Source organism: Anomaloglossus baeobatrachus, unplaced genomic scaffold (genome assembly GCF_048569485.1).
Source record: "Anomaloglossus baeobatrachus isolate aAnoBae1 unplaced genomic scaffold, aAnoBae1.hap1 Scaffold_265, whole genome shotgun sequence".
Classification (NCBI taxonomy): domain Eukaryota; kingdom Metazoa; phylum Chordata; class Amphibia; order Anura; family Aromobatidae; genus Anomaloglossus; species Anomaloglossus baeobatrachus.
This window is the reverse complement of record NW_027442178.1, coordinates 310114-382202: the sequence shown is the minus strand read 5'-3', so window position 1 is coordinate 382202 and position 72089 is coordinate 310114. Positions and strand designations below refer to the sequence as shown.

Genomic DNA, 72089 nt, shown 5'->3' with positions numbered 1-72089 from the left:
CCTTGCCTAGCCTGGTCCTTTTTTGACATAGAAAAAGATCGCCCAAATCATGTGATATGTAAAATTTGTCATGATTCTCTTAGTAGAGGTCAAAACCTCAGCAGTTTGACAACTTCTTCCATGAATCGTCACATGAATAAATATCATAGGTCCCGGTGGGAAGCTCACTGTGCTGCAATGCTGCAAGAGCGAACCATCCACCGCCCGCACCTTCCAGTGCATCCGCGCGCTCTTCATCTTCTAGGACTGTGGGGACAGCTGTCACACCTGTTTTTCCACGCCAAACTTCCACCACTGTAACCGCAACAGGCAGTTTGCTTGTAAGGTCGTCAGTTGGTTTGGAAGGGGAAACAAGTGAGTGTGTACAGCTCTCTCAGACATCGATAGCACCAACGTTGGATGAAGGCAACATCATGTCTCCGCCTGCACTTTCCTCACAAACCTGCATTTTTCCAGGGACACCCTACTCAACACCGTCTACACACAGCAGCCAGATCTCTGTCCCTCAGATGTGGTCAAATAAAAGGCCACTTCCTCCGACCCATGACAAAGCTAAGAGGTTGACTCTATCCCTCTGTAAGCTGTTGGCTACCGAAATGCTGCCTTTCCGCCTAGTGGACACACAGGATTTTAGAGACCTTATGTCTGTCGCTGTGCCCCAGTACCAGATGCCTAGTCGCCACTACTTCTCTAAGAAAGGTGTGCCCGCGCTACACCAGCATGTCGCACACAACATCACCGCTTCCTTGAGAAACTCTGTGTGTGAACGGGTGCATTTCACCACCGATACTTGGACCAGTAAGCATGGACAGGGACGTTACATGTCGCTGACTGGGCACTGGGTAACTATGGTGATAGATGGTGAAGGGTCTGCTGCACAAGTCTTGCCGTCCCCACGACTTGTGTGTCAATCCTCTGTCTGTCCAAGTTCCGCCACAGCTTCTGCATCCTCCACCTCATCTGGGTCCTCCACCTCCGCCCCAAGCCTGCCTGGTCAGGCCACCAGCGTTCTCACTGCGCAGAAGGAATCACGCACAAGTGGGCGGGGCCTGTTCTTCGTGTTTCCTAAGCTAGGAGTCAGGTCTCCTTGTGTCTCTGTGATATACTTACCTATCTCTCTTCTAGAGCCGCTCCTGCCTCGCCATCCGGTCCTGCCGATTCCCGAACCCCGAACGCTGACTATCTGCCATCCCGTCAGTCCGTACCATCTCTGATCCCTGTGGTGACCCGTCCTCTCGCTCCATCGGTTCCGGACTGTTGATGTGACGATTCATGGAAGAAGTTGTCAAACTGCTGAGGTTTTGACCTCTACTAAGAGAATCATGACAAATTTTACATATCACATGATTTGGGCGATCTTTTTCTATGTCAAAAAAGGACCAGGCTAGGCAAGGCTTAGAGGCCATGCGACCTGTTGATCCACCCCGAATAATGCTCATAGGCAGAGTGGTGGCTGAGGATGCAGTTGTAGACGTGCTACCAGTGCTCCGACTCTGTCCAGGAAGGCGCAAGGTAACTTCGTCGTCGGTTGCATCCTCCTCCACCGCCTCTGTTGACCTCCTCGAGTGCCTGACTGGGGGTTGACAGTAGGTGGGATCTAGAACTTCATCATCAATTGTTGTGTTTGCACTCCCCTCCCCCTCAGACCGAGCCTCTTCTTGCCCTGACCGAATATTTAAGTTGTCATCCCAATCGGGTATCTGCGTCTCATCTTCATCAGTATGTTCCTCATTGTCTATAACCACAGGTGTTACAGTTTGTGACAAAGGGTCAACATTATGCTTAGAAACTTGGTCCTCACGGCCTGAATCAGAGTCACAAAGGTTCTGGGCATCACTGCAGACCATTTCCTGTTCTGTACTCACTGTAGCTTGGGAGCAGACCTCTGATTCCCAGGCTATAGTGTGACTGAACAGCTCTGCAGACTCAGCCATCTCAGTTCCACCATACTGTGCAGGGCTGATGGAGACTTCAGAGCTGGGAGAAATCAAGTGTGATTGGGATGACAACTCAGAGGACTGGTGTTTTTTGGATGCGGTACTTGAAGTGGCTGAGAGGGCACTTGTTGGACCACTTGAGATCCATTCAAGCATTTTCCTTTTTTGCCCATCATCTACCTTTCTTCCTGTTGTTCGTGTCCGTAAAAAAGGGAGCACATCGGATTGTCCACGGTAAGTAGTAGACATCTTACTTTTGCTGGTAGATGGTCTATCTTCAGCAGATGATAATGGAGCTTTGCCACTTTCCCCACAGACAAAACCTTTTTTGCCTTTTCCACCACGCCTCTTCCCCTTTCCACCAGCATCTGTCATTTTGCCACTCATGTTGATTGCGACAAGATTGTGGACTGAAAATGTGGTAGTAAAAATTGAGAGGTGGTGAAGATTGCAGTGGTGGTCTAGCTTTATTAACAGCAGAATAATAAAGAATAAATATCCCTGACAATGCAACTTAGTTATAATGAGTTGGAGTGTGCAACGCAGGCAGATGCGCTCTGCAAATGTCTTGGCACTAGTGGGACTATAGCAAAGTCCAATAGCCACGTATAGGATGCCACTAGGTACACTGAGTGTTTGCTAGTATAATGGCTAAGTTAAAATTAGTTGGAGTGTGCAACGCAGGCAGATGCGCTCTGCAAATGTCTTGGCACTAGTGGGACTATAGCAAAGTCCAATAGCCACGTATAGGATGCCACTAGGTACACTGAGTGTTTGCTAGTATAATGGCTTACTTATAATTAGTTGGAGTGTGCAACGCAGGCAGATGCGCTCTGCAAATGTCTTGGCACTAGTGGGACTATAGCAAAGTCCAATAGCCACGTATAGGATGCCACTAGGTACACTGAGTGTTTGCTAGTATAATGGCTAAGTTAAAATTAGTTGGAGTGTGCAACGCAGGCAGATGCGCTCTGCAAATGTCTTGGCACTAGTGGGACTATAGCAAAGTCCAATAGCCACGTATAGGATGCCACTAGGTACACTGAGTGTTTGCTAGTATAATGGCTTACTTATAATTAGTTGGAGTGTGCAACGCAGGCAGATGCGCTCTGCAAATGTCTTGGCACTAGTGGGACTATAGCAAAGTCCAATAGCCAGGTATAGGATGCCACTAGGTACACTGAGTGTTTGCTAGTATAATGGCTTACTTATAATTAGTTGGAGTGTGCAACGCAGGCAGATGCGCTCTGCAAATGTCTTGGCACTAGTGGGACTATAGCAAAGTCCAATAGCCAGGTATAGGATGCCACTAGGTACACTGAGTGTTTGCTAGTATAATGGCTTACTTATAATTAGTTGGAGTGTGCAACGCAGGCAGATGCGCTCTGCAAATGTCTTGGCACTAGTGGGACTATAGCAAGGTCCAATAGCCACGTATAGGATGCCACTAGGTACACTGAGTGTTTGCTAGTATAATGGCTTACTTATAATTAGTTGGAGTGTGCAACGCAGGCAGATGCGCTCTGCAGATGTCTTGGCACTAGTGGGACTATAGCAAAGTCCAATAGCCACGTATAGGATGCCACTAGGTACACTGAGTGTTTGCTAGTATAATGGCTTACTTATAATTAGTTGGAGTGTGCAACGCAGGCAGATGCGCTCTGCAAATGTCTTGGCACTAGTGGGACTATAGCAAGGTCCAATAGCCACGTATAGGATGCCACTAGGTACACTGAGTGTTTGCTAGTATAATGGCTTACTTATAATTAGTTGGAGTGTGCAACGCAGGCAGATGCGCTCTGCAAATGTCTTGGCACTAGTGGGACTATAGCAAAGTCCAATAGCCACGTATAGGATGCCACTAGGTACACTGAGTGTTTGCTAGTATAATGGCTAAGTTAAAATTAGTTGGAGTGTGCAACGCAGGCAGATGCGCTCTGCAAATGTCTTGGCACTAGTGGGACTATAGCAAAGTCCAATAGCCACGTATAGGATGCCACTAGGTACACTGAGTGTTTGCTAGTAAAATTGCTTAGTTTAAAAAAGTTGGAGTGTGCAATGCAGGCAGACGTGCTCTGCAAATGTCTTTGCACTAGTGGGACTATAGCAAAGTCCAATAGCCACAGATAGGATGCCACTAGGTACACTGAGTTTTTGCTAGTATAATGGCTTACTTATAATTAGTTGGAGTGTGCAACGCAGGCAGATGCGCTCTGCAAATGTCTTGGCACTAGTGGGACTATAGCAAGGTCCAATAGCCACGTATAGGATGCCACTAGGTACACTGAGTGTTTGCTAGTATAATGGCTTACTTATAATTAGTTGGAGTGTGCAACGCAGGCAGATGTGCTCTGCAAATGTCTTGGCACTAGTGGGACTATAGCAAGGTCCAATAGCCACGTATAGGATGCCACTAGGTACACTGAGTGTTTGCTAGTATAATGGCTTACTTATAATTAGTTGGAGTGTGCAACGCAGGCAGATGCGCTCTGCAAATGTCTTGGCACTAGTGGGACTATAGCAAGGTCCAATAGCCACGTATAGGATGCCACTAGGTACACTGAGTGTTTGCTAGTATAATGGCTTACTTATAATTAGTTGGAGTGTGCAACGCAGGCAGATGCGCTCTGCAAATGTCTTGGCACTAGTGGGACTATAGCAAAGTCCAATAGCCACAGATAGGATGCCACTAGGTACACTGAGTGTTTGCTAGTATAATGGCTTACTTATAATTAGTTGGAGTGTGCAACGCAGGCAGATGTGCTCTGCAAATGTCTTGGCACTAGTGGGACTATAGCAAGGTCCAATAGCCACGTATAGGATGCCACTAGGTACACTGAGTGTTTGCTAGTATAATGGCTTACTTATAATTAGTTGGAGTGTGCAACGCAGGCAGATGCGCTCTGCAAATGTCTTGGCACTAGTGGGACTATAGCAAGGTCCAATAGCCACGTATAGGATGCCACTAGGTACACTGAGTGTTTGCTAGTATAATGGCTTACTTATAATTAGTTGGAGTGTGCAACGCAGGCAGATGCGCTCTGCAAATGTCTTGGCACTAGTGGGACTATAGCAAAGTCCAATAGCCACAGATAGGATGCCACTAGGTACACTGAGTGTTTGCTAGTATAATGGCTTACTTATAATTAGTTGGAGTGTGCAACGCAGGCAGATGCGCTCTGCAAATGTCTTGGCACTAGTGGGACTATAGCAAAGTCCAATAGCCAGGTATAGGATGCCACTAGGTACACTGAGTGTTTGCTAGTATAATGGCTTACTTATAATTAGTTGGAGTGTGCAACGCAGGCAGATGCGCTCTGCAAATGTCTTGGCACTAGTGGGACTATAGCAAAGTCCAATAGCCAGGTATAGGATGCCACTAGGTACACTGAGTGTTTGCTAGTATAATGGCTTACTTATAATTAGTTGGAGTGTGCAACGCAGGCAGATGCGCTCTGCAAATGTCTTGGCACTAGTGGGACTATAGCAAGGTCCAATAGCCACGTATAGGATGCCACTAGGTACACTGAGTGTTTGCTAGTATAATGGCTTACTTATAATTAGTTGGAGTGTGCAACGCAGGCAGATGCGCTCTGCAGATGTCTTGGCACTAGTGGGACTATAGCAAAGTCCAATAGCCACGTATAGGATGCCACTAGGTACACTGAGTGTTTGCTAGTATAATGGCTTACTTATAATTAGTTGGAGTGTGCAACGCAGGCAGATGCGCTCTGCAAATGTCTTGGCACTAGTGGGACTATAGCAAGGTCCAATAGCCACGTATAGGATGCCACTAGGTACACTGAGTGTTTGCTAGTATAATGGCTTACTTATAATTAGTTGGAGTGTGCAACGCAGGCAGATGCGCTCTGCAAATGTCTTGGCACTAGTGGGACTATAGCAAAGTCCAATAGCCACGTATAGGATGCCACTAGGTACACTGAGTGTTTGCTAGTATAATGGCTAAGTTAAAATTAGTTGGAGTGTGCAACGCAGGCAGATGCGCTCTGCAAATGTCTTGGCACTAGTGGGACTATAGCAAAGTCCAATAGCCACGTATAGGATGCCACTAGGTACACTGAGTGTTTGCTAGTAAAATTGCTTAGTTTAAAAAAGTTGGAGTGTGCAATGCAGGCAGACGTGCTCTGCAAATGTCTTTGCACTAGTGGGACTATAGCAAAGTCCAATAGCCACAGATAGGATGCCACTAGGTACACTGAGTTTTTGCTAGTATAATGGCTTACTTATAATTAGTTGGAGTGTGCAACGCAGGCAGATGCGCTCTGCAAATGTCTTGGCACTAGTGGGACTATAGCAAGGTCCAATAGCCACGTATAGGATGCCACTAGGTACACTGAGTGTTTGCTAGTATAATGGCTTACTTATAATTAGTTGGAGTGTGCAACGCAGGCAGATGTGCTCTGCAAATGTCTTGGCACTAGTGGGACTATAGCAAGGTCCAATAGCCACGTATAGGATGCCACTAGGTACACTGAGTGTTTGCTAGTATAATGGCTTACTTATAATTAGTTGGAGTGTGCAACGCAGGCAGATGCGCTCTGCAAATGTCTTGGCACTAGTGGGACTATAGCAAGGTCCAATAGCCACGTATAGGATGCCACTAGGTACACTGAGTGTTTGCTAGTATAATGGCTTACTTATAATTAGTTGGAGTGTGCAACGCAGGCAGATGCGCTCTGCAAATGTCTTGGCACTAGTGGGACTATAGCAAAGTCCAATAGCCACAGATAGGATGCCACTAGGTACACTGAGTGTTTGCTAGTATAATGGCTTACTTATAATTAGTTGGAGTGTGCAACGCAGGCAGATGTGCTCTGCAAATGTCTTGGCACTAGTGGGACTATAGCAAGGTCCAATAGCCACGTATAGGATGCCACTAGGTACACTGAGTGTTTGCTAGTATAATGGCTTACTTATAATTAGTTGGAGTGTGCAACGCAGGCAGATGCGCTCTGCAAATGTCTTGGCACTAGTGGGACTATAGCAAGGTCCAATAGCCACGTATAGGATGCCACTAGGTACACTGAGTGTTTGCTAGTATAATGGCTTACTTATAATTAGTTGGAGTGTGCAACGCAGGCAGATGCGCTCTGCAAATGTCTTGGCACTAGTGGGACTATAGCAAAGTCCAATAGCCACAGATAGGATGCCACTAGGTACACTGAGTGTTTGCTAGTATAATGGCTTACTTATAATTAGTTGGAGTGTGCAACGCAGGCAGATGCGCTCTGCAAATGTCTTGGCACTAGTGGGACTATAGCAAAGTCCAATAGCCACGTATAGGATGCCACTAGGTACACTGAGTGTTTGCTAGTAAAATTGCTTAGTTTAAAAAAGTTGGAGTGTGCAATGCAGGCAGACATGCTCTGCAAATGTCTTTGCACTAGTGGGACTATAGCAAAGTCCAATAGCCACAGATAGGATGCCACTAGGTACACTGAGTGTTTGCTAGTATAATGGCTTACTTATAATTAGTTGGAGTGTGCAACGCAGGCAGATGCGCTCTGCAAATGTCTTGGCACTAGTGGGAATATAGCAAAGTCCAATAGCCACGTATAGGATGCCACTAGGTACACTGAGTGTTTGCTAGTAAAATTGCTTAGTTTAAAAAAGTTGGAGTGTGCAATGCAGGCAGACGTGCTCTGCAAATGTCTTTGCACTAGTGGGACTATAGCAAAGTCCAATAGCCACAGATAGGATGCCACTAGGTACACTGAGTGTTTGCTAGTATAATGGCTTACTTATAATTAGTTGGAGTGTGCAACGCAGGCAGATGCGCTCTGCAAATGTCTTGGCACTAGTGGGACTATAGCAAAGTCCAATAGCCACGTATAGGATGCCACTAGGTACACTGAGTGTTTGCTAGTATAATGGCTAAGTTAAAATTAGTTGGAGTGTGCAACGCAGGCAGATGCGCTCTGCAAATGTCTTGGCACTAGTGGGACTATAGCAAAGTCCAATAGCCACGTATAGGATGCCACTAGGTACACTGAGTGTTTGCTAGTAAAATTGCTTAGTTTAAAAAAGTTGGAGTGTGCAATGCAGGCAGACGTGCTCTGCAAATGTCTTTGCACTAGTGGGACTATAGCAAAGTCCAATAGCCACAGATAGGATGCCACTAAGTACACTGAGTGTTTGCTAGTATAATGGCTTAGTTATAATGAGTTGGAGTGTGCAGAGGACAGGAGGGTACAGTGGCAGGATTGTGGTGCTCTGGGTAGAGGAATGGAAGCCTGCCTTTCTATTTCCTCCTAATGGTGAAATGCAGGGAGGAAATCCCTGACCTTGGCTACACAGATGCTGTTGCTGTTTGCAGGACCTGTCACCTATGGCTCTCTGACCCTGCCGGTTTGAGCCCTTAAAAGGACTGCTATAAAGTGCTCTCCCTATGCTGTCTAACGCTGTGTATGTGTGAAGCCCCACAGGTGCGGTGTCGGTGCATTACCTTCAGGGACTCCACGCAGCTGGATCCTGTCACCGGTAGGAAATCTTCTGTTTGTCGTGACGCCACTCTCAGAATTGCGGTCAGTGGGGACCGCCACTGCAGATTAAGGGATGCCTGGGGCTGATGGTGGGTGCAGTCAGTTGTAGTAGCCTCCTGAGAGTGAGGCAAGCCCCAGGGCCCTGTGTAGGTGTGTAGAACCACAAGGCGCAGAATAACTCCACCCAGGCAGAATGTCTTTCAGGGTTTTTACTCACAGAAGGTGGCAGAGTGAGTAACCCGGGCGTAGCTGGGATGAACCAGGCTGGAACCAGGTGTCCTTCAGGCTGACTTATGAGGGTGACTACCGACTCGCCTTCCTTAGCCCTTGGTGGTTTGGGGTAACCCCGACTTTGAGTCCCTATGGGGGTCACCCAGGGAAGTTGCTGAAGCCTCTCTCCCCTTCGTTTCGTCTGTTTGCTTGTAGCCTGGGCCAGGACACTCCAGCTGCTTGCCTCCTGTGAACTATGGGCCCTAACTGTGGCGACGTGGCTGCGGACTTTGTAGTGTGATCTTGGGGGTGTAAAGTACCCCCTCAAGCAGGTTTGGCAGGGAAAGGTGGATCTATCCCTGCACTGGGACCTACTACCCGTTTGGGCCTGGTACTCCCTAGCAGTCTCCTTACTTCCCACTCCGTTGCTCTCTCTTTAGCTGAAGATGGATTTCGGGTAGCACTCCTAGTTGACCGTTCTCCCCCGTCGGTAGCCACTGCGCGGACGCTGTCAGACTGCAACAGCCCCAGGGGTCTGCTCTCCTCCGAGCTCCCTGGACTCTACACTGAACCGGCTCACTTGTGGGACCTTCACTCCTGCTCCTGTCTGAGCTCCTCTTCCAAGCTCCTCACTCCTCCCCTCTCTGCTTCAGACTGTTCTCTTCCTCTTTCCCTCTTGTGCCTGCCTACGCCACCTAGCAACCAGGCTCTCCACCACACCCCTTGAGAGGAGATGGAGGCTTTTGGCCCCCTCCACTATTCCAGTGGAGGTGAAGGCTTTTCCCCCTCCTGGGATCCCCAGGGGTCCTCTCAAAGGTACATGTGTGAGACCTGATCACTATGCGCCTGTGTAGTCACACCTCGGTCAGCCTTCTGGATTACCTGTATTGTACTGTCCCCGGGGTGGGTGCAGTACTCAGTGGTGCCTGACCAGGTCAGGGGCGCCACATTCCCCCTTAGTTATCACCAGCACGTCCTCGGGCTGCAAGACAACATTTTAAAATGCATAAAACATTAAAACATGTAAAACATTTTTAAGACCACCAGGTACCATACATCACCACCCTCCACCCACAAGTCTGTTAACCCACCCAAAACCCTTTCAGGAGGCAGGTCACTGGTCCTGTTGGTAACCAGGTCTGGGCCATCCACTTCCCCAGACCTTTCCTCCAATCTTCCTCTCCCGTTGGCCGCGCCTTCAGCCACTTCTGGCAGGATGTAGAGGCGGCTTTCAGGGTCTGGTGGTCTTCAGGGCATACCTGGCCTGGTGGAGCCGCGCCTTCAGCCTCTTCTGGCAGGATGTAGAGGCGGCCTCCACAGTTGGTGCTGACCAGGTACCCTCTTTGTGGTGGAGAGCCAGGCCCCATAAACAGGCATGCTCTCTGGTTGCAGGTGAGCCAAGGCCCTATATACGGACGGGCTCCCTGGTTGCAGACGAGCCAAGCCCCTCAACAGGCTGGCTCTGGTGGTGGTGCCTCTGGTGTAACTATTTACACTGCGAGAGTTTGTGGCTATAGCCAGTTCATAGCCTTAAGGTTCATTTCTCACATTAGTTTATGTGGGCACATCTCTTAAACATTAACGTTGCAAAACAAACTTTTCAAACTGGTAACTTGCTGTACTTCTTTCTTTACTTTATGCAGATTCCTCCTCACCAGGGCTTGGGCCTGTAGGGCTGCGGCACCTGTTGCTTCCTTGACCTCTTTCCTCATCTGTGGTAGTCTCGTCAGTAGGTTCTTTGTCTTTTCTTTCTTTATCTCTGTCTTTCCTTTCTTCTTCTGTATCTGTTGCCTTTTCTTTAGGACATGGTGTTACATCAAGCGCATACCATCCTCTTTCTCCTTGATGCATGGTAAATTGCACTGAATCTCCCATCCTTAGGTTTCTTCCAGGATGTCCTCTGGGCAAATGGGCTCTAACGTCTCTTCTATTGACAAAGATGCCTTCCTTCATACCAGGTGCTACTATGAAGCCGTATCCTGATTTTAGGCTGAAATCTTCTACTATTCCTCTACAAAGGGGTCCTCTGACCTGGGCTTTGGACCTTCTCAGGAACCGTTTCTCCTCCAAGTCTCTGGCCGTTATTTCCTTTTTATTCTCTGGCGACTGCGGTGCAGGGGGCAACTGGGTTCTGCTACGGCGCCGTGTCTTGCGGGCTGAACTCTGCGGGGTACAGCTTACAAACTCCCAGGTGAGGCTTTTGGGCAGCTCTTCTTCAGCAGACGGTGTCAGGTCTTCTTCATCCCAGCGGGAATATGGCAACATCTCCGGCTCTGGGCATGGATCCACTGCTGGTGGCTCCGGAGTCAGCTCCTCAGCTTCCTGGCCTCCCCTCCCCCTTAGTTCTTCTGAGCACTCCTGTTGTGGCAGTGCTGGGGATGGGTCTTCTTCAGCAGGCCCAGGCGGGGGACTCTTTGGCGTGGTTGCTGCAGGAGTTGCTGGAATCCTCTTGGGGGTGTGCGGAGGGAGCAAATACTGGTCCACCAACTCTTGTGGGAATTGGGCCTCTAGGTCGGCCTTCAGCTGCCAGTATTCGGGGTCCTCCCCCAGCGTGGGCTTCCTAGCAGGGACCTCCTTAGACTGGGTAGCGGTATCTGCTCTGGCCTTGCAGGCCGGGGTAAATGATGATACATTCTTCTCTTGGCGGGCCGCGCCTGGCATGGCAGCGGCCTGGTCTTGGCGGGCCGCGCCTGGCGTGGCGGCGGCCTGGATCGGCGTCGCTATCGCGGGCTGGATTGGCGTCGCAGCTGTGATGGGATCTGTACACGCTGGGCTGGGCGTCGCTGCAGCGGTCTGGGCTTGGCGGGCCGAGCAGGGCATCGCTGCGGCCTGGTTCAGCACCTCACTTGCGGCGCGGACGAGCGTTGCTGCTGCGATGGGGTCTCGGCGGGCCGGGCCTAGCATGGCAGCGGCCTGGGTCAGCGTCACACCTGCGGCGCGGATGAGGGTCGCGGTGGCAGCCGGTTCTTTGCGGGCCGGACTGGGCGTTGCTGCAGGGACCGGGTCTTGGTGGGCCGAGCAGGGCATCGCTGCGGCGGCCTGGGCTTGGCGGGCCGCACCTGGCGTGGCTGCGGCCTGGCTCAGCGTCGCCGCGCCGGGCGCCTCTTCAGGGACTGCGGGCGTAGCAGCAGGGATCGGGGCACTCGTGCTGGCAGGGGCAACACTGGACTCACCCATCGGTAGCAGCATTGGGGTCGGAGTCGTCACCGCCCGATCTGGCACTCGGCGCGCGGCTCTCCCTTCATAGGCCTGAACCGCCGCGGTCATTGCCCAGAACTCCATCCGTCCCTCTCTGATCTGCCTTCCGATCCTGGCTTCCAGTTGATCGCAGAACTCAGCAAGCTCCCGACACCACCAGGCAGCGGAGCCTGGCTCTGGGTCTCTGCCTTCAGACGCCATTTTCTCTATCAACAAGCTGCTGGCTCCCTCTCCGTTCCGCCGTCTCTGGACGCCTCCGCTCCCTTCACAAGCGAGGTCAGGACTCTGCAGGGGATCTCTGGGTAGCCACACCTCTTCGTGGGCGGTAACTTCTCCCAGCGCGGGCTGCTGTTGTTTTTCAGCGCGCTTTTCATGGTGGCAAGATGGCGGCGCTTCCAATTTTTCAAGCGGACCGCCCAGGCACATGGTCACCTGTCTGAACAGGTCTAGTCCTTATCCTGTTCGTGACGCCAGATGTGAAGCCCCACAGGTGCGGTGTCGGTGCATTACCTTCAGGGACTCCACGCAGCTGGATCCTGTCACCGGTAGGAAATCTTCTGTTTGTCGTGACGCCACTCTCAGAATTGCGGTCAGTGGGGACCGCCACTGCAGATTAAGGGATGCCTGGGGCTGATGGTGGGTGCAGTCAGTTGTAGTAGCCTCCTGAGAGTGAGGCAAGCCCCAGGGCCCTGTGTAGGTGTGTAGAACCACAAGGCGCAGAATAACTCCACCCAGGCAGAATGTCTTTCAGGGTTTTTACTCACAGAAGGTGGCAGAGTGAGTAACCCGGGCGTAGCTGGGATGAACCAGGCTGGAACCAGGTGTCCTTCAGGCTGACTTATGAGGGTGACTACCGACTCGCCTTCCTTAGCCCTTGGTGGTTTGGGGTAACCCCGACTTTGAGTCCCTATGGGGGTCACCCAGGGAAGTTGCTGAAGCCTCTCTCCCCTTCGTTTCGTCCGTTTGCTTGTAGCCTGGGCCAGGACACTCCAGCTGCTTGCCTCCTGTGAACTATGGGCCCTAACTGTGGCGACGTGGCTGCGGACTTTGTAGTGTGATCTTGGGGGTGTAAAGTACCCCCTCAAGCAGGTTTGGCAGGGAAAGGTGGATCTATCCCTGCACTGGGACCTACTACCCGTTTGGGCCTGGTACTCCCTAGCAGTCTCCTTACTTCCCACTCCGTTGCTCTCTCTTTAGCTGAAGATGGATTTCGGGTAGCACTCCTAGTTGACCGTTCTCCCCCGTCGGTAGCCACTGCGCGGACGCTGTCAGACTGCAACAGCCCCAGGGGTCTGCTCTCCTCCGAGCTCCCTGGACTCTACACTGAACCGGCTCACTTGTGGGACCTTCACTCCTGCTCCTGTCTGAGCTCCTCTTCCAAGCTCCTCACTCCTCCCCTCTCTGCTTCAGACTGTTCTCTTCCTCTTTCCCTCTTGTGCCTGCCTACGCCACCTAGCAACCAGGCTCTCCACCACACCCCTTGAGAGGAGATGGAGGCTTTTGGCCCCCTCCACTATTCCAGTGGAGGTGAAGGCTTTTCCCCCTCCTGGGATCCCCAGGGGTCCTCTCAAAGGTACATGTGTGAGACCTGATCACTATGCGCCTGTGTAGTCACACCTCGGTCAGCCTTCTGGATTACCTGTATTGTACTGTCCCCGGGGTGGGTGCAGTACTCAGTGGTGCCTGACCAGGTCAGGGGCGCCACATATGCAGCGCATACAGCTGTATCGGCTATAGGACTCAGGAGGACGGAGCTGCGACAGTGATGTCTGACACCAAAGACGCAGAAGGCAGATAATGGCGTCCGTGAAGAAAATGTCCGGTTTTATAATGCAGGGACATGTGACATGCAGATCCTATCACACATGCCGTTGCTTCTCTGGCTCAAAGTCAACTTAGCTGTGTGTGTGTCTGTGATTGGCTGACATGCTGGCCCGCCCCACAAGACGCGCGCACTTAGGGAAGGAAGACAAGAAAAAAAAAAAAAATGGCGATCGCCATTATAGAAGCAGCAGTGATCTGAAGGCGCTGTTCACGCACACTATACACTGAAATGTGATAATAGTTTGATTCACAGAGTGACTTACACTATTACAGCAGAAACCAAGCTATGATTTAGCTGTTTTTTGGCTGCTAGAACCGTTCTCGAACGTTTCTAGAACTATCGAGCTTTTGCAAAAAGCTCGAGTTCTAGTTCGATCTAGAACATGCCCCAAAATCACTCGAGCCTAGAACTGGAGAACTACGAACCACGAACCGCGCTCAACTCTATCCAGGAGCTTTGGTTCCCTGAGTTTCCAATAGCAAATGTCTAGAAAAAACTCTGTCCATTGGCACAACTCAGCAAGAAAACGAGAAGACCGAGAAGATATATTTCATTTATCTTAATGCCACCTTATTAACAGCACTAAACCCTTCTATTATGTCCCTTAGCCTTTTGAGCTTATCCTCTGGTAAGCGGAAGACCATGCCTCTGGTATCGATCTCAGTGCCTAAAAACTGTATTATAGTAGCCAATCAGAATACAAAAGGATGCATAGGAAGCGTGACTTTATTTCAATATTTTAAAACAATCCAATAAAATGAAGAAAAGTCACTCATACAAGATCCACAGAAGTTGTATAATACATACATAAATCAAAACACTATAAGGCCTGTTTCACACGTCAGTGATTCTGGTACGTTTGTGCTTTTTTTTAAACATAACAGAATCACTGAGATACGCAGATCCATTATAATGAATGGGTCTGCTCACACATCAGTGATTTTTCACTGCACGTGTCTCCGTGCGGCGTACCCGCGTGTCCGTGATTGCTGCACGGAGACATGTCCATTTTTTTCTGGCATCACTGATAGGATGTCCATAAGGTGGCAGCAGAGCATAACAGAAAAAGGTGCCTATTGTGCACTGAAAAGACCCAATGTGATGCACCAGACATATAGAGCCCTAATGGATTCACAAATATAAGATATATCATGAATGACTACTGCATAATGAACGCTAGCATGAAAAAAGAAAGGAATCCATAAAAATAAATAAAAAATGGTGCACATATGTTAGAGCCCCACCGAAGGACAAAAAAAGTCTGATGGAAATAGAGAGCATATAGGAACAATAAGAATGTGCAACAGAGAGGAAGGTGAGAATGCAGGATCAATCACTGCCTGTCAGATATTAATAATCAGGGAAATAACTCTGGAGCAGACGCACAAATTAGGGTCTTACCTGGTAAGGTAATAAATAATTAATAGTAGTTGCACTCACCTATTAAGGTTGTGCCAGTCACAACCCCTAAATGCACGTTACAAATGGCGACAGCCGCAGCCCCTAGTAGAAGAGCAATAACGTATAGGAGGAAAATCGGGTGCGTGCCGCGCTGTCACCAAAGGAAACTGATGTTAATTATTTCATCTCTTTATTCTTTTTTCCGGTCAATGTGTTTCAGAGATCACTGTCTCCTTCATCAGGGCAAAAAAAGAACAGTATGCAATCAAAGGAGGAAGAACCTCTATATATACACATATGGAGCTACGTCAGAGGACTGACTGCTGTATTTCAAATACTGCCGGGATGGTCAACTGTTACAATACCGGCCATAAAAGTTCTCAAGTGATATATTGAGAAACATTTATAAAATCACTGGGGTATAGTGTTTCAAATTTCATCAGCTTTTTGAGACAAAAATCAGAAAAAGAAGAAGAAGAAGGACAAAATGAAAAAAAGAAAAAAAAGAAGAAAAAAAAAACAAAAAGGGAGCATTGAGCTCCAGACCCTGTATTGAGTCTTAGAAGTGTAGTGACAAGTGCATCTGTCCACAACCCTGTAAGGGTGAACGGGATGACGGACAAGAAAAATTATGTTCGTGGCAAAAAATGGTGGTGTTGCTATATAAAATTGCATTAAGAATAAAGAAAGGAAAAATTTCTTTATAAAAGTAGTGAAGAAAAAAGTGGAAAAAAGGGGAGTGTAAGCCATTTTACTAATAAATAGTGATGAGCGAGCATGCTTGTTACTACTCGGTACTCGCACGAGTATCACTGTACTCGGTCTACTCGACGGGGACCGAGTAATCTCGCGATACTCGTGCTGTACTCGTGGTCTTCATCCCTGCATGTTGGCGCTCTTTTGAGAGCCAGCCCTCATGCAGGGATTGGCTGGCAGACCACTGCAATGCCACAGCCCTGTTAGTTGTGGAATTGCAGTGATTGGCCGGCCTGCACAGCGTGACCGAGCCTTTATACCGGCGGGCGCGCTGTGCTCTGCTCACAGCTATCCAGACAGTCAGTGCAGGGAGAGGGTCGCTGCTTCAGGGAAAGGTTTGCGGCCCTTTATAGCTATTTCCGTAGCAGGGCTGCAAACAGTGTGACCAAAAGTCCTTCTCAGGACTATTCTAGTTGTATACAGGCAGGCAGGGTATAGCCAGGTCGGAGTACAGTAGCAGAGTCCTTCTCAGGACTATTGTTGCTGTATACAGGCAGGGTATAGCCAGGTTGGAATACAGGCTAGTGACCAAAAGAGTCCTTGTCAGGACTATTGTAGCAGTATACAGGCAGGCAGGCAGGCAAGCAGGGTATATAGCCATTCCTAGTGGTGACCGTATACCAGCCTTCATCATATCTGGGGCTGGTGTACACAGTCTAAAACAGTCCTGATAGTGTCAGACTTCTCAGCAATTGTCGCTCCTAAAACCTGTTAGGTTCTTAGTGCGTCCGTGCTTGCATTTAAAAACCGCACGTGTGTGCCTGTCGGTGGCAGCGTACAGGTGCACTTGTGTGCGTTTTTACCAAACTATTATATAACGCACAAGTGTAGTGTATAATACACGTCAGTCAGCAGTGGCTGATAGTGTCAGAGTTCTCGTCATTAATTTTTGCTCCTAAAACCTGTGTTAGGTTCTTAGTGCGTCCGTGCTTGCATTTAAAAACCGCACGTGTGTGCCTGTCGGTGGCAGCGTACAGGTGCACTTGTGTGCGTTTTTACCAAACTATTATATAACGCACAAGTGTAGTGTATAATACACGTCAGTCAGCAGTGGCTGATAGTGTCAGAGTTCTCGTCATTAATTTTTGCTCCTAAAACCTGTGTTAGGTTCTTAGTGCGTCCGTGCTTGCATTTAAAAACCGCACGTGTGTGCCTGTCGGTGGCAGCGTACAGGTGCACTTGTGTGCGTTTTTACCAAACTATTATATAACGCACAAGTGTAGTGTATAATACACGTCAGTCAGCAGTGGCTGATAGTGTCAGAGTTCTCGTCATTAATTTTTGCTCCTAAAACCTGTTAGGTTCTTAGTGCGTCCGTGCTTGCATTTAAAAACCGCACGTGTGTGCCTGTCGGTGGCAGCGTACAGGTGCACAATTTGCACAAACTTTGATATAACGCCCAAGTCTAGTGAATACACGTCAGCACAGCATTGCAAAATGCGCAAGGGCGTTGGCAAGGAACAAGGAAGTGGACGTGATGGTGGTGCAGGCAGAGGCCGAGGTCGTGGGCAAGCTCTAATTTTGCCACAACAAAGGGCCACATCTAGTCGCTCGCACGTCCTGTCCCAAATTCTTGGGGACCGCAGCAGTACACCGCTCTTGAACCAAGACCAGTGTCAACAGGTTGTTAGTTGGATAGCGGATAATGCTTCCAGTCAGATTGGCACCACCACAAACACTCTGTCTTCCACACGGTCAAGTGTCAGTAGCCGTGATACTGCACCGCACATTTCAGAACCTGATCCTCCTTCCTACCACAAGGCTGAGTACACGTCCTCGGACATTAATGATCCCACACTTGGACACTCGGAAAAGCTGTTCACGTTTCCATTCGCACATTCTGGCCTCTCGCCAGCTCATGTTGAAGTGGGTCATGAGGAGATCGTATGTACAGATGGCCAAATATTTGAGCAGCCACGTTCTCACGAAGTTGGCAACGTGTCTCGACAAGGGGTGGATGATGATGAGACACAATTGTCAGGAAGTCAGGAGGAGGAGCAGGGTGCGGAAGAGGAAGACGACGTGGTGGATGATCCAGTAACTGACCCAACCTGGCAGGAGGATATGCAGAGCGAGGACAGCAGTGCACAGGGGGAGGGAGGCGTAGCATCCCAACAGGCAGTAAGAAGCAGGGTGGTGGCTCCAGGCAGAAGTCAGGCAACCGTTCCCCGGAACAACAACACGACACAAGGTGCCTGTACAAATGTTAGGTCTTCCCGAGTCTGGCAGTTTTTTAAGTTGGATCCAGATGATTCTAAAAAGGCCATTTGCAACACCTGCCGTGCCAGCATCAGCAGGGGTACCAAAACTAGCAGCCTGACCACCACCAGCATGATCAGGCACATGTCAGCCAAGCACCCGACTTTGTGGGAAGTACAACAGAGTCGAGGAGCAGTGCTTGCTAATGTCACTGCTACGTCTTCGCTGGTTGTGCATGCGAGCCAATCCCCTGTCCATGCTGCCTGCGAACAAGCCTCCTCCGGTCCTGCACCTGCAGTTGCCTACTCAGAAATAACACCATCATCAAGCACGTCCTTGTCCCAGCGCAGCGTTCAGTTATCCATTCAGCAAACCTTTGAACGCAGGCGCAAATACACTGCCAACACCCCACATGCCACAGTTCTAAATACTAACATTTCGCGACTGCTTGCGCTGGAAATGTTGCCTTTTAGGCTGGTGGAGACAGAAGCATTCCGCGACCTGATGGCGGCAGCTGTCCCACGTTACTCGGTCCCCAGCCGCCACTATTTCTCCCGGTGTGCCGTCCCCGCGTTGCATAACCACGTGTCACAAAACATCACACGTGCCCTGAACAACGCTGTTTCACCCAAAGTCCACCTAACCACAGACACGTGGACAAGTGCTTGTGGGCAAGGCCGCTACATCTCGTTGACGGCACACTGGGTTAATATTGTGGAAGCTGGGACCCAGTCTGAGCGAGGGACGGAACACGTCCTTCCCACACCAAGGTTTGCAGGCCCTACCTCAGTCAGTGTTTCACCCACACTCTACAGCTCCGGAATGTCATGCTCTTCAGCCTCCTCCTCCTCCTGCGCATCCTCATCCACTGTACCCTCCACACCAGTCCCAAGCTGGAAGCACTGCAGCACTGCCTCGGCGAAGCGGCAACAGGCTGTGCTGAAGCTAATCTGCATAGGTGACAAACCCCACAATGCAGAAGAGCTGTGGACAGCTCTGAAACAGCAGGCAGATCACTGGCTCACACCTCTGAACCTAAAGCCAGGAAAGGTCGTGTGTGACAATGGCCGGAACCTGGTGGCGGCTTTGAGGCGAGGCCAGCTGACACATGTTCCATGCGTGGCCCATGTGCTCAACCTCGTGGTTCAGCGGTTTCTAAAGTCATACCCAGAGCTGTCTGATCTGCTGGTAAAAGTTCGCCGCCTGTCTGCACATTTTCGAAAGTCACCTACTGCTTCAGCCGGCCTTGCCGGCTTTCAGCGCAGTTTGCATCTTCCGGCTCACAGACTGGTGTGTGATGTCCCCACGCGTTGGAATTCAACTCTGCACATGTTGGTCAGGATATGTGAGCAGAAGAGGGCAGTTGTTGAGTACCTGCATCACCTAAGCCGTCGGGAAATGGGTCAAAGTCCACACATAACACCTGAGGAGTGGAGATGGATGTCCGACCTATGTACCATCCTCCAAAACTTTGAGGACTCCACCAAGATGGTGAGTGGTGATGACGCCATTATTAGCGTCACCATACCGCTACTCTGCCTTCTAAAACGGTCTCTGCTCAAAACCAAACATGATGCATTGCAGGCGGAGCGCGATGAGTTGCAGCAAGAAACAGTAGTGGGTGTGGGTGATAACACACAGCCCAGCCTCGTCTCATCACAACGTGCAGTGGAGGACTATGACAAGGAGGAGGATGAAGACATGGAGCAAATCTCCGGCCAAATTGAGGATATGACATGCACACCAGTCATATCCTCGGTTCAGCGTGGCTGGCCAGAGGACAGGGTAGATGAGGAGGAGGAGGAGGAGGAGGAGGAGGACAGCATGTTCAGTCAACGTGTTGGTCAGGCTACTGAAGTCCTGGCTGTTAAGAGTCTGGCGCACATGGCTGACTTTATGGTAAGCTGCCTGTCTCGTGACCCTCGCGTTAAGAACATCTTGGCCGACAATCATTACTGGTTGGTAACACTGTTAGACCCACGCTACAAGGAGAACTTTATGTCTCTTATTCCCGAGGCGGAGAGGTCAACCAAAATGCAGCAGTTCCGGAAGGCCATAGTCACGGAAGTAGGCAAAGCATTCCCCTCACAAAACGCTAGCGGCATAGGTCAGGAATCAGTGGACAACCAAGGCGTACAGCCGAGAGAGGCACAAGTCCAATCCGCCAGAGGTAGGGGAACAGTCTTTAAGATGTGGGACAGTTTTCTCAGCCCCTCACGTACCACAGCCCCTGAGGTGCGGGGTAGTGCCACAAGAAATCCTAAGTTTGCCCAGATGCTCAAGGAGTACCTTGCAGATCGAACAACTGTACTCCGACATTCCTCTGTGCCTTACAATTATTGGGTATCCAAGGTGGACACGTGGCATGAATTGGCTCTCTACGCCTTGGAAGTCCTGGCCTGCCCTGCCGCTAGCGTTTTGTCAGAGCGTGTTTTTAGTGCCGCAGGTGGAATCATTACAGATAAACGCACCCGCCTGTCAACTGAAAATGCTGACAGGCTGACTCTGATCAAGATGAACAAGGGTTGGATTGGGCCAGACTTCACCACACCACCAGCAAATGAGAGCGGAATTTAAAGTTTGTAACGGGAATTTGCCATGTACCTCCAGTCACCCATGGGTACACACTTCTGGACTTTGGATAATCGCTGGACTGCTCCTCCTTCTCCTCATGCGCCACCATGATGACCGTTACAAGAGTTAGGCCTTTGTTTCAGGTATACCCCCAGTGGTAAATTTTTTCGCCCATTCTTTGCAGAATGGACATTACAACGACAGGAGACCCGCTCCTTTGCAATGGGAACAATGTTTTGAGGCCCTCATGCACGTCTCTATGCAGGGACAACGTGGAGCCTCCCAATTTTTGGCTGCCCTGCCAAAGGGCTATACTATAATACACCCACTTCCTGACAATGGACACTTAATGTTTTGAGGCCCTCATGCACGTCTCTATCCAGGGACAACGTGGAGCCTCCCAATTTTTGGCTGCCCTGCCAAAGGGCTATACTACAAAAGACCCACTTCCTGACAATGGACACTTAATGTTTTGAGGCCCTCATGCACGTCTCTATCCAGGGACAACGTGGAGCCTCCCAATTTTTGGCTGCCCTGCCTAAGGGCTATACTATAATACACCCACTTCCTGACAATGGACACTTAATGTTTTGAGGCCCTCATGCACGTCTCTATCCAGGGACAACGTGGAGCCTCCCAATTTTTGGCTGCCCTGCCAAAGGGCTATACTACAAAAGACCCACTTCCTGACAATGGACACTTAATGTTTTGAGGCCCTCATGCACGTCTCTATCCAGGGACAACGTGGAGCCTCCCAATTTTTGGCTGCCCTGCCTAAGGGCTATACTATAATACACCCACTTCCTGACAATGGACACTTAATGTTTTGAGGCCCTCATGCACGTCTCTATCCAGGGACAACGTGGAGCCTCCCAATTTTTGGCTGCCCTGCCAAAGGGCTATACTATAATACACCCACTTCCTGACAATGGACACTTAATGTTTTGAGGCCCTCATGCACGTCTCTATCCAGGGACAACGTGGAGCCTCCCAATTTTTGGCTGCCCTGCCAAAGGGCTATACTACAAAAGACCCACTTCCTTCCAATGGGCACTTCAGGTTTACAGGCCCTCATGCACGTCTCTATCCAGGGACAACGTGGAGCCTCCCAATTTTTGGCTGCCCTGCCTAAGGGCTATACTATAATACACCCACTTCCTGACAATGGACACTTAATGTTTTGAGGCCCTCATGCATGTCTCTATCCAGGGACAACGTGGAGCCTCCCAATTTTTGGCTGCCCTTCCAAAGGGCTATACTACAAAAGACCCACTTCCTTCCAATGGGCACTTCAGGTTTACAGGCCCTCATGCACGTCTCTATCCAGGGACAACGTGGAGCCTCCCAATTTTTGGCTGCCCTGCCAAAGGGCTATACTACAAAAGACCCACTTCCTTCCAATGGGCACTTCAGGTTTACAGGCCCTCATGCACGTCTCTATCCAGGGACAACGTGGAGCCTCCCAATTTTTGGCTGCCCTGCCTAAGGGCTATACTATAATACACCCACTTCCTGACACTGGACACTTAATGTTTTGAGGCCCTCATGCACGTCTCTATCCAGGGACAACGTGGAGCCTCCCAATTTTTGGCTGCCCTGCCTAAGGGCTATACTACAATAGACCCACTTCCTTACAATGGGCACTTCAGGTTTACAGGCCATCATGCACGTCTGTATGCAGGGGCATTGGTGAACCTCACAATTTTGGACTGCCCTGGCAAAGGAAAATACTACAAAGACTCAGTTCCTCAAAATGGGCACATTAGACTCAGAGGCCTTTATGTACGTCTCTTCTCAGGGACATCGGAGTGCCACACAATGTTTTACGTAAAATCTTTCATGTATTGATCTCAAAAAGTAACATACATTAGCTCTATCTCACTATTGGGTATGTGCCCTTAACATTTCCGCTATGAAAAATCATTTTGGTGTCATTTTGGAAGGTTTTCTGGTGAGTCCGTAAAAATGGCGTAAAACGCGGACAAAATTATTCACAGCTGTGACTTTTGAGTGATAAATGCTTCAAGGGGTCTTCCCCATGCTGTTGCCATGTCATTTGAGCACTCTTCGGAGACTTTTGTGCCATTTTTAGGGTTTCTACATGCTGCCGGTGGTCATTTCACAAAAATACTCGGGTCTCCCATAGGATAACATTGGGCTCGGTGCTCGGGCCGAGTACACGAGTATCTTGGGAGGCTCGGCCCGAGCTTCGAGCACCCGAGCTTTTTAGTACTCGCTCATCACTACTAATAAACCTAAAAAATAAAAATAAATTGAATAAAAATCATGAATGTTGTGTTATAACAGGAAATTCGGTGTAAGAATGAATATCCGGGATGAGAGTTCAGCGAATGAGTTATAGAAATTGTTACAAAAAGGAGTGTGTACGGTTTATGCGTAAATTTTCAGAATGCGTACATGAAAATTATATGTATGTGAGAATGTCCCCCATGCTTTGTAAAAAGTTATTTATGAAAATGTAAATAAAATATATAAAAATGCCTAATTATTTATAATTTATGAGAAAGATATATATGTATGGAAGAATGTTATAAGGTGTCCAAGAACCATAAAGAAAAAGGGTGCATATATAATGTTAGAGGTCTAGAGTTCCACCAGGCTATATCACCCCTAAAGAAATAGAAAGAAGACCTTACTACCTGTGTACCCCAAAAAAAGCTATATTTCTTAGCCAGGATTATGGTGGAGATATGCACAAGTGAAATAAGAATATAAAGTAATACAATAAGATTATAAAACCAATATGTGTGCATTCATGCACCACCCGGTACGCTACCCTTGCCAAATTGCTCACTCTAGATCCCCACACGATCCATGAAGCCGTTCCCCCGGTCACACCGCCTGCTGCCGGTTCCCACTCATCCCTGGGGGAGTTAGGCGAGTGGTATCGAGAGCTACATGTCGGCACTGATGATACCCCCATACACCACAAGGAAGGGGTATACCAGGTGGTACAGGAGTATGAGCGGGTTTTTAGCAAGCACCCTCTAGATTTTGGGCAGATTAAAGGGGTTCAACACCACATCCCTACCGGTACACACTCCCCTATTAAAGAGAGATACAGGCCTATTCCCCCTGCGCACTACCAATGCGCCAAAGACATGTTGAGGAACATGAAGGAGGCAGGGGTTATTAGGGACAGCTGTAGTCCCTGGGCCGCTCCGTTGGTGCTGGTTAAGAAGAAGGATGGCACCATGCGGATGTGTGTGGATTACCGGAAGATTAACCAGATAACGCATAAGGATGCTTACCCTCTGCCCCGCATCAAAGAGTCCCTGGCCTCGCTGAGAACCGCTAACTACTTCTCCACCCTTGACCTCACCAGCGGGTACTGGCAGGTGGCCGTGGCACCGGAAGACCGAGAGAAGACTGCCTATGGGACCGTTTTGCTGTACTTGGATGATGTGATTGTGTACTCACAGACGTATGAAGCCCACCTGGAGCACCTAGCCGAGGTGTTCGCGTCCCTTGCCAAGTATGGGATGAAGTTGAAGCCCTCAAAGTGTCATCTGCTGAAACCCAGAGTGCAGTACCTAGGACATGTGGTTGGTGCGGAAGGTGTCGCCCCCAACCCCGAGAAGATCACCGCCATCCAAGACTGGCCGAGACTGACCACAGTGAGGGAAGTGAGGCAGTTTCTGGGCCTGGTGGGATATTACCGTCGCTTCATTAAGGGGTACACAAAGATGGCTGCCCCCATGCAAGACCTCCTCGTAGGACAGACCAAGGGTGGTAGATCCCTAGTAGCCCCATTGGTGTGGGAAGAAAAGCATGAGGAATCCTTCCGCCAGCTGAGAACAGCCCTGACCGGAGAGGAAATCCTAGCGTACCCTGACTACAGCCGCCCATTCATCCTCTACACCGACGCCAGCAATGTGGGCTTGGGGGCTGTTCTATCCCAGGTCCAAGACAGAAGGGAAAAGGTAATAGCTTATGCTAGCCGAAAACTCCGACCGACTGAGAGGAACCCTGAGAACTACATCTCCTTCAAGCTTGAGCTCTTGGCACTGGTGTGGGCTATCACCGAGCGGTTCCGCCATTACCTGGCAGCAGCCAAGTTCACCGCGTACACAGACAATAACCTGCTGACCCATCTAGATACGGCCAAGCTGGGCGCGTTGGAGCAGCGGTGGGTGACCAGGTTAGCCAACTACGATTTCACCATCAAGTACCGGGCCGGCCGTACCAACGTCAATGCCAATGCACTCTCCCGGATGCCCCACCTGTCGGAAGAGGGGCCAGAGGATGATGACCTCGAAGAGATCGAGTTGCCTGCATTTCACCGGCCATTCACTGAGAAGGTGCACGTCTACCAACAACGGGTGAACCTGGATCCGCTGCCCCGACAGGACTGGCAGGAAGCTCAGGACCAGGCACCTGCTGTCCGCCTGGTCAAGACTCTAGTGGAACAGGGTTCTGCTGGGATAGACCCTGCTGCCCCTGCCGAAGCCCAACGTCTGTGGCAAGAACGGACCCGGCTATACCTACACCAGGGGAAGTTGTATCGCGAGCTGATTAATCCAAAGACTCACGAGACGATCCGCCAGCTGGTGATTCCCCAGGCTAACGTGCCCACCGTCCTGCAAGCATACCATGATGGTGCAGTGCACTTCGGGTGGAAGAAGCTAGAGATGTTGTTAAGAGAGCGGTTCTATTGGAGTGGAATGCGGGAATCTGTGGAGGCCTGGTGCCGAGAATGTGGCCCTTGCGCATTGAGAAGGAAGGACGAGGCCAGCCAGAAGGCACCCCTACACCCGATCATTACACACCAACCGCTGGAGCTGGTTGCCCTTGACCATGTAAAGCTCACCCCCAGCCGAAGTGGGTACACCTACGCTCTGACCATCGTAGACCACTACTCGAGGTTCCTGGTGGTTGTCCCAGTTAAGGACTTAACCGGCCGCACCGCTGCTAAGGCTTTCCAGGCTTATTTCTGTTGACCGCATTGGTACCCGGAGAGGGTGCTTACCGACCAGGGTCCGGCCTTTGAAGCAGAGGTATTCCAGGAATTCTGCCAGTTGTACGGCTGCAAGAAAATCCGGACCACGCCTTACCACGCCCAAACCAATGGCATTTGTGAAAAGATGAACCACTTGGTCCTGGGCCTCCTCAAGACGTTACCACTGGAAGAGCGGAACCTGTGGCTGGAGAAGCTACCTGACCTGGTCGATATGTACAACAACATCCCTTCCAGCTCTACGAAATGCACTCCAGCATACCTGATGAGAGCTCGTCCCGGCCGGCTACCAGTGGATCTGGAAATGGGCTTGGAAGCTTCAGAAGCACTCCTGTCGACAGCTGAATGGGACACTCGGCGGAGGACACAGTACCGACAGGTCCAGGAGTATGTTGAAAAGAACTTGTGCCGGAGTCAGGGACAACAGGAGCAGTACTTCAACAAGAAGGCGCCTGCCGGTTCCTTCCAACCTGGGGATGTAGTGCTGAAGCGGAAAAGAATGGCCCACAAGCTGGATGATCAATGGGAAAAAACCCCGTATGTAGTCCAGCCCACAGGATGGGAGAATGGGAAGGCCTACCAGATCAGCCGTGACCAGGGGGGGACTTTGGCCACGGTTTCCCGAGACCACCTGAAGAAGTGCCCACCAGCATTGAGAGTAGCGGATGAGGCTCCAGTTCCCAGTCCAGTGGAGAAGGAAAAAGAGGTAATCCACACCATGATGGGTGATTTTCCAGCAGACTGGCCTACACAGAACGGTGCGGTGATCCTTCCAGTGATACTGTTCCCACAACCCGTGGATGAAGAAATGATGGAAACGGTTAACCGCGAGCCAGTGCCCAGGGATGTACCTGTACCCAGCTCCCCTACGCCTCCGCCTGCCCCACATGATAGCAGGGAGGAGGAACTGACTGTTCCCTCTGCCCCACTGCCTGTCACCACTGACACCGGACCCCGAAAGTACACTCGCCCCAACCTAGGTAGACCCCCACTTAGGTAAAGGGAAACTACTCTTTAAAAGTGGGGGGCTTTATGTGTTGAGTGTACCAGTTTGAAAGTTTTAAATGATAAGTAAAGATGATCAACCAAAGAAGTTTACCTGATTGAACCGTGATTAAACCGGCCGTTGCCGGCAACTGTTGTCCCCGTAGGGACTGTGCAACCATTGCGTAAGGAACTGCTTACGGACAAGCCCGAGAACTTGCAGGGCAACCACAAACTTAGTGCAATGTAAATAAAAATGTTTGTTGGCTTGACACCGTTACTGCCTCCGGAGAGGCTGATTTGGGAGGATGGGCCTGGAGGAAAGGGATGGCCTAGGCCCGCCACTACCGTAACCGGTGGCGATCCTCCGGGGGTTCAGGGGTCCCCTTGGACGTGGGCCCCCTGAAAGAGACAGAACCCGCTCGGGCAACTTGGTGCTGGACTGGGGTCAAGGGGTGCTGCCCGCTTCTTAGGGGCAGCATCAGGGCCAGGTTGTTTGGGTGGGAGAAGAGCGGAAGCTTTACCGTTGTAAAATGTTTATGATGCTTTTACATGTTTTACCGTTTTATTCTTTTTCAGTTGTGAAAATAAAACCGGTGATGGACGGGCAGCCCGCGGACGGTCTGCATTTTACTATAGGGGAATGTGGCGCCCTGGACAAGCCAGGTCGTCACAGGTACTACACCAATACACTCTACACTCCGGCTAGGCACACCGAAGCTAAACACAAATCCTAGTTGCCTTCCTCCAGGGGCTGATGTCCACACCAGGGGGTGGGCCAGGCGGTTGATCCCACCCACCGAGGAGTTCACAGTCCTGGAGGCGGGAAAAGGAGTCAGATTAGAGATCAGTTTTGGAGTTAGAGAAGTGAAGAGGAGAGGAGACTGACCGTGTCCGGGTGTGTGGCCCGGGCACTCAGCAAGGTTGGCAGACGGTGGTGACCTTCTGCAGGAGAGGCTGATTGGAGTGAACCGTACGGACCGGGGATGGGCGGTGGCCCGCCGGTACCAGATCGGGGAGTGAAGAGAAGCCAGCACCATCCGGCAGGGCCTACGGACCCCGACCAGGCTAGGAGTCGCCGTAAAACCGGTCAAATCCGTTAGCGACAGGAACCTCCAGGGTTTCCCAGCAGTCAAGACCCGATTGAAGGCAACAGCTCACACCGTAGAGGGAAGCACAGTCACCGCCAAGGCTACAGTTCCCAGGGCCAGAGCCTGCGGGCAAAAGGGGCTCCCTCAGCATCCATCCAAGCTGGGGAGCGGGTTACCGGTGGGAAGCCCGCTAGATTTTGGGGGAATAAAAGGGGTCCAACACCACATCCCCACAGGTGCACACCCACCCATCAAAGAGAGCTATAAGCCAATACCACCTTCACATTGCCAGTGTACCAAGGACATGTTGAGCAACATGAAGGCGGCTGGGGTTATCCGTGACAGTTGTAGCCTTTGGGCAGCTCTGTTAATCCTGTTAAAAAAGAAGGACGGCACCACTCCCCGTATTGAGGAATCGCTAGCTGCATTGAGAACTGCAAATTATTTTTCTACCCTTGATCTCACTAGTCACTATTGGCAAGTGTCCGTTGCTGAGGCAGACCGGGAGAAGACCGCCTTCGCCACCCCTATGGGTCTCTGCGAGTTCAAAAGCATGCCCTTCGAGCTGTGCAATGCGCCAGGAACCTTCCAGAGGTTGATGGAATGCTGCTTGGGACAAGATTTTAGGGTGTATAAAAAGGGAGATTAGATCCCGTGATCCCAACGTATTGTTACACCTCTATAAATCACTTGTAAGGCTATATCTGGAATATGGGAACCAGTTTTGGGCTCCACATTTTAATAAGGACATTCAGAAGTTAGAGTCAGTTCAAAGGTGGGCAACTAGACTACTACAAGGAATGGAAGGCCCCCCATATGATGACAAGTTGAAAAAGTTATTAAGTGATTATTGGCTGCAATGGGGCTTTCTGGCTGGTGCCAGCCTCTCTTCTTAGCACACAGGAACCACATTCCCTACACCATGCTTCAATGGATTCTCTCATCCCAGCCCAGTAAAACTACATATTTTACACAGTCATAAGCAGCCAAAAGGGATCTATTCTATTCAATTGCAAATGATCTAGATAAGACTGAGAATAAGATACTGCACGGGACATAGCAGAGTTGGTCAAGTTGAGTGGAGATGAGTTTGCTATTTGGCACAGCTTTTTGCATCAATAAAGCAAGTAAAAGGTGTGAAAGATAAAAAAAAGGGTGAAAGTGTGAAAAGTGAATTGGCCAAATTGAGGTGCATATAAAGTTTTTGCTTTCTTTCAATTCACTAATGGGGCTCATTTGAATCAGGTGAATTGAGTTCTGCTTTTGGAAACTGGGTTAAGAAGGGGTGCACCGGTCCTGGAGGTACTGCAATACCAGGTCAATGCGTGCAGTGGACAGAGCAAGATTTTTTCCATCTCCTTGTTCTAAAAATCCATTTAATATATGGTCCCCAGAGAGGGGACGTATCAGATATTAAACTGATAAGAACAGATTTAATTTTTTTTTTTTCTGTTTATCAGTAGGACTTCAAAATAACAAAGGTGATCGCCTCCCGTTGCCTGGGAACCGTCCAGGCACAAGAGGGCTATGTGTCACCAGAAGGCGCACACACTTCCTCAAGGCCGGCAGACATGCAATCCCAGGCACCTTCCAGTACCGACCAAGGTAGCGTCCTCCGAAACTACACTTGATCTTAGCCAAAAGGCCGAGAAGCTATAACCCGAATTGGTTACGGCCTTGAGTGGCACCCTGGCCTATACCGGACACATCTTAGGGAGAGGGAGACAAACCCACGCCTACAGAAGACATTTTGTCACCCAAGCCAACCCTTGAAAAGGCTGTTTTGCAGAGCAAAAACAAGAAGAATGGTGCTTTTTGCAGCCGCCGCCCACTGCAATGAATCTGAATAACTCCTCCTTTTGGACACAAGCACCTCCCCTCCCCCTTGCAGTCTTTCCAATTCATGATACAAAAAGACGGACGGACAGGACAGGACAGGACAGGCTGCCTGACTTTCCGTCACTGCCACCCTTTGCCATCCTTGCCCGTAGAAAGCCCTTTCATCATTCCCAAACCCTAATCTTTTCCCTTCCCTTCCCAGATGCGTCTCACTCCCTTTCATTAGGAAGTGAGCGCAGCCTTTTCTCCGTTCTGCACATGCGCGACGTTAAACACAAATGCGCAGGCGTGCGTTCCATTACCCTCACTGCATTCCACTCCCATACAGGAAGTGGGCGCAGCTATTACTACGGTCGCACATAAAAGAACCCACGGCCACCACTGCACATAGCTGACTCCACCACAGGACACCCACTTCTACACCAATGCAGGTAAGACAGGATCGGCACCTCTATGCTCCCGTTACAATCAGGCTCAGTCACCATGTGATAACGCTCTCAACTCTTTAGTTGCAGGCTCCCCTTGCTTCACCTCCACTGGCTGTGCTGCCATTTCCTCTCCCACCTGGAAGGTATACTTTATTCCACTATTTTCCTGTTTCTCTCTTCCCCCTTTTCCCATAACCTACTTTTATCTGCATTTGTGGGGTATCTATATGCTATTTACATCATAGTTTTATTCATTAATATGGAAGGGAAGAGTGCCCATGAGAGTGTTGAACTGTGGAGAGCAAGAGATTAAGCTGCTCCGATTTGCCACCATTGATAAGCTGTTCTCAGTAGATACACATGCTATCCAAACAGCAGCATCCACCATTGCTTCAGCCCACCCATTCAGTGACAGCTCACCAAGTCAGCCAGAGGAGTGGTGTAAGGAATTACACGTAGGCACTGACTCCACACCTTCACATCACAAGAAGGGGGTCTACAGGCTAGTGCAAGAATACGAGCAAGTCTTCAGCAAACATCCGCTAGACTTTTGAAGAATAAAAGGGGTCAAACACTACATCCCCACAAGTGCACACCCACCCATCAAAGAGAGATATAAGCCAAAACTACCTGCACATTACCAGTGTACCAAGGACATGTTGAGCAACATGAAGGAGGCTGGGGTTATCCGTGACAGTTGTAGCCTCTGGGCAGCTCCGTTGGTCCTGTTAAAGAAGAAGGACAGCACCACTCCCCTGTATTGAGGAATAGCTAGCTGCATTGAGAACTGCAAATTATTTTTCTACCCTTGATCTCACTAGTCGCTATTGGCAAGTGTCCGTTGCTGAGGCAGACCGGGAGAAGACCGCCTTTGCCACCCCGATGGGTCTCTGCGAGTTCAAAAGCATGCCCTTCGAGCTGTGCAATTTGCCAGGAACCTTCCAGAGGCTGATGGAATGCTGCTTGGGACACCGAAACTTTGAAACGGTACTGCTATACCTTTATGATGTTATTGTTTATTCTAAAGCAAACAAGATTTTAGGGTGTATAAAAAGGGAGATTAGATCCGGTGAGCCCAACGTATTGTTACCCCTCTATAAATCACTTGTAAGGCCACATCTGGAATATGGGGTAAAGTCCTGAGCAGGTTGATAACCATTGGTTTGAGCATGGTAGGGTGTAGTGCGCATCTTCCTGCATCGGTAAAAGCTGCAGAAGTCCTTGAAGATTTCCGCTTCAAAGGCTGTGCCTTGATCTGTGAGGACTCTCTCTGAGTAGCCATGAGGTCTGCATAAGTGTGCTTGGAAGACCTTCGCTGCAGTATGGGCCATTAGATCTTTGACTTGTACCACAACCATAAATCTCGAGTAGTTGTCTACCATCGTAAGTGCATACGTGAGCTCGCCTCGATATTCTGCAACAAAACTCCCTTTTTCGATTTCAGTTTCAGCAAACACTCCTCTTCCTGTAGAAAATATTTATCATTACCTAAGACAGTCATTCTAATGCATGACAATATTAAGGCAATTTAGTTAAAACTTGTTTTAACTCACCTTTAAGGGGATTGATGTATTTCATGGTCAATCCAGGTTTGTCAGTGATGGCACTGACATAATGTATGGCGTCTTTTTCGGGCGTTATCCTTTGCCTTTTCATTGTGAAAATCCAGTTGCCTATATCAAAGCAAATTCTACTACTTGTAAAGTATGCAGAAAATGAAATGTAGAACATATAACATCAACTGCTTAGGAACGCATCATAGGTTAGTACTTAAAAGGATATTGTCATGTTCTAGTCATAATGCAAGCTGGACATTTTTCATGTTACCCTGTAATCGCCGGCCTGTTCTAATGCTCACAAGCCAAGATATAGGCTCAGCTGCTAAGGCTTCCCTCTGCCTTCTGAATGAAACTTGAATATGTCTGGGTCACTGTGTATATAGCAGGTGCTCAGAAAAAATAAGAGTCAATTCAATAGAAATAGCTCTGGCACACTATAGTGATCAATAACGTAAGAAAAGAACTCTTGGAATGCTGAAAATTCTTTATTTGTGCAAAAGGATAATTCATCCAACGTTTCCACCTTGTTTTTAGGTCTTTATCAAGGATAAAGTTATCTAAGATCATAAAGGGTTACAAAAACATATAAACACGTAATTAGTACATAGTACAACATAACAGTACAATATATTGCTACTTGAGAGTACAATGGGTCAAATGACCATGATGCACATACAAAAAATTTTTCCAAAGCCATAGTGAAAACATTTGTACTGAGGAAAGAAAATTTCCACATGACCTATCTGGAGAAACATTCTGGATCAAACAACCAAAAATAGTCAAGCAGGTAAATACACACCTATATGGATAACAGGATGATATGTGTTCAATTGTATAGCATCATTGCCATTAAGGTACAAATGGAAAACTTGCAATCCTATATAGTGAAGGAAATGAACACATATCATATCAAAGAACACAGGAACATGGGTGTGAGAAAAACCTCAATGTTTATACTTTGTTCTTTATAATGGTGTGAACATGTATATGTCTCAGTACCTTATGCACTTGAGAATTCTAGTGAGTAGATCATGAAAGCCTATTTCAGAACTGGAATCGGTAAATAATTGTAGGTGGAATCTAAATGAAAAGATGGTACAAGTGTTATCATGACACGTGGGCTATAACACAATGGACCGTGTGACAAAGAAGAAAGGAGAGAAAGAAGAGGAAGAAAATGCAACTACCTGTAACATTACGTGATAGTCACTGGTAAGTATCACTTGACAATTCAAGTGAAAAAGGATTCCTTTATTAAAGGGTTCTCAGTCGCCTCAGGATCATGAAATACTAGGGTAAATGATATGAGAATGGGTAAGAAGCACCACTAAAGGAAATATGAGATGCAGGACATATATCTATAAACCCCTGAACTACATGATAGAAATAAAAAGAAGAAAAAAGAAAAAAAAGAAGAAAGAAGAAGAACACATAGAATGCGGAAAGAGAATGGGTACAACTACCTGAGTTACTGCAGGGAGGCCCCTGGTTGGTATTGTGAGGGTTAGTGGAATTCCTTCACTGAAGGGTTCTCAGTTGCCTCAGGTTCGTGAAAAATGCTATAGACAAATAATGCCCGGAGAAAAGGGGTTCATATACAGCGAATAATGGTAATACAAGGTACATGTGTCACATGTAATAGTATATATATATATATTGTACTAAGCTCTACACCAGAAATAGAAAGTAGTCCCTCTGCCTTCTGTCTAGGTGCCCTGAGTTATGTCCTGTAAACTGTCACAGGGACCCAGACACACATGTGTAGTAGGGGAATATCCCTGCTGAGATGCCAGTGCTAGAGCACTCGTTTGCTGTGGAGTTGAACGCTATGTGAGCAGTTCTTACCTTCAATGAGCAGAAGTCTCTTTTTTCAGATTTCAATATCTCTGTGGGTATCTGGCAGAAATATGGAATACTCTTTACTGCTAAGACCCTGTACACCACTCCCACTAAAGGGGGCTTTACACGCTGCGACATCGCTAATGCGGAGTCGTTGGGGTCACGGAATTTGTGACGCACATCCGGCCGCATTAGCGATGTTGCTGCGTGTGACACCGATGAGCGATTTTGCATCGCTGCAAAAACGTGCAAAATCGCTCATCGGTGACATGGGTCTCCATTCTCGATTATCGTTACTGCAGCAGTAACGATGTAGTTCGTCGCTCCTGCGGCAGCACACATCGCTCCGTGTGACACCGCAGAAACGAGGAACCTCTCCTTACCTGCCTCCCAGCCGCTATGAGGAAGGAAGGAGGTGGGCGGGATGTTCCGGCCACTCATCTCCGCCCCTCCGCTGCTATTGGGCGGTCGCTCAGTGACGTCGCTGTGACGCCGCACGGACCGCCCCCTTAGAAAGGAGGCGGTTCGCCGGTCACAGCGACGTCGCCGGGCAGGTAAGTATGTGTGACGGGTCTGGTCGGTGTTGTGCAGCATGGGCAGCGATTTGCCCGTGTCGCGCAACAGATGGGGGCGGGTATCCACACTAGCGATATCGGGACCGATATCGCAGTGTGTAAAGTAGCCTTTAATAAACTGTGTAAAGGATTTTAAGTAAAAATCCACAATAAACCAGCGCTAGATGGGTTTTTATAATTTTATTAATAGACCACAAATAAAAAATTTTTTGCTATCCTTGTTTCAAGACAGAGTATTTGATAATATACAATACACTGATTATTACTAAAACCAAGGACCACATAAAACAAGGACCACATAAAATAAAAAATGAAAGTAATGAGAATAAAATTCTTTTGTATAACCAATTAACTTCGAGGTGATACAATATTCACATTGATTTAGTTTTACCAGTCTAATGTAATGCCCCGGCCGGTGGCATATATTTTGTTTGGTTAATAATTTAGACTTATACAATGAAAGATGTACTATACCACCCCTGGCTAACTTACAAGTTTTAAGTTGTACAATATAAGTTTGCGACGTTATATTCGCCCCCAGGGCCTGGGGGAATAAACCTCACAACAACTTGACCGCAAAAAACACCCCGGATTTCTCCGTTGATTAGGCTGGAACCGCTATGTACAGGATTGACCTGTTAGACTTCCAGAGCGGACGTTTTGAGGCCAGTGGCCGCGACTAGTGCTGGCTCTGGGGGAGATGTATGGTTACCGACATCCCTCTTTACAGAGCCTTTATAACACTTCACAAGGCCACAAACCAGCCGGTCCCGTATTCTCCCAAATGTACTTTCGAAATCAAGCAGTACGAAGCCACTGAAAGCACCAAGATGTTGGCTGCGGACAACAATAAGATCAGCGGTAACTACTCAGCCTCTCCAGCGGGCAGTCCAGACAGTATCCAGTGTCAGCTGACTGATTCCACACAGGAGGAAGTTGCTTGGCAGGTTAGCACCACACAAGGCTCCGATCCGCTTCCAAACGAGCAATGCAGAACCGCTGGAGGTACCAATGTATCCTGGTTGCAGACAAAGGAAATGTCAGCGGTAACCTCTCAACCTCTCCAGCAGGCAATCCGTACCGTGTCCAGTGGAAGCCGGTTGATTCCACACGAGGGAGAGATTACTTGGCAGGTTATCACCGCACAGGTGAGGTAGGCAAAAACAGAGTCCTGATCCGACGCGCGTTTCGGGGGCGTGTAACGGCCCCCTTCCTCAAGGATAACTCAGCTGTTGCCTAGAGCACTATTTATGCATATATTTAATTGGTTATAATTTGCATAAAATTAAACAATGTTTAAATTCAACCAACATTCAATGACCACTACATATATCAATTTGTGAAAGACCGTTCATAATAGCCATATAATATAATTATGTGCAAAGGTTTTTCTAAAGGTTTTTCTAAAAAGACCTATATATAGCCTTGCTTGTATCATCATATACTGGGAAGACAATGTGTATATATGCATATGCTTTTTTTCAACAATAAATTTAACAAAAGGACATCATAAAGGTGTAATATAAATTTGCTATAATATGAAAAGCCCCTTATATCTACATCAACCTTGGGCAAGTGAAGCACCAATTTTAATATATATTATGCATATATACACATATATCTCCATGACAATCGCTTTTTTTTTTTTTTTTTCCTTCTCTCCGTATTATTATCAGTACCTATTACTCCTCTACCTATAAAAATATAAATTAATTAAAAGCAAACAGTTCTATATCATTATTGAGTCCATATGGTTTCAAGGTGTTCAATTCAAAAATCCATTGGCTTTCTGCTCGTGACATTTTTTTAATGAAATCGCCACCTCTCCAATCCTTAGTTATTTTTTGTACGCCCCATACTTGGGATCCTTTAAAGGACCCTCCATGTTTTAACACATAATGTCTGGATAGGGGGTGCTTAGTACATTTATTTTTAACACTTCTAATGTGCTCACCCACCCTTTTCCATAGGGGTCTAATAGTTCTCTCAATGTATTTTTTCTGACAGGGACATTGAATGCAATATACTACTCCCTTTGATTGACATGTAATAAATTCTCTAATCATGACTTCTGACTGCCCCTGTAAGAAGGATTTCCGTGAAATATTTTTTGTATTCTTACATACTATACAGCTTTTGCATGGAAAAAAACCTTTCAGGCCAAATAATCCTCCCTTATTAGGTGCTGTAAGATTACGTATGGTGGGTGCCACTAAATTGCCAATATTGTTTGCCTTCCTATATATGAATATAACGTCGCAAACTTATATTGTACAACTTAAAACTTGTAAGTTAGCCAGGGGTGGTATAGTACATCTTTCATTGTATAAGTCTAAATTATTAACCAAACAAAATATATGCCACCGGCCGGGGCATTACATTAGACTGGTAAAACTAAATCAATGTGAATATTGTATCACCTCGAAGTTAATTGGTTATACAAAAGAATTTTATTCTCATTACTTTCATTTTTTATTTTATGTGGTCCTTGTTTTATGTGGTCCTTGGTTTTAGTAATAATCAGTGTATTGTATATTATCAAATACTCTGTCTTGAAACAAGGATAGCAAAAAATTTTTTATTTGTGGTCTATTAATAAAATTATAAAAACCCATCTAGCGCTGGTTTATTGTGGATTTTTACTTCAAATCCTTTACACAGTTTATTAAAGGCTACTTTACACACTGCGATATCGGTCCCGATATCGCTAGTGTGGATACCCGCCCCCATCTGTTGCGCGACACGGGCAAATCGCTGCCCATGCTGCACAACACCGACCAGACCCGTCACACATACTTACCTGCCCGGCGACGTCGCTGTGACCGGCGAACCGCCTCCTTTCTAAGGGGGCGGTCCGTGCGGCGTCACAGCGACGTCACTGAGCGACCGCCCAATAGCAGCGGAGGGGCGGAGATGAGTGGCCGGAACATCCCGCCCACCTCCTTCCTTCCTCATAGCGGCTGGGAGGCAGGTAAGGAGAGGTTCCTCGTTTCTGCGGTGTCACACGGAGCGATGTGTGCTGCCGCAGGAGCGACGAACTACATCGTTACTGCTGCAGTAACGATAATCGAGAATGGAGACCCATGTCACCGATGAGCGATTTTGCACGTTTTTGCAGCGATGCAAAATCGCTCATCGGTGTCACACGCAGCAACATCGCTAATGCGGCCGGATGTGCGTCACAAATTCCGTGACCCCAACGACTCCGCATTAGCGATGTCGCAGCGTGTAAAGCCCCCTTTAGTGGGAGTGGTGTACAGGGTCTTAGCAGTAAAGAGTATTCCATATTTCTGCCAGATACCCACAGAGATATTGAAATCTGAAAAAAGAGACTTCTGCTCATTGAAGGTAAGAACTGCTCACATAGCGTTCAACTCCACAGCAAACGAGTGCTCTAGCACTGGCATCTCAGCAGGGATATTCCCCTACTACACATGTGTGTCTGGGTCCCTGTGACAGTTTACAGGACATAACTCAGGGCACCTAGACAGAAGGCAGAGGGACTACTTTCTATTTCTGGTGTAGAGCTTAGTACAATATATATATATATACTATTACATGTGACACATGTACCTTGTATTACCATTATTCGCTGTATATGAACCCCTTTTCTCCGGGCATTATTTGTCTATAGCATTTTTCACGAACCTGAGGCAACTGAGAACCCTTCAGTGAAGGAATTCCACTAACCCTCACAATACCAACCAGGGGCCTCCCTGCAGTAACTCAGGTAGTTGTACCCATTCTCTTTCCGCATTCTATGTGTTCTTCTTCTTTCTTCTTTTTTTTCTTTTTTCTTCTTTTTATTTCTATCATGTAGTTCAGGGGTTTATAGATATATGTCCTGCATCTCATATTTCCTTTAGTGATGCTTATTACCCATTCTCATATCATTTACCCTAGTATTTCATGATCCTGAGGCGACTGAGAACCCTTTAATAAAGGAATCCTTTTTCATTTGAATTGTCAAGTGATACTTACCAGTGACTATCACGTAATGTTACAGGTAGTTGCATTTTCTTCCTCTTCTTTCTCTCCTTTCTTCTTTGTCACACGGTCCATTGTGTTATAGCCCACGTGTCATGATAACACTTGTACCATCTTTTCATTTAGATTCCACCTACAATTATTTACCGATTCCAGTTCTGAAATAGGCTTTCATGATCTACTCACTAGAATTCTCAAGTGCATAAGGTACTGAGACATATACATGTTCACACCATTATAAAGAACAAAGTATAAACATTGAGGTTTTTCTCACACCCATGTTCCTGTGTTCTTTGATATGATATGTGTTCATTTCCTTCACTATATAGGATTGCAAGTTTTCCATTTGTACCTTAATGGCAATGACGCTATACAATTGAACACATATCATCCTGTTATCCATATAGGTGTGTATTTACCTGCTTGACTATTTTTGGTTGTTTGATCCAGAATGTTTCTCCAGATAGGTCATGTGGAAATTTTCTTTCCTCAGTACAAATGTTTTCACTATGGCTTTGGAAAAATTTTTTGTATGTGCATCATGGTCATTTGACCCATTGTACTCTCAAGTAGCAATATATTGTACTGTTATGTTGTACTATGTACTAATTACGTGTTTATATGGTTTTGTAACCCTTTATGATCTTAGATAACTTTATCCTTGATAAAGACCTAAAAACAAGGTGGAAACGTTGGATGAATTATCCTTTTGCACAAATAAAGAATTTTCAGCATTCCAAGAGTTCTTTTCTTACGTTATTGATCACTATAGTGTGCCAGAGCTATTTCTATTGAATTGACTCTTATTTTTTCTGAGCACCTGCTATATACACAGTGACCCAGACATATTCAAGTTTCATTCAGAAGGCAGAGGGAAGCCTTAGCAGCTGAGCCTATATCTTGGCTTGTGAGCATTAGAACAGGCCGGCGATTACAGGGTAACATGAAAAATGTCCAGCTTGCATTATGACTAGAACATGACAATATCCTTTTAAGTACTAACCTATGATGCGTTCCTAAGCAGTTGATGTTATATGTTCTACATTTCATTTTCTGCATACTTTACAAGTAGTAGAATTTGCTTTGATATAGGCAACTGGATTTTCACAATGAAAAGGCAAAGGATAACGCCCGAAAAAGACGCCATACATTATGTCAGTGCCATCACTGACAAACCTGGATTGACCATGAAATACATCAATCCCCTTAAAGGTGAGTTAAAACAAGTTTTAACTAAATTGCCTTAATATTGTCATGCATTAGAATGACTGTCTTAGGTAATGATAAATATTTTCTACAGGAAGAGGAGTGTTTGCTGAAACTGAAATCGAAAAAGGGAGTTTTGTTGCAGAATATCGAGGCGAGCTCACGTATGCACTTACGATGGTAGACAACTACTCGAGATTTATGGTTGTGGTACAAGTCAAAGATCTAATGGCCCATACTGCAGCGAAGGTCTTCCAAGCACACTTATGCAGACCTCATGGCTACTCAGAGAGAGTCCTCACAGATCAAGGCACAGCCTTTGAAGCGGAAATCTTCAAGGACTTCTGCAGCTTTTACCGATGCAGGAAGATGCGCACTACACCCTACCATGCTCAAACCAATGGTTATCAACCTGCTCAGGACTTTACCCCATATTCCAGATGTGGCCTTACAAGTGATTTATAGAGGGGTAACAATACGTTGGGATCACCGGATCTAATCTCCCTTTTTATACACCCTAAAATCTTGTTTGCTTTAGAATAAACAATAACATCATAAAGGTATAGCAGTACCGTTTCAAAGTTTCGGTGTCCCAAGCAGCATTCCATCAGCCTCTGGAAGGTTCCTGGCAAATTGCACAGCTCGAAGGGCATGCTTTTGAACTCGCAGAGACCCATCGGGGTGGCAAAGGCGGTCTTCTCCCGGTCTGCCTCAGCAACGGACACTTGCCAATAGCGACTAGTGAGATCAAGGGTAGAAAAATAATTTGCAGTTCTCAATGCAGCTAGCTATTCCTCAATACAGGGGAGTGGTGCTGTCCTTCTTCTTTAACAGGACCAACGGAGCTGCCCAGAGGCTACAACTGTCACGGATAACCCCAGCCTCCTTCATGTTGCTCAACATGTCCTTGGTACACTGGTAATGTGCAGGTAGTTTTGGCTTATATCTCTCTTTGATGGGTGGGTGTGCACTTGTGGGGATGTAGTGTTTGACCCCTTTTATTCTTCAAAAGTCTAGCGGATGTTTGCTGAAGACTTGCTCGTATTCTTGCACTAGCCTGTAGACCCCCTTCTTGTGATGTGAAGGTGTGGAGTCAGTGCCTACGTGTAATTCCTTACACCACTCCTCTGGCTGACTTGGTGAGCTGTCACTGAATGGGTGGGCTGAAGCAATGGTGGATGCTGCTGTTTGGATAGCATGTGTATCTACTGAGAACAGCTTATCAATGGTGGCAAATCGGAGCAGCTTAATCTCTTGCTCTCCGCAGTTCAACACTCTCATGGGCACTCTTCCCTTCCATATTAATGAATAAAACTATGATGTAAATAGCATATAGATACCCCACAAATGCAGATAAAAGTAGGTTATGGGAAAAGGGGGAAGAGAGAAACAGGAAAATAGTGGAATAAAGTATACCTTCCAGGTGGGAGAGGAAATGGCAGCACAGCCAGTGGAGGTGAAGCAAGGGGAGCCTGCAACTAAAGAGTTGAGAGCGTTATCACATGGTGACTGAGCCTGATTGTAACGGGAGCATAGAGGTGCCGATCCTGTCTTACCTGCGTTGGTGTAGAAGTGGGTGTCCTGTGGTGGAGTCAGCTATGTGCAGTGGTGGCCGTGGGTTCTTTTATGTGCGACCGTAGTAATAGCTGCGCCCACTTCCTGTATGGGAGTGGAATGCAGTGAGGGTAATGGAACGCACGCCTGCGCATTTGTGTTTAACGTCGCGCATGTGCAGAACGGAGAAAAGGCTGCGCTCACTTCCTAATGAAAGGGAGTGAGACGCATCTGGGAAGGGAAGGGAAAAGATTAGGGTTTGGGGATGATGAAAGGGCTTTCTACGGGCAAGGATGGCAAAGGGTGGCAGTGACGGAAAGTCAGGCAGCCTGTCCTGTCCTGTCCTGTCCGTCCGTCTTTTTGTATCATGAATTGGAAAGACTGCAAGGGGGAGGGGAGGTGCTTGTGTCCAAAAGGAGGAGTTATTCAGATTCATTGCAGTGGGCGGCGGCTGCAAAAAGCACCATTCTTCTTGTTTTTGCTCTGCAAAACAGCCTTTTCAAGGGTTGGCTTGGGTGACAAAATGTCTTCTGTAGGCGTGGGTTTGTCTCCCTCTCCCTAAGATGTGTCCGGTATAGGCCAGGGTGCCACTCAAGGCCGTAACCAATTCGGGTTATAGCTTCTCGGCCTTTTGGCTAAGATCAAGTGTAGTTTCGGAGGACGCTACCTTGGTCGGTACTGGAAGGTGCCTGGGATTGCACGTCTGCCGGCCTTGAGGAAGTGTGTGCGCCTTCTGGTGACACATAGCCCTCTTGTGCCTGGACGGTTCCCAGGCAACGGGAGGCGATCACCTTTGTTATTTTGAAGTCCTACTGATAAACAGAAAAAAAAAAAAATTAAATCTGTTCTTATCAGTTTAATATCTGATACGTCCCCTCTCTGGGGACCATATATTAAATGGATTTTTAGAACAAGGAGATGGAAAAAATCTTGCTCTGTCCACTCCACGCATTGACCTGGTATTGCAGTACCTCCAGGACCGGTGCACCCCTTCTTAACCCAGTTTCCAAAAGCAGAACTCAATTCACCTGATTCAAATGAGCCCCATTAGTGAATTGAAAGAAAGCAAAAACTTTATATGCACCTCAATTTGGCCAATTCACTTTTCACACTTTCACCCTTTTTTTTATCTTTCACACCTTTTACTTGCTTTATTGATGCAAAAAGCTGTGCCAAATAGCAAACTCATCTCCACTCAACTTGACCAACTCTGCTATGTCCCGTATAGTATCTTATTCTCAGTCTTATCTAAATCATTTGCAATTGAATAGAATAGATCCCTTTTGGCTGCTTATGACTGTGTAAAATATGTAGTTTTACTGGGCTGGGATGAGAGAATCCATTGAAGCATGGTGTAGGGATTGTGGTTCCTGTGTGCTAAGAAGAGAGGCTGGCACCAGCCAGAAAGCCCCATTGCAGCCAATAATCACTTAATAACTTTTTCAACTTGTCATCATATGGGAGGCCTTCCATTCCTTGTAGTAGTCTAGTTGCCCACCTTTGAACTGACTCTAACTTCTGAATGTCCTTTTTAAAATGTGGAGCCCAAAACTGGTTCCCATATTCCAGATGTAGCCTTACAAGTGATTTATAGAGGTGTAACAGTACGTTGGGATCACGGGATCTAATCTCCCTTTTTATACACCCTAAAATCTTGTCCCAAGCAGCATTCCATCAGCCTCTGGAAGGTTCCTGGCGCATTGCACAGCTCGAAGGGCATGCTTTTGAACTCGCAGAGACCCATAGGGGTGGCAAAGGCGGTCTTCTCCCGGTCTGCCTCAGCAACGGACACTTGCCAATAGTGACTAGTGAGATCAAGGGTAGAAAAATAATTTGCAGTTCTCAATGCAGCTAGCGATTCCTCAATACGGGGAGTGGTGCCGTCCTTCTTTTTTAACAGGATCAACAGAGCTGCCCAAAGGCTACAACTGTCACGGATAACCCCAGCCGCCTTCATGTTGCTCAACATGTCCTTGGTACACTGGCAATGTGAAGGTGGTATTGGCTTATAGCTCTCTTTGATGGGTGGGTGTGCACCTGTGGGGATGTGGTGTTGGACCCCTTTTATTCCCCCAAAATCTAGCGGGCTTCCCACCGGTAACCCGCTCCCCAGCTTGGATGGATGCTGAGGGAGCCCCTTTTGCCCGCAGGCTCTGGCCCTGGGAACTGTAGCCTTGGCGGTGACTGTGCTTCCCTCTACGGTGTGAGCTGTTGCCTTCAATCGGGTCTTGACTGCTGGGAAACCCTGGAGGTTCCTGTCGCTAACGGATTTGACCGGTTTTACGGCGACTCCTAGCCTGGTCGGGGTCCGTAGGCCCTGCCGGATGGTGCTGGCTTCTCTTCACTCCCCGATCTGGTACCGGCGGGCCACCGCCCATCCCCGGTCCGTACGGTTCACTCCAATCAGCCTCTCCTGCAGAAGGTCACCACCGTCTGCCAACCTTGCTGAGTGCCCGGGCCACACACCCGGACACGGTCAGTCTCCTCTCCTCTTCACTTCTCTAACTCCAAAACTGATCTCTAATCTGACTCCTTTTCCCGCCTCCAGGACTGTGAACTCCTCGGTGGGTGGGATCAACCGCCTGGCCCACCCCCTGGTGTGGACATCAGCCCCTGGAGGAAGGCAACTAGGATTTGTGTTTAGCTTCGGTGTGCCTAGCCGGAGTGTAGAGTGTGTTGGTGTAGTACCTGTGACGACCTGGCTTGTCCAGGGCGCCACATTCCCCTATAGTAAAATGCAGACCGTCCGCGGGCTGCCCGTCCATCACCGGTTTTATTTTCACAACTGAAAAAGAATAAAACGGTAAAACATGTAAAAGCATCATAAACATTTTACAACGGTACAGCTTCCGCTCTTCTCCCACCCAAACAACCTGGCCCTGATGCTGCCCCTAAGAAGCGGGCAGCACCCCTTGACCCCAGTCCAGCACCAAGTTGCCCGAGCGGGTTCTGTCTCTTTCAGGGGGCCCACGTCCAAGGGGACCCCTGAACCCCCGGAGGATCGCCACCGGTTACGGTAGTGGCGGGCCTAGGCCATCCCTTTCCTCCAGGCCCATCCTCCCAAATCCGCCTCTCCAGAGGCGGTAACGGTGTCAAGCCAACAAACATTTTTATTTACATTGCACTAAGTTTGTGGTTGCCCTGCAAGTTCTCGGGCTTGTCCGTAAGCAGTTCCTTACGCAATGGTTGCACAGTCCCTACGGGGACAACAGTTGCCGGCAACGGCCGGTTTAATCACCGTTCAATCAGGTAAACTTCTTTGGTTGATCATCTTTACTTATCATTTAAAACTTTCAAACTGGTACACTCAACACATAAAGCCCCCCCCTTTTAAAGAGTAGTTTCCCTGTACCTAAGTGGGGGTCTACCTAGGTTGGGGCGAGTGGACCTTCGGGGTCCGGTGTCAGTGGTGACAGGCAGTGGGGCAGAGGGAACAGTCAGTTCCTCCTCCCTGCTATCATGTGGGGCAGGCGGAGGCGTAGGGGAGCTGGGTACAGGTACATCCCTGGGCACTGGCTCGCGGTTAACCGTTTCCATCATTTCTTCATCCACGGGTTGTGGGAACAGTATCACTGGAAGGATCACCGCACCGTTCTGTGTAGGCCAGTCTGCTGGAAAATCACCCATCATGGTGTGGATTACCTCTTTTTCCTTCTCCACTGGACTGGGAACTGGAGCCTCATCCGCTACTCTCAATGCTGGTGGGCACTTCTTCAGGTGGTCTCGGGAAACCGTGGCCAAAGTCCCCCCCTGGTCACGGCTGATCTGGTAGGCCTTCCCATTCTCCCATCCTGTGGGCTGGACTACATACGGGGTTTTTTCCCATTGATCATCCAGCTTGTGGGCCCTTCTTTTCCGCTTCAGCACTACATCCACAGGTTGGAAGGAACCGGCAGGCACCTTCTTGTTGAAGCACTGCTCCTGTTGTCCCCGACTCCGGCACAAGTTCTTTTCAACATACTCCTGGACCTGTCGGTACTGTGTCCTCCGCCGAGTGTCCCATTCAGCTGTCGACAGGAGTGCTTCTGAAGCTTCCAAGCCCATTTCCAGATCCACTGGTAGCCGGCCGGGACGAGCTCTCATCAGGTATGCTGGAGTGCATTTCGTAGAGCTGGAAGGGATGTTGTTGTACATATCGACCAGGTCAGGTAGCTTCTCCAGCCACAGGTTCCGCTCTTCCAGTGGTAACGTCTTGAGGAGGCCCAGGACCAAGTGGTTCATCTTTTCACAAATGCCATTGGTTTGGGCGTGGTAAGGCGTGGTCCGGATTTTCTTGCAGCCGTACAACTGGCAGAATTCCTGGAATACCTCTGCTTCAAAGGCCGGACCCTGGTCGGTAAGCACCCTCTCCGGGTACCAATGCGGTCAACAGAAATAAGCCTGGAAAGCCTTAGCAGCGGTGCGGCCGGTTAAGTCCTTAACTGGGACAACCACCAGGAACCTCGAGTAGTGGTCTACGATGGTCAGAGCGTAGGTGTACCCACTTCGGCTGGGGGTGAGCTTTACATGGTCAAGGGCAACCAGCTCCAGCGGTTGGTGTGTAATGATCGGGTGTAGGGGTGCCTTCTGGCTGGCCTCGTCCTTCCTTCTCAATGCGCAAGGGCCACATTCTCGGCACCAGGCCTCCACAGATTCCCGCATTCCACTCCAATAGAACCGCTCTCTTAACAACATCTCTAGCTTCTTCCACCCGAAGTGCACTGCACCATCATGGTATGCTTGCAGGACGGTGGGCACGTTAGCCTGGGGAATCACCAGCTGGCGGATCTTCTCGTGAGTCTTTGGATTAATCAGCTCGCGATACAACTTCTCCTGGTGTAGGTATAGCCGGGTCCGTTCTTGCCACAGACGTTGGGCTTCGGCAGGGGCAGCAGGGTCTATCCCAGCAGAACCCTGTTCCACTAGAGTCTTGACCAGGCGGACAGCAGGTGCCTGGTCCTGAGCTTCCTGCCAGTCCTGTCGGGGCAGCGGATCCAGGTTCACCCGTTGTTGGTAGACGTGCACCTTCTCAGTGAATGGCCGGTGAAATGCAGGCAACTCGATCTCTTCGTGGTCATCATCCTCTGGCCCCTCTTCCGACAGGTGGGGCATCCGGGAGAGTGCATTGGCATTGACGTTGGTACGGCCGGCCCGGTACTTGATGGTGAAATCGTAGTTGGCTAACCTGGTCACCCACCGCTGCTCCAACGCGCCCAGCTTGGCCGTATCTAGATGGGTCAGCAGGTTATTGTCTGTGTACGCGGTGAACTTGGCTGCTGTCAGGTAATGGCGGAACCGCTCGGTGATAGCCCACACCAGTGCCAAGAGCTCAAGCTTGAAGGAGATGTAGTTCTCAGGGTTCCTCTCAGTCGGTCGGAGTTTTCGGCTAGCATAAGCTATTACCTTTTCCCTTCTGTCTTGGACCTGGGATAGAACAGCCCCCAAGCCCACATTGCTGGCGTCGGTGTAGAGGATGAATGGGCGGCTGTAGTCAGGGTACGCTAGGATTTCCTCTCCGGTCAGGGCTGTTTTCAGCTGGCGGAAGGATTCCTCATGCTTTTCTTCCCACACCAATGGGGCTACTAGGGATCTACCACCCTTGGTCTGTCCTACGAGGAGGTCTTGCATGGGGGCAGCCATCTTTGTGTACCCCTTAATGAAGCGACGGTAATATCCCACCAGGCCCAGAAACTGCCTCACTTCCCTCACTGTGGTCGGTCTCGGCCAGTCTTGGATGGCGGTGATCTTCTCGGGGTTGGGGGCGACACCTTCCGCACCAACCACATGTCCTAGGTACTGCACTCTGGGTTTCAGCAGATGACACTTTGAGGGCTTCAACTTCATCCCATACTTGGCAAGGGACGCGAACACCTCGGCTAGGTGCTCCAGGTGGGCTTCATACGTCTGTGAGTACACAATCACATCATCCAAGTACAGCAAAACGGTCCCATAGGCAGTCTTCTCTCGGTCTTCCGGTGCCACGGCCACCTGCCAGTACCCGCTGGTGAGGTCAAGGGTGGAGAAGTAGTTAGCGGTTCTCAGCGAGGCCAGGGACTCTGTGATGCGGGGCAGAGGGTAAGCATCCTTATGCGTTATCTGGTTAATCTTCCGGTAATCCACACACATCCGCATGGTGCCATCCTTCTTCTTAACCAGCACCAACGGAGCGGCCCAGGGACTACAGCTGTCCCTAATAACCCCTGCCTCCTTCATGTTCCTCAACATGTCTTTGGCGCATTGGTAGTGCGCAGGGGGAATAGGCCTGTATCTCTCTTTAATAGGGGAGTGTGTACCGGTAGGGATGTGGTGTTGAACCCCTTTAATCTGCCCAAAATCTAGAGGGTGCTTGCTAAAAACCCGCTCATACTCCTGTACCACCCGGTATACCCCTTCCTTGTGGTGTATGGGGATATCATCAGTGCCGACATGTAGCTCTCGATACCACTCGCCTAACTCCCCCAGGGATGAGTGGGAACCGGCAGCAGGCGGTGTGACCGGGGGAACGGCTTCATGGATCGTGTGGGGATCTAGAGTGAGCAATTTGGCAAGGGTAGCGTACCGGGTGGTGCATGAATGCACACATATTGGTTTTATAATCTTATTGTATTACTTTATATTCTTATTTCACTTGTGCATATCTCCACCATAATCCTGGCTAAGAAATATAGCTTTTTTTGGGGTACACAGGTAGTAAGGTCTTCTTTCTATTTCTTTAGGGGTGATATAGCCTGGTGGAACTCTAGACCTCTAACATTATATATGCACCTTTTTTCTTTATGGTTCTTGGACACCTTATAACATTCTTCCATACATATATATCTTTCTCATAAATTATAAATAATTAGGCATTTTTATATATTTTATTTACATTTTCATAAATAACTTTTTACAAAGCATGGGGGACATTCTCACATACATATAATTTTCATGTACGCATTCTGAAAATTTACGCATAAACCGTACACACTCCTTTTTGTAACAATTTCTATAACTCATTCGCTGAACTCTCATCCCGGATATTCATTCTTACACCGAATTTCCTGTTATAACACAACATTCATGATTTTTATTCAATTTATTTTTATTTTTTAGGTTTATTAGTAGTGATGAGCGAGTACTAAAAAGCTCGGGTGCTCGAAGCTCGGGCCGAGCCTCCCAAGATACTCGTGTACTCGGCCCGAGCACCGAGCCCAATGTTATCCTATGGGAGACCCGAGTATTTTTGTGAAATGACCACCGGCAGCATGTAGAAACCCTAAAAATGGCACAAAAGTCTCCGAAGAGTGCTCAAATGACATGGCAACAGCATGGGGAAGACCCCTTGAAGCATTTATCACTCAAAAGTCACAGCTGTGAATAATTTTGTCCGCGTTTTACGCCATTTTTACGGACTCACCAGAAAACCTTCCAAAATGACACCAAAATGATTTTTCATAGCGGAAATGTTAAGGGCACATACCCAATAGTGAGATAGAGCTAATGTATGTTACTTTTTGAGATCAATACATGAAAGATTTTACGTAAAACATTGTGTGGCACTCCGATGTCCCTGAGAAGAGACGTACATAAAGGCCTCTGAGTCTAATGTGCCCATTTTGAGGAACTGAGTCTTTGTAGTATTTTCCTTTGCCAGGGCAGTCCAAAATTGTGAGGTTCACCAATGCCCCTGCATACAGACGTGCATGATGGCCTGTAAACCTGAAGTGCCCATTGTAAGGAAGTGGGTCTATTGTAGTATAGCCCTTAGGCAGGGCAGCCAAAAATTGGGAGGCTCCACGTTGTCCCTGGATAGAGACGTGCATGAGGGCCTCAAAACATTAAGTGTCCAGTGTCAGGAAGTGGGTGTATTATAGTATAGCCCTTAGGCAGGGCAGCCAAAAATTGGGAGGCTCCACGTTGTCCCTGGATAGAGACGTGCATGAGGGCCTGTAAACCTGAAGTGCCCATTGGAAGGAAGTGGGTCTTTTGTAGTATAGCCCTTTGGCAGGGCAGCCAAAAATTGGGAGGCTCCACGTTGTCCCTGGATAGAGACGTGCATGAGGGCCTGTAAACCTGAAGTGCCCATTGGAAGGAAGTGGGTCTTTTGTAGTATAGCCCTTTGGCAGGGCAGCCAATAATTGGGAGGCTCCACGTTGTCCCTGGATAGAGACATGCATGAGGGCCTCAAAACATTAAGTGTCCATTGTCAGGAAGTGGGTGTATTATAGTATAGCCCTTAGGCAGGGCAGCCAAAAATTGGGAGGCTCCACGTTGTCCCTGGATAGAGACGTGCATGAGGGCCTGTAAACCTGAAGTGCCCATTGGAAGGAAGTGGGTCTTTTGTAGTATAGCCCTTTGGCAGGGCAGCCAAAAATTGGGAGGCTCCACGTTGTCCCTGGATAGAGACGTGCATGAGGGCCTCAAAACATTAAGTGTCCATTGTCAGGAAGTGGGTGTATTATAGTATAGCCCTTTGGCAGGGCAGCCAAAAATTGGGAGGCTCCACGTTGTCCCTGGATAGAGACGTGCATGAGGGCCTCAAAACATTAAGTGTCCATTGTCAGGAAGTGGGTGTATTATAGTATAGCCCTTAGGCAGGGCAGCCAAAAATTGGGAGGCTCCACGTTGTCCCTGGATAGAGACGTGCATGAGGGCCTGTAAACCTGAAGTGCCCATTGGAAGGAAGTGGGTCTTTTGTAGTATAGCCCTTTGGCAGGGCAGCCAAAAATTGGGAGGCTCCACGTTGTCCCTGGATAGAGACGTGCATGAGGGCCTCAAAACATTAAGTGTCCATTGTCAGGAAGTGGGTGTATTATAGTATAGCCCTTTGGCAGGGCAGCCAAAAATTGGGAGGCTCCACGTTGTCCCTGGATAGAGACGTGCATGAGGGCCTCAAAACATTAAGTGTCCATTGTCAGGAAGTGGGTGTATTATAGTATAGCCCTTAGGCAGGGCAGCCAAAAATTGGGAGGCTCCACGTTGTCCCTGGATAGAGACGTGCATGAGGGCCTCAAAACATTAAGTGTCCATTGTCAGGAAGTGGGTCTTTTGTAGTATAGCCCTTTGGCAGGGCAGCCAAAAATTGGGAGGCTCCACGTTGTCCCTGGATAGAGACGTGCATGAGGGCCTCAAAACATTAAGTGTCCATTGTCAGGAAGTGGGTGTATTATAGTATAGCCCTTAGGCAGGGCAGCCAAAAATTGGGAGGCTCCACGTTGTCCCTGGATAGAGACGTGCATGAGGGCCTCAAAACATTAAGTGTCCATTGTCAGGAAGTGGGTCTTTTGTAGTATAGCCCTTTGGCAGGGCAGCCAAAAATTGGGAGGCTCCACGTTGTCCCTGGATAGAGACGTGCATGAGGGCCTCAAAACATTAAGTGTCCATTGTCAGGAAGTGGGTGTATTATAGTATAGCCCTTTGGCAGGGCAGCCAAAAATTGGGAGGCTCCACGTTGTCCCTGCATAGAGACGTGCATGAGGGCCTCAAAACATTGTTCCCATTGCAAAGGAGCGGGTCTCCTGTCGTTGTAATGTCCATTCTTCAAAGAATGGGCGAAAAAATTTACCACTGGGGGTATACCTGAAACAAAGGCCTAACTCTTGTAACGGTCATCATGGTGGCGCATGAGGAGAAGGAGGAGCAGTCCAGCGATTATCCAAAGTCCAGAAGTGTGTACCCATGGGTGACTGGAGGTACATGGCAAATTCCCGTTACAAACTTTAAATTCCGCTCTCATTTGCTGGTGGTGTGGTGAAGTCTGGCCCAATCCAACCCTTGTTCATCTTGATCAGAGTCAGCCTGTCAGCATTTTCAGTTGACAGGCGGGTGTGTTTATCTGTAATGATTCCACCTGCGGCACTAAAAACACGCTCTGACAAAACGCTAGCGGCAGGGCAGGCCAGGACTTCCAAGGCGTAGAGAGCCAATTCATGCCACGTGTCCACCTTGGATACCTAATAATTGTAAGGCACAGAGGAATGTCGGAGTACAGTTGTTCGATCTGCAAGGTACTCCTTGAGCATCTGGGCAAACGTAGGATTTCTTGTGGCACTACCCCGCACCTCAGGGGCTGTGGTACGTGAGGGGCTGAGAAAACTGTCCCACATCTTAAAGACTGTTCCCCTACCTCTGGCGGATTGGACTTGTGCCTCTCTCGGCTGTACGCCTTGGTTGTCCACTGATTCCTGACCTATGCCGCTAGCGTTTTGTGAGGGGAATGCTTTGCCTACTTCCGTGACTATGGCCTTCCGGAACTGCTGCATTTTGGTTGACCTCTCCGCCTCGGGAATAAGAGACATAAAGTTCTCCTTGTAGCGTGGGTCTAACAGTGTTACCAACCAGTAATGATTGTCGGCCAAGATGTTCTTAACGCGAGGGTCACGAGACAGGCAGCTTACCATAAAGTCAGCCATGTGCGCCAGACTCTTAACAGCCAGGACTTCAGTAGCCTGACCAACACGTTGACTGAACATGCTGTCCTCCTCCTCCTCCTCCTCCTCCTCCTCATCTACCCTGTCCTCTGGCCAGCCACGCTGAACCGAGGATATGACTGGTGTGCATGTCATATCCTCAATTTGGCCGGAGATTTGCTCCATGTCTTCATCCTCCTCCTCGTCATAGTCCTCCACTGCACGTTGTGATGAGACGAGGCTGGGCTGTGTGTTATCACCCACACCCACTACTGTTTCTTGCTGCAACTCATCGCGCTCCGCCTGCAATGCATCATGTTTGGTTTTGAGCAGAGACCGTTTTAGAAGGCAGAGTAGCGGTATGGTGACGCTAATAATGGCGTCATCACCACTCACCATCTTGGTGGAGTCCTCAAAGTTTTGGAGGATGGTACATAGGTCGGACATCCATCTCCACTCCTCAGGTGTTATGTGTGGAGTTTGACCCATTTCCCGACGGCTTAGGTGATGCAGGTACTCAACAACTGCCCTCTTCTGCTCACATATCCTGACCAACATGTGCAGAGTTGAATTCCAACGCGTGGGGACATCACACACCAGTCTGTGAGCCGGAAGATGCAAACTGCGCTGAAAGCCGGCAAGGCCGGCTGAAGCAGTAGGTGACTTTCGAAAATGTGCAGACAGGCGGCGAACTTTTACCAGCAGATCAGACAGCTCTGGGTATGACTTTAGAAACCGCTGAACCACGAGGTTGAGCACATGGGCCACGCATGGAACATGTGTCAGCTGGCCTCGCCTCAAAGCCGCCACCAGGTTCCGGCCATTGTCACACACGACCTTTCCTGGCTTTAGGTTCAGAGGTGTGAGCCAGTGATCTGCCTGCTGTTTCAGAGCTGTCCACAGCTCTTCTGCATTGTGGGGTTTGTCACCTATGCAGATTAGCTTCAGCACAGCCTGTTGCCGCTTCGCCGAGGCAGTGCTGCAGTGCTTCCAGCTTGGGACTGGTGTGGAGGGTACAGTGGATGAGGATGCGCAGGAGGAGGAGGAGGCTGAAGAGCATGACATTCCGGAGCTGTAGAGTGTGGGTGAAACACTGACTGAGGTAGGGCCTGCAAACCTTGGTGTGGGAAGGACGTGTTCCGTCCCTCGCTCAGACTGGGTCCCAGCTTCCACAATATTAACCCAGTGTGCCGTCAACGAGATGTAGCGGCCTTGCCCACAAGCACTTGTCCACGTGTCTGTGGTTAGGTGGACTTTGGGTGAAACAGCGTTGTTCAGGGCACGTGTGATGTTTTGTGACACGTGGTTATGCAACGCGGGGACGGCACACCGGGAGAAATAGTGGCGGCTGGGGACCGAGTAACGTGGGACAGCTGCCGCCATCAGGTCGCGGAATGCTTCTGTCTCCACCAGCCTAAAAGGCAACATTTCCAGCGCAAGCAGTCGCGAAATGTTAGCATTTAGAACTGTGGCATGTGGGGTGTTGGCAGTGTATTTGCGCCTGCGTTCAAAGGTTTGCTGAATGGATAACTGAACGCTGAGCTGGGACAAGGACGTGCTTGATGATGGTGTTATTTCTGAGTAGGCAACTGCAGGTGCAGGACCGGAGGAGGCTTGTTCGCAGGCAGCATGGACAGGGGATTGGCTCGCATGCACAACCAGCGAAGACGTAGCAGTGACATTAGCAAGCACTGCTCCTCGACTCTGTTGTACTTCCCACAAAGTCGGGTGCTTGGCTGACATGTGCCTGATCATGCTGGTGGTGGTCAGGCTGCTAGTTTTGGTACCCCTGCTGATCCTTCCTACCACAAGGCTGAGTACACGTCCTCGGACATTAATGATCCCACACTTGGACACTCGGAAGAGCTGTTCACGTTTCCATTCGCACATTCTGGCCTCTCGCCAGCTCATGTTGAAGTGGGTCATGAGGAGATCGTATGTACAGATGGCCAAATATTTGAGCAGCCACGTTCTCACGAAGTTGGCAACGTGTCTCAACAAGGGGTGGACGATGATGAGACACAATTGTCAGGAAGTCAGGAGGAGGAGCAGGGTGCGGAAGAGGAAGACGACGTGGTGGATGATCCAGTAACTGACCCAACCTGGCAGGAGGATATGCAGAGCGAGGACAGCAGTGCACAGGGGGAGGGAGGCGTAGCATCCCAACAGGCAGTAAGAAGCAGGGTGGTGGCTCCAGGCAGAAGTCAGGCAACCGTTCCCCGGAACAACAACACGACACAAGGTGCCTGTACAAATGTTAGGTCTTCCCGAGTCTGGCAGTTTTTTAAGTTGGATCCAGATGATTCTAAAAAGGCCATTTGCAACACCTGCCGTGCCAGCATCAGCGCGCGAAATGCCTTAAAAATGGCTTTAAAATGGATTTGGAGCATGGAGACGATTATCTCGGGATTGCAAGATAACCAAACAAAACTTTTAGTGGATTTCTACTTATTTTATGAAATATCATCTCCACCAAACAGGACAAGCTTGCATCTGTTATAGTTTTGGAGAAAAATGTGTTCATTTCATGTATGCGCGAAATGCCTTAAAAATGGCTTTAAAATGGATTTGGAGCATGGAGACGATTATCTCGGGATTGCAATATAACCAAACAAAACTTTTAGTGGATTTCTACTTATTTTATTAAATATCATCTCCACCAAACAGGACAAGCTTGCATCTGTTATAGTTTTGGAGAAAAATGTGTTCATTTCATGTATGCGCGAAATGCCTTAAAAATGGCTTTAAAATGGATTTGGAGCATGGAGACGATTATCTCGGGATTGCAAGATAACCAAACAAAACTTTTAGTGGATTTCTACTTATTTTATTAAATATCATCTCCACCAAACAGGACAAGCTTGCATCTGTTATAGTTTTGGAGAAAAATGTGTTCATTTCATGTATGCGCGAAATGCCTTAAAAATGGCTTTAAAATGGATTTGGAGCATGGAGACGATTATCTCGGGATTGCAAGATAACCAAACAAAACTTTTAGTGGATTTCTACTTATTTTATTAAATATCATCTCCACCAAACAGGACAAGCTGGCATCTGTTATAGTTTTGGAGAAAAATGTGTTCATTTCATGTATGCGCGAAATGCCTTAAAAATGGCTTTAAAATGGATTTGGAGCATGGAGACGATTATCTCGGGATTGCAAGATAACCAAACAAAACTTTTAGTGGATTTCTACTTATTTTATTAAATATCATCTCCACCAAACAGGACAAGCTTGCATGTGTTATAGTTTTGGAGAAAAATGTGTTCATTTCATGTATGCGCAAAATGCCTTAAAAATGGCTTTAAAATGGATTTGGAGCATGGAGACGATTATCTCGGGATTGCAAGATAACCAAACAAAACTTTTAGTGGATTTCTACTTATTTTATTAAATATCATCTCCACCAAACAGGACAAGCTTGCATCTGTTATAGTTTTGGAGAAAAATGTGTTCATTTCATGTATGCGCGAAATGCCTTAAAAATGGCTTTAAAATGGATTTGGAGCATGGAGACGATTATCTCGGGATTGCAAGATAACCAAACAAAACTTTTAGTGGATTTCTACTTATTTTATTAAATATCATCTCCACCAAACAGGACAAGCTTGCATCTGTTATAGTTTTGGAGAAAAATGTGTTCATTTCATGTATGCGCGAAATGCCTTAAAAATGGCTTTAAAATGGATTTGGAGCATGGAGACGATTATCTCGGGATTGCAAGATAACCAAACAAAACTTTTAGTGGATTTCTACTTATTTTATTAAATATCATCTCCACCAAACAGGACAAGCTTGCATCTGTTAAAGTTTTGGAGAAAAATGTGTTCATTTCATGTATGCGCGAAATGCCTTAAAAATGGCTTTAAAATGGATTTGGAGCATGGAGACGATTATCTCGGGATTGCAAGATAACCAAACAAAACTTTTAGTGGATTTCTACTTATTTTATTAAATATCATCTCCACCAAACAGGACAAGCTGGCATCTGTTATAGTTTTGGAGAAAAATGTGTTCATTTCATGTATGCGCGAAATGCCTTAAAAATGGCTTTAAAATGGATTTGGAGCATGGAGACGATTATCTCGGGATTGCAAGATAACCAAACAAAACTTTTAGTGGATTTCTACTTATTTTATTAAATATCATCTCCACCAAACAGGACAAGCTTGCATGTGTTATAGTTTTGGAGAAAAATGTGTTCATTTCATGTATGCGCGAAATGCCTTAAAAATGGCTTTAAAATGGATTTGGAGCATGGAGACGATTATCTCGGGATTGCAAGATAACCAAACAAAACTTTTAGTGGATTTCTACTTATTTTATTAAATATCATCTCCACCAAACAGGACAAGCTTGCATCTGTTATAGTTTTGGAGAAAAATGTGTTCATTTCATGTATGCGCGAAATGCCTTAAAAATGGCTTTAAAATGGATTTGGAGCATGGAGACGATTATCTCGGGATTGCAAGATAACCAAACAAAACTTTTAGTGGATTTCTACTTATTTTATTAAATATCATCTCCACCAAACAGGACAAGCTTGCATCTGTTATAGTTTTGGAGAAAAATGTGTTCATTTCATGTATGCGCGAAATGCCTTAAAAATGGCTTTAAAATGGATTTGGAGCATGGAGACGATTATCTCAGGATGGCAATATAAACAAACGAAACTTTTAGTAGATTTCTACTTATTTTATTAAATATTATCTCCACCAAACAGGACAAGCTTGCATCTGTTGTAGTTTTGGAGAAAAATGTGTTCATTTCATGTATGCGCGAAATGCCTTAAAAATGGCTTTAAAATGGATTTGGAGCATGGAGACGATTATCTCGGGATTGCAAGATAACCAAACAAAACTTTTAGTGGATTTCTACTTATTTTATTAAATATCATCTCCACCAAACAGGACAAGCTTGCATCTGTTATAGTTTTGGAGAAAAATGTGTTCATTTCATGTATGCGCGAAATGCCTTAAAAATGGCTTTAAAATGGATTTGGAGCATGGAGACGATTATCTCGGGATTGCAAGATAACCAAACAAAACTTTTAGTGGATTTCTACTTATTTTATTAAATATCATCTCCACCAAACAGGACAAGCTTGCATCTGTTATAGTTTTGGAGAAAAATGTGTTCATTTCATGTATGCGCGAAATGCCTTAAAAATGGCTTTAAAATGGATTTGGAGCATGGAGACGATTATCTCGGGATTGCAAGATAACCAAACAAAACTTTTAGTGGATTTCTACTTATTTTATTAAATATCATCTCCACCAAACAGGACAAGCTTGCATGTGTTATAGTTTTGGAGAAAAATGTGTTCATTTCATGTATGCGCAAAATGCCTTTGAAATGGCTTTAAAATGGATTTGGAGCATGGAGACGATTATCTCAGGATGGCAATATAAACAAAACGAAACTTTTAGTAGATTTCTACTTATTTTATTAAATATTATCTCCACCAAACAGGACAAGCTTGCATCTGTTATAGTTTTGGAGAAAAATGTGTTCATTTCATGTATGCGCGAAATGCCTTAAAAATGGCTTTAAAATGGATTTGGAGCATGGAGACGATTATCTCGGGATTGCAAGATAACCAAACAAAACTTTTAGTGGATTTCTACTTATTTTATTAAATATCATCTCCACCAAACAGGACAAGCTTGCATCTGTTATAGTTTTGGAGAAAAATGTGTTCATTTCATGTATGCGCGAAATGCCTTAAAAATGGCTTTAAAATGGATTTGGAGCATGGAGACGATTATCTCGGGATTGCAAGATAACCAAACAAAACTTTTAGTGGATTTCTACTTATTTTATTAAATATCATCTCCACCAAACAGGACAAGCTTGCATCTGTTATAGTTTTGGAGAAAAATGTGTTCATTTCATGTATGCGCGAAATGCCTTAAAAATGGCTTTAAAATGGATTTGGAGCATGGAGACGATTATCTCGGGATTGCAAGATAACCAAACAAAACTTTTAGTGGATTTCTACTTATTTTATTAAATATCATCTCCACCAAACAGGACAAGCTTGCATCTGTTATAGTTTTGGAGAAAAATGTGTTCATTTCATGTATGCGCGAAATGCCTTAAAAATGGCTTTAAAATGGATTTGGAGCATGGAGACGATTATCTCGGGATTGCAATATAACCAAACAAAACTTTTAGTGGATTTCTACTTATTTTATTAAATATCATCTCCACCAAACAGGACAAGCTTGCATCTGTTATAGTTTTGGAGAAAAATGTGTTCATTTCATGTATGCGCGAAATGCCTTAAAAATGGCTTTAAAATGGATTTGGAGCATGGAGACGATTATCTCGGGATTGCAAGATAACCAAACAAAACGTTTAGTGGATTTCTACTTATTTTATTAAATATCATCTCCACCAAACAGGACAAGCTTGCATCTGTTATAGTTTTGGAGAAAAATGTGTTCATTTCATGTATGCGCGAAATGCCTTAAAAATGGCTTTAAAATGGATTTGGAGCATGGAGACGATTATCTCGGGATTGCAAGATAACCAAACAAAACTTTTAGTGGATTTCTACTTATTTTATTAAATATCATCTCCACCAAACAGGACAAGCTTGCATCTGTTATAGTTTTGGAGAAAAATGTGTTCATTTCATGTATGCGCGAAATGCCTTAAAAATGGCTTTAAAATGGATTTGGAGCATGGAGACGATTATCTCGGGATTGCAAGATAACCAAACAAAACTTTTAGTGGATTTCTACTTATTTTATTAAATATCATCTCCACCAAACAGGACAAGCTTGCATGTGTTATAGTTTTGGAGAAAAATGTGTTAATTTCATGTATGCGCAAAATGCCTTTGAAATGGCTTTAAAATGGATTTGGAGCATGGAGACGATTATCTCGGGATTGCAAGATAACCAAACAAAACTTTTAGTGGATTTCTACTTATTTTATTAAATATCATCTCCACCAAACAGGACAAGCTTGCATCTGTTATAGTTTTGGAGAAAAATGTGTTCATTTCATGTATGCGCGAAATGCCTTAAAAATGGCTTTAAAATGGATTTGGAGCATGGAGACGATTATCTCGGGATTGCAAGATAACCAAACAAAACTTTTAGTGGATTTCTACTTATTTTATTAAATATCATCTCCACCAAACAGGACAAGCTTGCATCTGTTATAGTTTTGGAGAAAAATGTGTTCATTTCATGTATGCGCGAAATGCCTTAAAAATGGCTTTAAAATGGATTTGGAGCATGGAGACGATTATCTCGGGATTGCAAGATAACCAAACAAAACTTTTAGTGGATTTCTACTTATTTTATTAAATATCATCTCCACCAAACAGGACAAGCTTGCATCTGTTATAGTTTTGGAGAAAAATGTGTTCATTTCATGTATGCGCGAAATGCCTTAAAAATGGCTTTAAAATGGATTTGGAGCATGGAGACGATTATCTCGGGATTGCAAGATAACCAAACAAAACTTTTAGTGGATTTCTACTTATTTTATTAAATATCATCTCCAGCAAACAGGACAAGCTTGCATGTGTTATAGTTTTGGAGAAAAATGTGTTCATTTCATGTATGCGCAAAATGCCTTTGAAATGGCTTTAAAATGGATTTGGAGCATGGAGACGATTATCTCAGGATGGCAATATAAACAAACGAAACTTTTAGTAGATTTCTACTTATTTTATTAAATATTATCTCCACCAAACAGGACAAGCTTGCATCTGTTATAGTTTTGGAGAAAAATGTGTTCATTTCATGTATGCGCGAAATGCCTTAAAAATGGCTTTAAAATGGATTTGGTGCATGGAGACGATTATCTCGGGATTGCAAGATAACCAAACAAAACCTTTAGTGGATTTCTACTTATTTTATTAAATATCATCTCCACCAAACAGGACAAGCTTGCATCTGTTATAGTTTTGGAGAAAAATGTGTTCATTTCATGTATGCGCGAAATGCCTTAAAAATGGCTTTAAAATGGATTTGGAGCATGGAGACGATTATCTCGGGATTGCAATATAACCAAACAAAACTTTTAGTGGATTTCTACTTATTTTATTAAATATCATCTCCACCAAACAGGACAAGCTTGCATCTGTTATAGTTTTGGAGAAAAATGTGTTCATTTCATGTATGCGCGAAATGCCTTAAAAATGGCTTTAAAATGGATTTGGAGCATGGAGACGATTATCTCGGGATTGCAAGATAACCAAACAAAACTTTTAGTGGATTTCTACTTATTTTATTAAATATCATCTCCACCAAACAGGACAAGCTTGCATCTGTTATAGTTTTGGAGAAAAATGTGTTCATTTCATGTATGCGCGAAATGCCTTAAAAATGGCTTTAAAATGGATTTGGAGCATGGAGACGATTATCTCAGGATGGCAATATAAACAAACGAAACTTTTAGTAGATTTCTACTTATTTGATTAAATATTATCTCCACCAAACAGGACAAGCTTGCATCTGTTATAGTTTTGGAGAAAAATGTGTTCATTTCATGTATGCGCGAAATGCCTTAAAAATGGCTTTAAAATGGATTTGGAGCATGGAGACGATTATCTCGGGATTGCAAGATAACCAAACAAAACTTTTAGTGGATTTCTACTTATTTTATTAAATATCATCTCCACCAAACAGGACAAGCTTGCATCTGTTATAGTTTTGGAGAAAAATGTGTTCATTTCATGTATGCGCGAAATGCCTTAAAAATGGCTCTAAAATGGATTTGGAGCATGGAGACGATTATCTCGGGATTGCAAGATAACCAAACAAAACTTTTAGTGGATTTCTACTTATTTTATTAAATATCATCTCCACCAAACAGGACAAGCTTGCATCTGTTATAGTTTTGGAGAAAAATGTGTTCATTTCATGTATGCGCGAAATACCTTAAAAATGGCTTTAAAATGGATTTGGAGCATGGAGACGATTATCTCGGGATTGCAAGATAACCAAACAAAACTTTTAGTGGATTTCTACTTATTTTATTAAATATCATCTCCACCAAACAGGACAAGCTTGCATCTGTTATAGTTTTGGAGAAAAATGTGTTCATTTCATGTATGCGCGAAATGCCTTAAAAATGGCTTTAAAATGGATTTGGAGCATGGAGACGATTATCTCGGGATTGCAAGATAACCAAACAAAACTTTTAGTGGATTTCTACTTATTTTATTAAATATCATCTCCACCAAACAGGACAAGCTTGCATCTGTTATAGTTTTGGAGAAAAATGTGTTCATTTCATGTATGCGCGAAATGCCTTAAAAATGGCTTTAAAATGGATTTGGAGCATGGAGACGATTATCTCGGGATTGCAAGATAACCAAACAAAACTTTTAGTGGATTTCTACTTATTTTATTAAATATCATCTCCACCAAACAGGACAAGCTTGCATCTGTTATAGTTTTGGAGAAAAATGTGTTCATTTCATGTATGCGCGAAATGCCTTAAAAATGGCTTTAAAATGGATTTGGAGCATGGAGACGATTATCTCAGGATGGCAATATAAACAAACGAAACTTTTAGTAGATTTCTACTTATTTGATTAAATATTATCTCCACCAAACAGGACAAGCTTGCATCTGTTATAGTTTTGGAGAAAAATGTGTTCATTTCATGTATGCGCGAAATGCCTTAAAAATGGCTTTAAAATGGATTTGGAGCATGGAGACGATTATCTCGGGATTGCAAGATAACCAAACAAAACTTTTAGTGGATTTCTACTTATTTTATTAAATATCATCTCCACCAAACAGGACAAGCTTGCATCTGTTATAGTTTTGGAGAAAAATGTGTTCATTTCATGTATGCGCGAAATGCCTTAAAAATGGCTCTAAAATGGATTTGGAGCATGGAGACGATTATCTCGGGATTGCAAGATAACCAAACAAAACTTTTAGTGGATTTCTACTTATTTTATTAAATATCATCTCCACCAAACAGGACAAGCTTGCATCTGTTATAGTTTTGGAGAAAAATGTGTTCATTTCATGTATGCGCGAAATGCCTTAAAAATGGCTTTAAAATGGATTTGGAGCATGGAGACGATTATCTCGGGATTGCAAGATAACCAAACAAAACTTTTAGTGGATTTCTACTTATTTTATTAAATATCATCTCCACCAAACAGGACAAGCTTGCATCTGTTATAGTTTTGGAGAAAAATGTGTTCATTTCATGTATGCGCGAAATGCCTTAAAAATGGCTTTAAAATGGATTTGGAGCATGGAGACGATTATCTCGGGATTGCAAGATAACCAAACAAAACTTTTAGTGGATTTCTACTTATTTTATTAAATATCATCTCCACCAAACAGGACAAGCTTGCATCTGTTATAGTTTTGGAGAAAAATGTGTTCATTTCATGTATGCGCGAAATGCCTTAAAAATGGCTTTAAAATGGATTTGGAGCATGGAGACGATTATCTCGGGATTGCAAGATAACCAAACAAAACTTTTAGTGGATTTCTACTTATTTTATTAAATATCATCTCCACCAAACAGGACAAGCTTGCATCTGTTATAGTTTTGGAGAAAAATGTGTTCATTTCATGTATGCGCGAAATGCCTTAAAAATGGCTTTAAAATGGATTTGGAGCATGGAGACGATTATCTCGGGATTGCAAGATAACCAAACAAAACTTTTAGTGGATTTCTACTTATTTTATTAAATATCATCTCCACCAAACAGGACAAGCTTGCATCTGTTATAGTTTTGGAGAAAAATGTGTTCATTTCATGTATGCGCGAAATGCCTTAAAAATGGCTTTAAAATGGATTTGGAGCATGGAGACGATTATCTCGGGATTGCAATATAACCAAACAAAACTTTTAGTGGATTTCTACTTATTTTATTAAATATCATCTCCACCAAACAGGACAAGCTTGCATCTGTTATAGTTTTGGAGAAAAATGTGTTCATTTCATGTATGCGCGAAATGCCTTAAAAATGGCTTTAAAATGGATTTGGAGCATGGAGACGATTATCTCGGGATTGCAAGATAACCAAACAAAACTTTTAGTGGATTTCTACTTATTTTATTAAATATCATCTCCACCAAACAGGACAAGCTTGCATCTGTTATAGTTTTGGAGAAAAATTTGTTCATTTCATGTATGCGCGAAATGCCTTAAAAATGGCTTTAAAATGGATTTGGAGCATGGAGACGATTATCTCGGGATTGCAAGATAACCAAACAAAACTTTTAGTGGATTTCTACTTATTTTATTAAATATCATCTCCACCAAACAGGACAAGCTTGCATCTGTTATAGTTTTGGAGAAAAATGTGTTCATTTCATGTATGCGCGAAATGCCTTAAAAATGGCTTTAAAATGGATTTGGAGCATGGAGACGATTATCTCGGGATTGCAAGATAACCAAACAAAACTTTTAGTGGATTTCTACTTATTTTATTAAATATCATCTCCACCAAACAGGACAAGCTTGCATCTGTTATAGTTTTGGAGAAAAATTTGTTCATTTCATGTATGCGCGAAATGCCTTAAAAATGGCTTTAAAATGGATTTGGAGCATGGAGACGATTATCTCGGGATTGCAAGATAACCAAACAAAACTTTTAGTGGATTTCTACTTATTTTATTAAATATCATCTCCACCAAACAGGACAAGCTTGCATCTGTTATAGTTTTGGAGAAAAATTTGTTCATTTCATGTATGCGCGAAATGCCTTAAAAATGGCTTTAAAATGGATTTGGAGCATGGAGACGATTATCTCGGGATTGCAAGATAACCAAACAAAACTTTTAGTGGATTTCTACTTATTTTATTAAATATCATCTCCACCAAACAGGACAAGCTTGCATCTGTTATAGTTTTGGAGAAAAATGTGTTCATTTCATGTATGCGCGAAATGCCTTAAAAATGGCTTTAAAATGGATTTGGAGCATGGAGACGATTATCTCGGGATTGCAATATAACCAAACAAAACTTTTAGTGGATTTCTACTTATTTTATTAAATATCATCTCCACCAAACAGGACAAGCTTGCATCTGTTATAGTTTTGGAGAAAAATGTGTTCATTTCATGTATGCGCGAAATGCCTTAAAAATGGCTTTAAAATGGATTTGGAGCATGGAGACGATTATCTCGGGATTGCAAGATAACCAAACAAAACGTTTAGTGGATTTCTACTTATTTTATTAAATATCATCTCCACCAAACAGGACAAGCTTGCATCTGTTATAGTTTTGGAGAAAAATGTGTTCATTTCATGTATGCGCGAAATGCCTTAAAAATGGCTTTAAAATGGATTTGGAGCATGGAGACGATTATCTCGGGATTGCAAGATAACTAAACAAAACTTTTAGTGGATTTCTACTTATTTTATTAAATAACATCTCCACCAAACAGGACAAGCTTGCATCTGTTATAGTTTTGGAGAAAAATGTGTTCATTTCATGTATGCGCGAAATGCCTTAAAAATGGCTTTAAAATGGATTTGGAGCATGGAGACGATTATCTCGGGATTGCAAGATAACCAAACAAAACTTTTAGTGGATTTCTACTTATTTTATTAAATATCATCTCCACCAAACAGGACAAGCTTGCATGTGTTATAGTTTTGGAGAAAAATGTGTTAATTTCATGTATGCGCAAAATGCCTTTGAAATGGCTTTAAAATGGATTTGGAGCATGGAGACGATTATCTCGGGATTGCAAGATAACCAAACAAAACTTTTAGTGGATTTCTACTTATTTTATTAAATATCATCTCCACCAAACAGGACAAGCTTGCATCTGTTATAGTTTTGGAGAAAAATGTGTTCATTTCATGTATGCGCGAAATGCCTTAAAAATGGCTTTAAAATGGATTTGGAGCATGGAGACGATTATCTCGGGATTGCAAGATAACCAAACAAAACTTTTAGTGGATTTCTACTTATTTTATTAAATATCATCTCCACCAAACAGGACAAGCTTGCATCTGTTATAGTTTTGGAGAAAAATGTGTTCATTTCATGTATGCGCGAAATGCCTTAAAAATGGCTTTAAAATGGATTTGGAGCATGGAGACGATTATCTCGGGATTGCAAGATAACCAAACAAAACTTTTAGTGGATTTCTACTTATTTTATTAAATATCATCTCCACCAAACAGGACAAGCTTGCATCTGTTATAGTTTTGGAGAAAAATGTGTTCATTTCATGTATGCGCGAAATGCCTTAAAAATGGCTTTAAAATGGATTTGGAGCATGGAGACGATTATCTCGGGATTGCAAGATAACCAAACAAAACTTTTAGTGGATTTCTACTTATTTTATTAAATATCATCTCCACCAAACAGGACAAGCTTGCATGTGTTATAGTTTTGGAGAAAAATGTGTTCATTTCATGTATGCGCAAAATGCCTTTGAAATGGCTTTAAAATGGATTTGGAGCATGGAGACGATTATCTCAGGATGGCAATATAAACAAACGAAACTTTTAGTAGATTTCTACTTATTTTATTAAATATTATCTCCACCAAACAGGACAAGCTTGCATCTGTTATAGTTTTGGAGAAAAATGTGTTCATTTCATGTATGCGCGAAATGCCTTAAAAATGGCTTTAAAATGGATTTGGTGCATGGAGACGATTATCTCGGGATTGCAAGATAACCAAACAAAACTTTTAGTGGATTTCTACTTATTTTATTAAATATCATCTCCACCAAACAGGACAAGCTTGCATCTGTTATAGTTTTGGAGAAAAATGTGTTCATTTCATGTATGCGCGAAATGCCTTAAAAATGGCTTTAAAATGGATTTGGAGCATGGAGACGATTATCTCGGGATTGCAATATAACCAAACAAAACTTTTAGTGGATTTCTACTTATTTTATTAAATATCATCTCCACCAAACAGGACAAGCTTGCATCTGTTATAGTTTTGGAGAAAAATGTGTTCATTTCATGTATGCGCGAAATGCCTTAAAAATGGCTTTAAAATGGATTTGGAGCATGGAGACGATTATCTCGGGATTGCAAGATAACCAAACAAAACTTTTAGTGGATTTCTACTTATTTTATTAAATATCATCTCCACCAAACAGGACAAGCTTGCATCTGTTATAGTTTTGGAGAAAAATGTGTTCATTTCATGTATGCGCGAAATGCCTTAAAAATGGCTTTAAAATGGATTTGGAGCATGGAGACGATTATCTCAGGATGGCAATATAAACAAACGAAACTTTTAGTAGATTTCTACTTATTTGATTAAATATTATCTCCACCAAACAGGACAAGCTTGCATCTGTTATAGTTTTGGAGAAAAATGTGTTCATTTCATGTATGCGCGAAATGCCTTAAAAATGGCTTTAAAATGGATTTGGAGCATGGAGACGATTATCTCGGGATTGCAAGATAACCAAACAAAACTTTTAGTGGATTTCTACTTATTTTATTAAATATCATCTCCACCAAACAGGACAAGCTGGCATCTGTTATAGTTTTGGAGAAAAATGTGTTCATTTCATGTATGCGCGAAATGCCTTAAAAATGGCTTTAAAATGGATTTGGAGCATGGAGACGATTATCTCGGGATTGCAAGATAACCAAACAAAACTTTTAGTGGATTTCTACTTATTTTATTAAATATCATCTCCACCAAACAGGACAAGCTTGCATCTGTTATAGTTTTGGAGAAAAATGTGTTCATTTCATGTATGCGCGAAATGCCTTAAAAATGGCTTTAAAATGGATTTGGAGCATGGAGACGATTATCTCGGGATTGCAAGATAACCAAACAAAACTTTTAGTGGATTTCTACTTATTTTATTAAATATCATCTCCACCAAACAGGACAAGCTTGCATGTGTTATAGTTTTGGAGAAAAATGTGTTCATTTCATGTATGCGCAAAATGCCTTTGAAATAGCTTTAAAATGGATTTGGAGCATGGAGACGATTATCTCGGGATTGCAAGATAACCAAACAAAACTTTTAGTGGATTTCTACTTATTTTATTAAATATCATCTCCACCAAACAGGACAAGCTTGCATCTGTTATAGTTTTGGAGAAAAATGTGTTCATTTCATGTATGCGCGAAATGCCTTAAAAATGGCTTTAAAATGGATTTGGAGCATGGAGACGATTATCTCGGGATTGCAAGATAACCAAACAAAACTTTTAGTGGATTTCTACTTATTTTATTAAATATCATCTCCACCAAACAGGACAAGCTTGCATCTGTTATAGTTTTGGAGAAAAATGTGTTCATTTCATGTATGCGCGAAATGCCTTAAAAATGGCTTTAAAATGGATTTGGAGCATGGAGACGATTATCTCGGGATTGCAAGATAACCAAACAAAACTTTTAGTGGATTTCTACTTATTTTATTAAATATCATCTCCACCAAACAGGACAAGCTTGCATCTGTTATAGTTTTGGAGAAAAATGTGTTCATTTCATGTATGCGCGAAATGCCTTAAAAATGGCTTTAAAATGGATTTGGAGCATGGAGACGATTATCTCGGGATTGCAATATAACCAAACAAAACTTTTAGTGGATTTCTACTTATTTTATTAAATATCATCTCCACCAAACAGGACAAGCTTGCATCTGTTATAGTTTTGGAGAAAAATGTGTTCATTTCATGTATGCGCGAAATGCCTTAAAAATGGCTTTAAAATATATTTGGAGCATGGAGACGATTATCTCGGGATTGCAAGATAACCAAACAAAACTTTTAGTGGATTTCTACTTATTTTATTAAATATCATCTCCACCAAACAGGACAAGCTTGCATCTGTTATAGTTTTGGAGAAAAATTTGTTCATTTCATGTATGCGCGAAATGCCTTAAAAATGGCTTTAAAATGGATTTGGAGCATGGAGACGATTATCTCGGGATTGCAAGATAACCAAACAAAACCTTTAGTGGATTTCTACTTATTTTATTAAATATCATCTCCACCAAACAGGACAAGCTTGCATCTGTTATAGTTTTGGAGAAAAATGTGTTCATTTCATGTATGCGCGAAATGCCTTAAAAATGGCTTTAAAATGGATTTGGAGCATGGAGACGATTATCTCGGGATTGCAAGATAACCAAACAAAACTTTTAGTGGATTTCTACTTATTTTATTAAATATCATCTCCACCAAACAGGACAAGCTTGCATGTGTTATAGTTTTGGAGAAAAATGTGTTCATTTCATGTATGCGCAAAATGCCTTTGAAATGGCTTTAAAATGGATTTGGAGCATGGAGACGATTATCTCGGGATTGCAAGATAACCAAACAAAACTTTTAGTGGATTTCTACTTATTTTATTAAATATCATCTCCACCAAACAGGACAAGCTTGCATCTGTTATAGTTTTGGAGAAAAATGTGTTCATTTCATGTATGCGCGAAATGCCTTAAAAATGACTTTAAAATGGATTTGGAGCATGGAGACGATTATCTCGGGATTGCAAGATAACCAAACAAAACTTTTAGTGGATTTCTACTTATTTTATTAAATATCATCTCCACCAAACAGGACAAGCTTGCATCTGTTATAGTTTTGGAGAAAAATGTGTTCATTTCATGTATGCGCGAAATGCCTTAAAAATGGCTTTAAAATGGATTTGGAGCATGGAGACGATTATCTCGGGATTGCAAGATAACCAAACAAAACTTTTAGTGGATTTCTACTTATTTTATTAAATATCATCTCCACCAAACAGGACAAGCTTGCATCTGTTATAGTTTTGGAGAAAAATGTGTTCATTTCATGTATGCGCGAAATGCCTTAAAAATGGCTTTAAAATGGATTTGGAGCATGGAGACGATTATCTCGGGATTGCAAGATAACCAAACAAAACTTTTAGTGGATTTCTACTTATTTTATTAAATATCATCTCCACCAAACAGGACAAGCTTGCATGTGTTATAGTTTTGGAGAAAAATGTGTTCATTTCATGTATGCGCAAAATGCCTTTGAAATGGCTTTAAAATGGATTTGGAGCATGGAGACGATTATCTCAGGATGGCAATATAAACAAACGAAACTTTTAGTAGACTTCTACTTATTTTATTAAATATTATCTCCACCAAACAGGACAAGCTTGCATCTGTTATAGTTTTGGAGAAAAATGTGTTCATTTCATGTATGCGCGAAATGCCTTAAAAATGGCTTTAAAATGGATTTGGAGCATGGAGACGATTATCTCGGGATTGCAAGATAACCAAACAAAACTTTTAGTGGATTTCTACTTATTTTATTAAATATCATCTCCACCAAACAGGACAAGCTTGCATCTGTTATAGTTTTGGAGAAAAATGTGTTCATTTCATGTATGCGCGAAATGCCTTAAAAATGGCTTTAAAATGGATTTGGAGCATGGAGACGATTATCTCGGGATTGCAAGATAACCAAACAAAACTTTTAGTGGATTTCTACTTATTTTATTAAATATCATCTCCACCAAACAGGACAAGCTTGCATCTGTTATAGTTTTGGAGAAAAATGTGTTCATTTCATGTATGCGCGAAATGCCTTAAAAATGGCTTTAAAATGGATTTGGAGCATGGAGACGATTATCTCGGGATTGCAAGATAACCAAACAAAACTTTTAGTGGATTTCTACTTATTTTATTAAATATCATCTCCACCAAACAGGACAAGCTTGCATGTGTTATAGTTTTGGAGAAAAATGTGTTCATTTCATGTATGCGCAAAATGCCTTTGAAATAGCTTTAAAATGGATTTGGAGCATGGAGACGATTATCTCGGGATTGCAAGATAACCAAACAAAACTTTTAGTGGATTTCTACTTATTTTATTAAATATCATCTCCACCAAACAGGACAAGCTTGCATCTGTTATAGTTTTGGAGAAAAATGTGTTCATTTCATGTATGCGCGAAATGCCTTAAAAATGGCTTTAAAATGGATTTGGAGCATGGAGACGATTATCTCGGGATTGCAAGATAACCAAACAAAACTTTTAGTGGATTTCTACTTATTTTATTAAATATCATCTCCACCAAACAGGACAAGCTTGCATCTGTTATAGTTTTGGAGAAAAATGTGTTCATTTCATGTATGCGCGAAATGCCTTAAAAATGGCTTTAAAATGGATTTGGAGCATGGAGACGATTATCTCGGGATTGCAAGATAACCAAACAAAACTTTTAGTGGATTTCTACTTATTTTATTAAATATCATCTCCACCAAACAGGACAAGCTTGCATCTGTTATAGTTTTGGAGAAAAATGTGTTCATTTCATGTATGCGCGAAATGCCTTAAAAATGGCTTTAAAATGGATTTGGAGCATGGAGACGATTATCTCGGGATTGCAAGATAACCAAACAAAACTTTTAGTGGATTTCTACTTATTTTATTAAATATCATCTCCACCAAACAGGACAAGCTTGCATCTGTTATAGTTTTGGAGAAAAATGTGTTCATTTCATGTATGCGCGAAATGCCTTAAAAATGGCTTTAAAATGGATTTGGAGCATGGAGACGATTATCTCGGGATTGCAAGATAACCAAACAAAACTTTTAGTGGATTTCTACTTATTTTATTAAATATCATCTCCACCAAACAGGACAAGCTTGCATCTGTTATAGTTTTGGAGAAAAATGTGTTCATTTCATGTATGCGCGAAATTCCTTAAAAATGGCTTTAAAATGGATTTGGAGCATGGAGACGATTATCTCGGGATTGCAAGATAACCAAACAAAACTTTTAGTGGATTTCTACTTATTTTATTAAATATCATCTCCACCAAACAGGACAAGCTTGCATCTGTTATAGTTTTGGAGAAAAATGTGTTCATTTCATGTATGCGCGAAATGCCTTAAAAATGGCTTTAAAATGGATTTGGAGCATGGAGACGATTATCTCGGGATTGCAATATAACCAAACAAAACTTTTAGTGGATTTCTACTTATTTTATTAAATATCATCTCCACCAAACAGGACAAGCTTGCATCTGTTATAGTTTTGGAGAAAAATGTGTTCATTTCATGTATGCGCGAAATGCCTTAAAAATGGCTTTAAAATGGATTTGGAGCATGGAGACGATTATCTCGGGATTGCAAGATAACCAAACAAAACTTTTAGTGGATTTCTACTTATTTTATTAAATATCATCTCCACCAAACAGGACAAGCTTGCATCTGTTATAGTTTTGGAGAAAAATGTGTTCATTTCATGTATGCGCGAAATGCCTTAAAAATGGCTTTAAAATGGATTTGGAGCATGGAGACGATTATCTCGGGATTGCAAGATAACCAAACAAAACTTTTAGTGGATTTCTACTTATTTTATTAAATATCATCTCCACCAAACAGGACAAGCTTGCAGCTGTTATAGTTTTTGAGAAAAATGTGTTCATTTCATGTATGCGCGAAATGCCTTAAAAATGGCTTTAAAATGGATTTGGAGCATGGAGACGATTATCTCGGGATTGCAAGATAACCAAACAAAACTTTTAGTGGATTTCTACTTATTTTATTAAATATCATCTCCACCAAACAGGACAAGCTTGCATGTGTTATAGTTTTGGAGAAAAATGTGTTCATTTCATGTATGCGCAAAATGCCTTAAAAATGGCTTTAAAATGGATTTGGAGCATGGAGACGATTATCTCAGGATGGCAATATAAACAAACGAAACTTTTAGTAGATTTCTACTTATTTTATTAAATATTATCTCCACCAAACAGGACAAGCTTGCATCTGTTATAGTTTTGGAGAAAAATGTGTTCATTTCATGTATGCGCGAAATGCCTTAAAAATGGCTTTAAAATGGATTTGGAGCATGGAGACGATTATCTCGGGATTGCAAGATAACCAAACAAAACTTTTAGTGGATTTCTACTTATTTTATTAAATATCATCTCCACCAAACAGGACAAGCTTGCATCTGTTATAGTTTTGGAGAAAAATGTGTTCATTTCATGTATGCGCGAAATGCCTTAAAAATGGCTTTAAAATGGATTTGGAGCATGGAGACGATTATCTCGGGATTGCAAGATAACCAAACAAAACTTTTAGTGGATTTCTACTTATTTTATTAAATATCATCTCCACCAAACAGGACAAGCTTGCATCTGTTATAGTTTTGGAGAAAAATGTGTTCATTTCATGTATGCGCGAAATGCCTTAAAAATGGCTTTAAAATGGATTTGGAGCATGGAGACGATTATCTCGGGATTGCAAGATAACCAAACAAAACTTTTAGTGGATTTCTACTTATTTTATTAAATATCATCTCCACCAAACAGGACAAGCTTGCATCTGTTAAAGTTTTGGAGAAAAATGTGTTCATTTCATGTATGCGCGAAATGCCTTAAAAATGGCTTTAAAATGGATTTGGAGCATGGAGACGATTATCTCGGGATTGCAAGATAACCAAACAAAACTTTTAGTGGATTTCTACTTATTTTATTAAATATCATCTCCACCAAACAGGACAAGCTTGCATCTGTTATAGTTTTGGAGAAAAATGTGTTCATTTCATGTATGCGCGAAATGCCTTAAAAATGGCTTTAAAATGGATTTGGAGCATGGAGACGATTATCTCGGGATTGCAAGATAACCAAACAAAACTTTTAGTGGATTTCTACTTATTTTATTAAATATCATCTCCACCAAACAGGACAAGCTTGCATCTGTTATAGTTTTGGAGAAAAATGTGTTCATTTCATGTATGCGCGAAATGCCTTAAAAATGGCTTTAAAATGGATTTGGAGCATGGAGACGATTATCTCGGGATTGCAATATAACCAAACAAAACTTTTAGTGGATTTCTACTTATTTTATTAAATATCATCTCCACCAAACAGGACAAGCTTGCATCTGTTATAGTTTTGGAGAAAAATGTGTTCATTTCATGTATGCGCGAAATGCCTTAAAAATGGCTTTAAAATGGATTTGGAGCATGGAGACGATTATCTCGGGATTGCAAGATAACCAAACAAAACTTTTAGTGGATTTCTACTTATTTTATTAAATATCATCTCCACCAAACAGGACAAGCTTGCATCTGTTATAGTTTTGGAGAAAAATGTGTTCATTTCATGTATGCGCGAAATGCCTTAAAAATGGCTTTAAAATG

General features: G+C 44.9%; 2 pseudogenes; one reads left to right on the top strand and one right to left on the bottom strand.

Annotated features, from left to right (window-relative positions):
* Positions 1-28936: 28936 nt before the first annotated feature.
* On the bottom strand, positions 28937-29142 carry LOC142264318 (U2 spliceosomal RNA; annotated as a pseudogene).
* Positions 29143-41429: 12287 nt separating this feature from the next.
* Positions 41430-41636, top strand: LOC142264316 (U2 spliceosomal RNA; annotated as a pseudogene).
* The last annotated feature ends 30453 nt before the right edge of the window (positions 41637-72089 follow it).